Source organism: Triticum urartu, chromosome 2A, assembly GCF_056163025.1.
Source record: "Triticum urartu cultivar PI428250 chromosome 2A, HENAU_Tu73, whole genome shotgun sequence".
Lineage (NCBI taxonomy): Eukaryota > Viridiplantae > Streptophyta > Magnoliopsida > Poales > Poaceae > Triticum > Triticum urartu.
In genome coordinates, this window is record NC_141874.1 from 625,761,852 (window position 1) to 625,833,940 (window position 72,089).

The 72,089-nt window shown below is 46.5% G+C and overlaps 1 long non-coding RNA gene and 1 pseudogene across 17 annotated transcripts; one reads left to right on the top strand and one right to left on the bottom strand.

Moving 5' to 3' along the window:
* The first annotated feature begins 32,885 nt into the window (after window positions 1-32,885).
* Window positions 32,886-51,499, top strand: LOC147986292 (F-box/LRR-repeat protein 13-like; annotated as a pseudogene).
* A 594-nt stretch (window positions 51,500-52,093) lies between these two features.
* Window positions 52,094-57,408, bottom strand: LOC125539269 (uncharacterized). Of its 17 annotated transcripts, none has more exons than XR_015617145.1 (7): window positions 56,885-57,407; window positions 55,477-55,749; window positions 55,037-55,376; window positions 54,536-54,663; window positions 54,064-54,144; window positions 52,645-52,732; window positions 52,094-52,559 (listed from the first exon to the last, which is right to left on the bottom strand). It is a non-coding gene; the product is annotated as an uncharacterized LOC125539269 (long non-coding RNA). The 17 variants fall into 17 exon arrangements; XR_015617146.1 differs by having other exon boundaries at window positions 54,064-54,147; XR_007296772.2 differs by having other exon boundaries at window positions 52,645-54,663; window positions 55,037-55,173; window positions 55,230-55,280; window positions 56,885-57,408.
* Between the last annotated feature and the right edge of the window lie 14,681 nt (window positions 57,409-72,089).

Consider the following 72,089-nt stretch of genomic DNA (forward strand, 5'->3'; position numbering starts at 1 on the left):
GGACTAGAGGTTATTAAATGACATGCTAAAAGACCATGTTACCCCTAGTAATGAACTAATAGAGACAAGGTGCGATGCGTGGCAGGGGAAACTGTTGGAAAAAATCCCAAAAAGACTCCCTCGAGGTCTTCTTTATTTAGTCCCAAATGCCCACTTTTAGTCCCTAAAAGTCCCTCCTATTTGGTTTAGATGGGACTAACACAGAGTTTTTTTAGTCCCTACACCAAAATGTCCCTGTAAACAAACACCCTCTAATAATGCCGCTGGAAAATTGATGCAATGCCACAGTTAAAAGCAAATTACATGTTTAACAAATTTTATTGTTAATATAATCTCTATGTTAATATTAATCAATGCCACCGTTTGAGAAATGCTACTGTCTTGCTTTCTTTCCCATTTAGATAAGGTAGATGCTTCTTTTTGTTGGCTTCTGTGTCATCCACTGTTATTGACCACTAATTGTTTCCTTTGCACCTCTGTGTAAACACGGTTATCTACTTCACCTCGTTGCCATTGTGACTTTTTGTTGCACTGCACAAAACATTTTTTGTTTTAAGAGTGTTTTGTGCAGTTCAACCAAAATGTCACACCGACAACATTGCTTGATTGCTTGATCTTAGTGGAACTGCACAAGAGGAGATCTTACTTCCTATCCGTTAAGGCGAATATGGGTTAGATCTTCTTCTTGTGAGTTGTTTGAATTCCGCATCATGAGAAGTCAGTACTAGCCTTCTTTCACATGATTCTGCAGTGTGCTTTCATATGTTGTGCTAGTTGTATGATAATGTTGCTTTATTTTAGTGAACTACACAAATGGAGACAAGACTTCCAATCTGTATGTGCACCGTAATATCCCATTGAGGTAAGATAAGGATATTTCACAACTGTTGGCCTGTATTTTGCCACTTTCATTAGAAAATTAAGTTTAGTACTATACTTGCGCTCCCTAATTGACATGCCAAATCTTACATTGAAGGCGAAGCTTGTCTGTTATTGAACCAAGTGATGAAGGGGAAGAACAAGCGGAAGAAAAACAAAAATCAACTCTCGGTGCTGTAATGAAGCACTGGAACTGTGATGACACAAGTAATGATATAGTTTTGCATCTTAATTTATTGCTATGGCTGGAACGAGCAATTGTTTTTCCACTGATTTGATGCCACTCTTAATGTAATATGTAATTATCTCAACTTGTGCAAACAGGGATCTTCTTTGAAGATACCATATATTTTAGTGGAACTGCACAAGAAGATGTTGGAAACATTAAACTAATCGAGGAGTATATAGTAAGCATGGCCACCACCGTAGATAGCAACAGATGGTTCCGGAGAAGTGCTTCATCTGTATGCTCTACACAATAAGCCTCCTGACAAAGGTTGGTACTCGCCCACTGATTTCATCCATATGATTGAGCTTCGTCATCTCTATTGGTGTTGTGCTACTGTTTAGATACTGTCATGAAAAAGTGGTATTGTCCTTGAGAAGTGCTTCATCGGTGATGTTTTAAATATTTTCTTTCCTTTTTTTCGAGCAAACAGGGATGCTAGAATTTAGTAGTCCTCTTGTCTTTGCACAATAGGATCATCTTCCTTTGAAGAAGAATATGGAGTACGTGAAGTGACTAGTTCCGATTATGCCACGATGAAGAAGCCCTATCTATCTTCTCATCAGAAGGAGCAGTTGAAGGATGGTTACATTACTCCCCACAAGACCAAACTAACTTCAGCTCAGAAGGACTGACAAATCTCCATATTTTTGTTGTGATGCGCGAGTACAATGTTGTTCTAGGATTCTTTCTGGTGAGTTCCATTTTTCTAAAAGTGTGCTCTACATGGAGCATGTATGTGCCTGTTGAAACTGTCAATTCATAGTACAGTTTGCTTTATACTAATCACTTTTTTGTATTGTGCAAACAGGGGTGCTCAGCTTGATTTCAATGGGAACTGCACAAAATGTGCATGAATACATCGAATCATTCATTTCCACCACAAGAAAGGAGGTGCCGATAAGTTCAAGGCATTGCAACATATAAGGGCGTAATCATACAAGCTACGCGCGAATTTGGTTGATTTTGGTGGAACTGCACAAAAAGAACAGATGGTTTATTTAGCACGAGGTGCCATGTCAATGTCTGAACTGATGGCAAACCCTTCCCATTCCACAATCGTAGGCATTTGATATTTTGGAAAGGGACAACCTTGTCAAATTTTGCTCATTGATTTTAGTAAGACATGCGTTTGATATTTTCGAATGGGACGCCCTTTACTGTCAGCAGCATCAATCAATTTTTCTTTATTCTTTAGTTATGAAGTAAATATTGCCTCTGACATGTGAGTCGCTGAGATGCATAATCATCGATTGTTTTGAATGTTCTCTATGAATTGCCAGGCCTATGTGTTTGATTGCAATGTACAGAAACGCTAAAAAGCTGCTCAAACTCTTTGTACTCCTTTTGTTCCTTTTTACTTCGCATATTGTGAAAGTGCATACTTTTTTGTATAAGATTGGTCAAAGTAGAGATACTTTGACTGCAGACAAAACTTGTATGCAGACTAGAAAGGACCGGCGGGAGTACATGTGAAACTGCTGCGAACGAGGTGATCATCCTGGGAATAATGCTAGTACGTATTGTTTTGCATGTTCATCCAATGCCAGTGATACAGGAATTCGAACTAATGGAAATAAATTCATTCATACACGGTCGGATTTCATATAAACATGCCGGATTTCATTACATTTCATACATTCTTCAACTAGAAAGGGGTGTGTTGGAGGTATAATTAATTAACCGAAGCTACCCACCTGTGTCCCGCTGAGCCGAACAGAAGCTTCAGTGACTTAACTGCAGGTGCATTTGTGTAACTGACATGTGGCCTGTTGGGCCCACGTGTCAGTCAGCCAACTGCACTAGCAGTTAAGTAGAAGCAACGTTCTTCTCCAACGCAACTCTCCGACTCCACGTCGCCGCCAAGAAGCTAACCGGCCGTCAATGGTCAACCCGCCTAGCTTGGCTTCAACCAGAGGGTAGCAGCGGTGGCCTTACTTGGACCCGAGCGGCGGCGACCTACTGTGTTCTACTCTTGCTCATTTTCTATCTGGCGCGGCCTCGTTGGCAGCAGGGCGGGGCCTCGGCGGAGCCAGCGATGTCCTCTGCCTCGTTGTTGGCGGGGCGGGGCCTCGGCGGAGCCGACGATGTCCTCTGCCTCATTGTTGGCGGGGCGGGGCCTCGGCAGAGCTGGCGGTGTCATCTGCCTCGTTGTTGGCACCGTGGGGCCTCGACGGAGCAGGGCCTCGTCGACGCCAGTGGAGCAGGGACTCGTCGGAGCCGGCATTGTCCTCTGCCTCGTCCTCGGTCTCGCCAAACAGCGCCTCACCTACTTCATCGCCCTCTTTGCTAGCCTCTTTGTAGGCGGCCACAGCCTCCGCCACCTGCATGCGGTACTGCCAGCGCTCCAGGCGGCTCTTGCAGGCGGAGCGGTACGAGTCGAGCAGTGCCTCCTGCTCCGCCCGCTCCGCGGCGATCTGCTCCTCCGCCTGCAGGTGCTCCTCGAGGAGATGGTGGTTGTAGGCGGCGTCGTCCTGCGCCTCCTGGAACTGCTCCTCATGCATCTGCCTCACCCTGTCCATATATTGGGCACAGGCCTCGCTGATGGTCATGGTGCAATGCACCAGCGAGGATGGCACGGAGGAGGGGTTGGTGCCGGATCGTCGACTACCATGTTCTCCATTGGGACGTTGTCGTCCTCCGGTTGCCTGCCGGCTAGCCAGTCGGTAGAAATGGCTGCCATCTCCTTGTGGTCCGTCGTCCGCCCTCCCGAAGAGCGCTGGAGCGCGAGGAAGCCATGGTGGGCAGTAATGGTGTGGACAGGAGAAAGGAACGGATGCGGATGACTGCAGCTATGGCCGGCGCAGTAGTTTATATAGCAATGGTGGGCGGGCGGAGGGGCGGACGTGTGGCGCCGGAGTAGCCGCCTCGGCAACCGCGTATCATTAATGTGGGCGGAAGATGGACGGACGGACGGCACTTGTGTCGTTTGAAGGCGGAGCAATCGCCTGCACCAGGAAGTGGGGAGGGTGGCGCTGACTGTTTCGGCGAAAGCGCGTGCGGGCGAGGAGATGACTTTACTTGGAGAGGATGACAATGGGGACCCACCAGGTCCATAGCCTCATGTACGCAAGTGCCTCCTTATTATATTCCAACACTCAACATCTACCTTGGTTGGTGAGATTTTTGAATTGAGCCTTATAAACCGGAAAAGAGGGAGTAGTCAATAAACGAGAGAATTGCACAAGAAGCGGCCGACAGCTGGGACCAAGCAGCTCGAGCAGTATTTGTGTTTTTGAGGTGTGAGCACTGCAGAGTTTTTTGATGTTTAGCCCAGATATTAATTTTTCTCCTCTGAACAACAACGAAAACATCGCTGCAGGTATTAACTGGGCGGGCTGTGGCCCATCTAGCCCAGGCCAGATATCCAACCCAGATATTAATTTTTTTCAAGCTGAAAATGGCTAGCCCAGCTATACTTTTTTTTAGGAATACCCAGGCAAGCTTGAGTTGTTATTCTCCGCCCCGCTAGGCTGCAAATCTTTCCTAGGAGGTATGCATTAGGCTTAACAAGAAAATGGGCTTTAAGAAATAATAAATGGGATGTAATTATAAAAACTGGGCAGTAACTATAAAAAAATGCACCAAACACGTGATTACTTTATAAAATATTATTTTTGGATATTGAAAATTTTAATTTCATTAATTGTTGCGAGCGCAATGTTTCGTTGGATTTTTACGTAATATAAATTTATATTGAAATTGTATTTAATCTGACTAGAAATTTCGGATCCCATCAAAATGTGGGATATTTTATTGAATTCTGTTTTGAACGGTTGGTTGAAATGGGATGTACTTTTAACAAACTGTAAATGGGCTGTAGTGAATTCCATTAGAATTCAAAAAAGGGCTACACATTCTTAAAAATCTCAAATGGGCTATTAGTTCTCTGGCACACACTTCTGGCTTTACTAAGTTGACGCATCCCCTAAAAAACAGAGTTGACGCGTATGCAAGGCTTTGTCAACTTATAGTCAACACACGGTTCTAGCAGCAGTGGCCGTTGGATGTCCATCCAACGGATGCCGTGCTTCTTCTTCAATCTCGGATATTCTAGCTTCACCCGCCCAAAAAATGATTCCTCCCCCTGACATCTGGGGCACACCATTTCGGAAGCTGACATGTGGGCCTACCAAGTTGACGTACCAAGGGCTTTGTCAACTTAGTCAATATAAACGATTCTAGCTGTAGTGACCGTGCGATGTCCATCCAATGGCCGTCGTGCTTCTTCAACCTCTGGTCTTCTTGCTCCACCCGCCCAAAGCAGCGCCGGTCGTGCCACCTGCTCCTGCCTCCCGTGGCCGGCTGTGCTGCCGCGGAGGCCTCACCGCCCCCTACTACTCCCAGCGCTGGCCAGGCCATCCCTCCACTCACCCACACCCCCTATTATTCTACGGCGACGGCAGTGCAGCCGAACTAGTGAACCCTCGTACTCCTCTCCGCGTGTGCATCCACTACCGCGTATTCCCCGGCTCCGCGTCGTCCCCTTCCTAGGCCTCGCCGTCGTCCACCGCCCTGGTGCTCTCGGCGCGGCATGGTCAACGTGGTCAAGGAACGACTTCCGTCGGACGTGGACTGTACGTGGAGAGGCTGACAGCTGGGTCCACGGCAGCCGCAAGGAAGTGCCTCCTTATTATGCGCAAAATAATTATTCCTCCACCTGACTGCGGGGATCCACCAGACGGGCCACCGTATTTCACAAAAAAAAAATGATTCGCCCCCTGACTGCTGGGACCCACGAGCTAGAGCTTCACACGCAAGGAAGTGCGTCCGGGAAAAAACGATTCGCCCCCCTGACTGCTGGGACCCAGCAGCTACATCTGCGCATGCAAGGAAGTGCATCCGAAAAAAAACGATTCGCCCCCCGACTGTTGGGACCCACCAGCTACACCTTCGCACGCAAGGAAGTGTGTCCGGGCAAAAAAATGATTTGCCCCCCTCACTGCTGGGACCCAGCAGCTACACCTTTGCACGCAAGGAAGTGCGTCCTGGCAAAAAAACGATTCACCCCCTGACTGCTGGGACCCACCAGCTACATCTTCGCAGGCAAGGAAGTACCTGACAGTCGGGACCCACCTGGTCGAAGCGTATGTAGCGTTGTCATTCTGGTCGCGAACGTGTACGTACATACTGGTCGACGTAAAGGCGCGCACATGTCGTAGTAGAGGCGCGCACGTAGCATGTACACGTGTGTACAGTGGCCAGGGTGCAAGAAAGAAAATACGGCCACGTATGTGTACATACGGGCAGGGTCTCGAACGCCTACTCGCGCATACGTACGGCCAGGGCTCGTGTACGTGGCTAGGTCAGAACGGAGAAACAGCATCGTCGTCGTGTTCATGGGGAGGCAACGGAATGCGTCGTGTTCATGGGGAGGCAATGGAATGCGTCATGGTCATCGGGAGGCCATGGAACGCGTGGGAGCCAACCGGCTGGGTCGGAACAGAATGCGTGGTCGTGTTCATCGGGAGGGCTTGGACAGAACATGCGATGGAAACGAGGCCTGGCGTACCGCAGAACGGAGGAAACGGACCTCCTATGGTCGAAACGAGGTTCCTGTTGATCGGGAGGGGTGTGGCGTACCGCAAAACGGACGAAACGGACCTCCTACGGTCGAAACGGGGGTCCTGTTCATCGGGAGGGGTGTGGCGTACTGCAAAACGGGACTCCACGGGATACTGTTCATCTCCACTGTCGACCCCCTCCAGCCTCCACAGGCTACCGTCGACCTCCTCCAGCCTCCACGGGCTCCTGTTCATCTAGCCTCCACCACGCGCTACTCCACCGGCTACTGTTCAACCACCCCTCCACCGACTACTGTTCATCCAGCCCTCCACACCACGGGGTCCTGTTCAACCACCCCTCCACGCGCACCCCTCCACCATCTACTGTTCATCCAACCCTCCACACCATGGGGTCCTGTTGATCCAGAGGCAACGGCACCGCTCACTGTTCATCCAACCCCCCCCCCCCCGGCAACGCTCACTGTTCGTCCAATCGATCGGCTTTAGTTAGCAGCAGTAGCGAAGGAAACGCTCGATCGGGTTCAGTTGACAGCCATCGATCGATCGCTCGGGTTCAGTAACGCATAGCCTGCAGTGCAATCGCTTGGGTTCAGTTAGAGCCCAACGCCTCGCTCGGGTTTAGTTAGAGCCAACGCCTCGCACACACGCGTGTACATGTATGAGAGAAACGCGCATCGCTCGGCCCCCGACCTCCCACCGTAACTGGGAACTCCCCGAAATTTTCCTCACCCTCGCTTCTACCACGGTTTTTTCCGTCATGGACGGCCCAAAGAATGTCATGCAGCTGCGTCTCCGGCCCGCCCAGGACGAAAAGCCCATTTTCTGTCATGATTTTTTGTCATAGAAGTAGGAGCCCACCACATCTATTATGATATTGGGTTTTCTCACAATTATTGTCATAGAAGTGTCATATGTATGATAGAAAAAAAATTCGTTCGGCCCAAAATGTCATGGATGTGTCTTTTTTTTGTAGTGGTGGCGCCTCCCGGACGGTGTCCTGGGCTCCTCCCCGGATCAGAGCGGTCTTCTGGGATAACACTTCAGTGTCGACCCTGGTCCCCGCAGGAATAAGCAGGCGGTGGCAACATGCTCGCCATCTCCGATGGAGCCAACGAACCTCCAGATGAGGATCGCTGCATAAGGTCGTGGGCTAGACTGCAATAATACAATTAACTATGTCAAGATAATGAAGAGAAAGGGCCGGATGCGTGCATGAGCGAGCCATATCACTTATGATGCGGCCTGGGGCTTAGTGCGGGGGCGTCGTTCCGGACTGCTGTCAACACCCCACGCAGTGTTGATCGCTGGGGCACCCTTCCCCTTCTTAGGTGTTTCCGCCTCTGGATGCGCAGAAGCCGCCCTCTTCTTCTTCCTCTCCTCAGGGGGAGGATTGTTTTCCTCCTCCTCCTCCTCCTCCTCTTCCTCGCCACTCTTGGCCCCCTTGGCCTTCTTCTTGGCCTTCTTCTCCGGCGCATTATAAGGCGCCAGTACCAGCTTCTTCGCTAGACGCGGGATGACTGGTTCTTCGGGCAGCGGAGCCGGACACTGGATCCGCTTCGCCCTCTCCATCCAGTCCTGAAAAAGCAACAATAAAATCTCAGGCATCATACTTGAAACAAACAAGTGGAGAATGCATCAAAAGAGACATACCTCGCTAGCGAGGTGTTTAGCGCTGTGCCCGCGATCTGAATCTGCGGCCGGCGGTTTCTCGTTGCCCTTAAAGAGCATATTCCATGCACCTTCGTGAGTAGTATCGAAGAGCCTCACCAGGGTCTGGTGCTTCTTCTGGTTGAACTCCCACAGAGGATGGCTTCGGCGCTGGCACGGAAGGATCCGGTGAACTAGCATCACCTGGATCACATCAACGAGCTTGACGTTCTTGGTTACCATGCTTTGAACGCGCGTCTGCAGCGCTGTCACCTCGTCAGGGGAACCCTAGTCCGGACTCTTCTCGACCCAGGAGGTGAGTCGCATGGGAGCACTTGAGCGGAATTCAGCAGTTGCGGCCCAAGTGGTGCCGCGAGGTTCTGTGTTGTAGAACCACTGCTTCTACCACTCCTTTACCGTGTCCACAAAAGTACCTTTGGGCCAGGAGACGTTGGACAGATTGCTCACCATGGCTCCTTCGCACTCCGCGTGCTGGCCATCCACCACCTTCGGCTTCACGTTAAAGACTTTGAGCCACAGCCCGAAGTGGGGTTGGATGCGGAGGAAGGCCTCACACACGATGATAAACACCGAGATGTTGAGGAAGGAATTCGGGGACAGATCATGGAAATCTATCCCGTAATAATACATCAGCCCGCGGATGAAAGGGTGGAGTGGAAACCCTAGCCCGCGTAAGAAATGGGGGATGAACACTACCCTCTCAGTGGGCTTCGGTGTGGGGACGACTTCTCCCTCGGTCGGCAGGTGGTGAGTGATCTCCTTCGCCAAGTATCCGGCCGCCCGAGGCTCCGTAATGTTCTCCTCCTTGATGGAGGAGACCATCCACTTGCCTTGACCTCCGGATCCGGACATGGTTGCTTGAGTGGAAAGGAGATGAGAACTTGGGCGCTGGAGCTCGAGATTGGAAAGGCAGAGACAAAGAGAGGGCGTGAAAGAGGAAGAGGGAATCCTTATCCCCTTATAAAGGCAACAAATATTAAATGCCTCCTCACTCGCCTTAAGATTCGCCTAAAATCCCAAGGGTTGTATAAACGACACGGTTGGGTTACCCATGCCCGCATTGATGAGAATCCCGCGATAAGGGGACATGATCTCTGGTTTGACAAGATGTGCCAATGGCAACCGTGTATCAGGACGTGGGGCGTCGAAACATGAAAGCGGTTTGGAATTATGGCCGGTCAGACATAATATAGTGCTACGAAAAAGTTGTCAGCGGATGGGACTCATGTAAGAATATATTCTCTCTGCGGTTGTGTATGGTGTGTGTGACTGGTCCGGATACTATCATCGCATCCGAAGACTATCTTGAAGTTCGGATAGATGGGAACCCGCCTTGCAATGCCGAAGACAATCTGCGCGCCGGACTCCTCGTCATTGAAGCCGGGTTCAGGGGCTATTGAGGGAGTCCTAGACTAAGGGGTCCTTGGGCGTCCGACGTGTTATCCATGGGCCGGACTGATGGGCTGAGAAGACATGAAGGCCGAAGACTGTACCTGTGTCCGGATTGGACTCTCCTTGGCGTGGAAGGCAAGCTTGGCGACCGACTATGAAGATTCCTTCTTATGTAACCGACTTTATGTAACCCTAGATTCCCCCCTCCCCCCCCCCCCCCCCCCGGGTGTCTATATAAACCGAAGGGGTTAGTCCGGAAAGGACATACTCATTACCATAGTCATACAGGCTAGGCTTCTAGGGTTTAGCCATTACGATCTCATGGTAGATCAACTCTTGTAACACTCATATTCATCAAGATGAATCGAGCAGGACGTAGGGTATTACCTCCATAGAGAGGGCCCGAACCTGGGTAAACATCGTGTCCCCCGTCTCCTATTACCATCGATCCTAGACGCACAGTTCGGGACCCCCTACCCGAGATCCACCGGTTTTGACACCGACAGGGGGTCCCAAACTGTGCGTCTAAGGTCGATGGTAACAGGAGACAGGGGACACAATGTTTTACCTAGGTTCGGGCCCTCTCTATGGAAGTAATACCCTACATCCTGCTTGATTGATCTTGATGAATATGAGTATTACAAGAGTTGATCTACCACGAGATTGTAGTGGCTAAACCCTATAGGCCTAGCTTGTATGGTTATGATAATGTATCTCCTCCGGACGAAGTCCTCCGGTTTATATAGACACCGGGAGGATCTAGGGTTACACCAGGTCGGTTACAAAGAAGGAATCTACATATTTGGTCGCCAAGCTTGCCTTCCATGCCAAGGAGAGTCATGTCCGGACACGGGTGCAGTCTTCGGTCTTCGTATCTTCACAGCCCATGGCTAATAGGCCGAACGCCCGAGGACCCCTTAGTCCAGGACTCCCTCACATTCCACATCAAAAATTCTGTTTTTATCATTTACCTACTCGAGGACGAGCAGGAATTAAGCTTGGGGATGCTTGATACATCTCCAACGTATCTATAATTTTAGATTGTTCCATGGTATTATATTATCTGGCTTTAATTTACCTTTTTATATTATTTTTGGGACTAATCTACTAACCAAAGGCCCAGAGCAAATTGATGTTTTTTTTGCCTAATGCAGTGTTTCGCAGAAAAGGAATATCAAACGGAATCCAAACGGAATGAAACCTTCGGGAGAGTTATTTTTGGAACAAATGTGATCCAGGAGACTTGGAGTGGCCGTCAAGAAAGGAGCGAGGAGGCCACAAGGCAGGGGCGGGCCCAGGGGGGCAGGTGCGCCCCCCACCCTTGTGGGCCCCTCGCAGCTCCACCGACGTACTTCTTCCTCCTATATATACCCATATACCCTGAAAACATCCAGGAGCACCACGAAACCCTATTTCCACCGCCGCAACCTTCTGTACCTGTGAGATCCCATCTTGGGGCCTTTTCTGGCTCTCTGCCGGAGGGGGAGTCGATCACGGAGGGCTTCTACATCAACACCATAGCCTCTCCGATGATGTGTGAGTAGTTTACCACAGACCTTCAGGTCCATAGTTATTAGCTAGATGGCTTCTTCTCTCTCTTTGGGTCTCAATACAAAGTTCCCCTCGATTCTCTTGGAGATCTATTCGATGTAATTCTTTTTGCGGTGTGTTTGTCGAGATCCGTTGAATTGTGGGTTATGATCAAGATTATCTATGAACAATACTTGATTATTCTCTGAAATCTTTTATGCATGATTTAAATATCTTTGCAAGTCTCTTTGAATTATCAGTTTGGTTTGGCCTACTAGATTGATCATTCTTGCAATGGGAGAAGTGCTTAGCTTTGGGTTCAATCTTGTGGTGTCCTTTCCCAGTGACAGAAGGGGCAGCAAGGCACGTATTGTATTGTTGCCATCGAGGATAAAAAGATTGGGTTTATATCATATTGCTTGAGTTTATCCCTCTAGATCATGTCATCTTGCCTAATGCGTTACTACGTTCTTATGAACTTAATACTCTAGATGCATGTTGGATAGCGGTCGATGTGTGGAGTAATAGTAGTAGATGCAGAATCGTTTTGGTCTACTTGTCGCAGACGTGATGCCTATATACATGATCATGCCTAGATATTCTCATAATTATTCATTTGTCTATCAATTGCTCGACAGTAATTTGTTCACCCACCGTAGAATTTGCTATCTTGAGAGAAGCCACTAGTGAAACGAATTGCTCCCAGTCCTTGCGATGGAACAAAGGAAGAAAGGCGCTCGGCGGGTACTCTTGGTTATCCCCAACCAAGAGGCACAGAACTGCAGTCAGCTCATCATCAGGCAGGGCCACTGGGCTCAGACGAACCTTGTCTTCTTCATCTCCAAGCTTCCACAAAGGGCGCGTGCCCGCCTGGAGTGGAGCAACACGCAGCGTCAAGAATTCCCTCAGGAGCATGACCCCCGTCACCTTGGCCGCCTTCGCATTGCCCGGCTTCAAATCAGTCTTCATCTGCTCCAACACCGACGACGCCCGCTCGTCGGTGAGCTCTACACGCGACCACCCCTTGTCCGACTGGGGCGCCTCCGTCGGCAGTTCCGAGCATGGAAGGACGCACTTGGCACTCATCATGACCCATTTGGCCCTGATGTTGTCAACACTCTTCCTGGTGTTCGAGATCGAGTTGGCCTGGCCGGCCACGATAACGTTAGCGCACCCGGAGATATGGCCACCGGTGACGCGGAGGAAGAAGAAGTGGCGCAGCAGTGCCACGGATGGCATCACGCCCAGGTACGCCTCGCAATAGTAGGCGAAGATAGACAAGAGAAGAACGGAGTTGGGATGGAGATTCAACGCCTGTAGCCCGAAGTGGTCTAGGACCTCAAAAAAATCAGAAAAGGGGGGAACCAACTCGGCGGCGATGCTGCTCATAAAGAAAGGGAAGAAGGTGCTTCCCTCAGGCTCCAGCGCGTTGGAGGCAAGCCGGAGCTCTGTCTTCCCCCTCTCGTTACTCTCCCCCGCTGTCAGCAAGCGCGTGGCAGCAAGGTTCTTCTCCATGACATTGGGCGCATCAAGGGCTGGCTCGAACCAGGCCGGCGCCGAGGAGGATTTGACCTTGCACGGCGCCATTCGTCGCAGATGCGGAGCGAGGTTGGAGCAGATCTGCAGGTTTCGGCAGCAAGGAGCGAGAAAAGGGGATCTGGAGCAAGGCGATGGAGAAGCAATGAAGGCAAGCGCTGTCCGTGCCAGCCTTTTGTTCAAGTCGGGAAGTTGCCGAGGCAGCATGGGGAAGTGCAGACGCCCATGACCAATCAACCGTCATGCGTCAATCGAGGCCGCGGGCTTTTGGGGCCCGCGGCGCTCCGTGCCTGGCCTTCGGCTTCGCCTTGAAGCCAAGCCCGAGCGCGCCTTGGGCCCGGGGGCTACTGTCAGTGTCCTGGGAATGGGGGTCCCCAGACTTGCCTGCCTGCGGCCCACGGCGTGGCTGAGCTAGCAGGCCCGTACGGCCCATCTTCATCGACAAGGTGTTCAAGACCCTCGCGAGGGGCCAAGCCGCGCAGGGCGGACGATGCAAGACCTCTTGAGGGGCAGCCTCGCCAGGCAGGCTCACAAGGGGCGGAGAGATCAAGGCAAGGCAAACCTCGCGAGGTCCTCGTGACGTGAGCCATGACGATCGAGACCAGGCGGGCGCCAGTGCGCGCAGTGTCCTTGCTTCCTCTTTGGTGCCAATGGGGCAAGCGTAGGCGCGGAGTACCGAGGCATCAAGCAAAGGTTTCCATATTGGTGCAACGAGACCAAGACTAGAAGGACGGCAAGACGGAGGTTACCATGGAGCCCAAGCCGGCGTCACCACCAGAGCCCTTCACAGGCGAAGACCGCTTTTGTCAGGATAAGCTAGACTAGTTGTCCCCTTTCGAATTGGCCGTTGTTGGCTCCCTTCTCGCTCGACATTTGGGGAGAGTACCAGGGCCTATATAAGTAGAACTAGCCACCACAGTAGGGGGGATTGGATCGAGAACAGATCGAGAGGCTTCTCACCCACACAAGTTCACCAAACACAAGAACACCTCGACCTTACGAGGTTGTTCTTCCCCTTGTACTATTCATCATCAACCCAAGAGGCAATCCACCACCACCACACTGGAGTATGGTATTACACCACAATGGTGGTCCAAACCAGTATAAATCTTGTGTCTTTCTGTGTTGTGAGTTCGTCGAGTTCGTCCGCAAGATCTTAGAGAGCTAGGGCGTGGATCGATAGGGAGAAAACATTTGCACGCACCCCAGTGTTTGAACCTCAAGCGTTTGCCGGAACCCGTGATCTGACAAAGATCATATGTTTAGATCCTTTATGCATATTAATGCCCCTCTGATTATGAACATGAATATGATTTGTCAGTAGTTACGTTTGTTCCTGAGGACATGGGAGAAGTCTTGCTATAAGTAGTCAAGTGAATTTGGTATTCGTTCGATATTTTGATGAGATGTATGTTGTCTTTCCTCTAGTGGTGTCATGTGAACGTCGACTACATGACACTTCACCATTTTTTGGGCCTAGGGAAAGGCATGGGAAGTAATAAGTAGATGATGGGTTGCTAGAGTGACAGAAGCTTAAACCCCTTCGTAAGGGGCTAATTTGGATCCATATGTTTCATGCTATGGTTAGGTTTACCTTAATACTTCTTTTGTAGCTGTGGATGCTTGCAAGAGGGGTTAATCATAAGTGGGATGCTTGTCCAAGGAAGGGCAGTACCCAAGCACCGGTCCACTCACATATCGAATTATCAAAGTACCGAACTGTAAGTGCATCTAGTGCCACCCCTAGTTGGTTTTTGAGTATTGACGACAAACCTAGTTGAGGGACTAATGTGTTTGTGAGAATTGCAGGATAACACAGGTAGAAGTCCCTCATTGATTCGGTTTTCCTACCAGAGATGACCCCTAAAAATGTATGAAGACATTGAAGTCAAAGGTGGTACGTGAAGACATTCACCTTGAAGACTATGACAAGAGAAGACATCGCATGAAGACTATGGAGCGCGAAGACTTAGATCTTTCGTAGTTCTTTTTCTTCTTTGTTGAGTCATAGGAACCACCGTACTGTTAAGTGGGGTCCAAGAAAACCAGTCAGAATGACTGCAGTGATGCTTAACCAAAATCCTATGTCTTCGAGTGAAGACAATGAGAGCGAATCTTGTTCAGAGTTGGACAAGTCAGCTTTGCTTGTAGCCCAAGTAAAGTTGCCGTGTGTGTTTGAAATCTGACCGTTGGAACACGTGTCAGTTCCTTAGTGACCCAGGGTCATTTCGGACAAATCAGGTCGGGTTGCCTAGTGGCTATAAATAGCCCACCCCCTACAACCATAAACGGTTGGCTGCTCAGAGTTAAAGTACGGCTTTTGTCGTTTGAGAGCAACCCACCTCGAAGCCTTTGAGAGAGAATTCCTTGAGAGGATAAAGCCCTAACCACCCAGAGCCAAAGAGTGTTAGGCATCACTTAAGTCTTCTTGTCTGTGTGATCTGAAGAATTATTACACTTGAGGACTGTGAATCCTCCAGCCGGTTAGGCGTCGCGTTCTGAGCATCCAATAGTCATTGTGGATCGCCAGTGAACGAAGTCTGTGAAGGTTTGGAAGTTTACCTTGAAGACTTACCAGAGTGATTGGGCGGGGTCTGTGTGACATTAGCTCAAGGGGAATACGGTGAGGACTAAGTGTTCTGAGTTGCGTGCTCAGGACTAAGTGTCCGGGACTGAGTGTCCTCAGGTTTAAATACCTATCCGCCCTAACTAGACGTACAATTGTCACAACAGTTGGAACTGTTCTACCAAACCTTTGTCTTTGTCACGCACACTGATTCTATCCTTCTCATCTCTTTATCTATTTACAGTTGGCTCTTGTAAAGTCAGTGTCTATTTGCTTTATCTATTTGTCTTCACTATGTACCTGATCCTCACTGCCCAGCTACTATTAGTCATTATGGTTTCACTTCATTGAATGCTTGACTATTGTCTGTCTAGTGTAGTCTATCTTCCGCTGCATGGAAATAGGTTCATTTCTATCATTTGTCTTCGAAACTCCCATGTTTTGAAGACTTTCATAAAAATCGCCTATTCACCCCCCCTCTAGTCGATATAACACACTTTCAATTGGTATCAGAGCAAGGTACTCCGTGTTCTGTGTGATTTTGGTTTAACCGCCTGGAGTTTCAGTTATGTCGACCACAGGTATGAAGACTGTGTCATGCCCCATCTTTGACGGTCACGAGTATCCCAAGTGGAAGGCCATGATGAAGAAGCGCCTCATGGCAACAAACAGTGAGTTGTGGACCGTCACTGAGATTGGTCTGACCGATCTGTGCAAAATGGCGGAAGCTGATGAAATTCGCAAGTACACTCTTCTCAACCTCACGGCGAAGGACGTCATCTGCTCCTGTCTATCTCAAAATCAGTTTAGGAATGTCATGCATCTCGATCATGCAAAGCTCATCTGGGACCGTCTCTCTGAGGTCTATGAGGGTCATCGAACTCATCATGATCCTTGGTTCGAGGACTTTAAGGAGTCACTCAAAGCGATGACTTTCGAACCAGAATCATCATCTTCTGCATCATGCCTTATGGCAAATGATGCTAAGGTAATTGAATGCTATCTATCTGAATCCAGTGATGATGAATCTGGTGATGAATTTGGACCCAGCTATGCAAAACATGCTTCCCTTGTCACTAAACAACACAAAGCTATGGAACATATTCAAAAACTGTTAGACAAAAGTGATGACCTGTTGGACGCTGAAATGACTCGATCTCAGTCCTTAATTGAAGACATAAAAAATCTTCATATTAAGTATGAGGAACTTGAAAGTCGTCATGAAACGCTCTCAACAACTCATGAAAAACTCGAGAAATTGAGAGCGGCTCATGAAGATCTTCAAAAGGAAAACAAGTCACTTCGCGCCGAACAGATCAGTTCAGCTCAGGAAGAATTTGAACCACCATGTCTTAAATGTATTGAGCGTGATAACACTACTCCTGTAGTTGAATGTTCTACTGCTGCTACTGTTGCAATATCTTTAACAGATGATGTGGAAACTAACCCCTCTGTTGAGGACACCACTGCTATTGCTGATGAGAATGCTAGGTTGAAGACACTGCTTGAAACAGGGATGTACAAAAGTCTCAAAGGGCATCAGACACTATGTGATGTCCTCAAAAGGCAGATCCTGAACCAAAACCCTAGGAAAGAGGGTGTTGGGTTCGTAAGGAAAATGAATGCTGATGGCTCTTACTGGAAACCTGAGCAGTACCCCAAAACCACATGGGTTGCTGCAAAGGAACCTTCAGAAGATCCATCCACTCTATCTGGCTTCACTTGTGCTAACCCCATTGTTATTGATGAATCCTTTCATGCAAACTATAAACTGCTTAAGAATCAGAATGGTGAAGTGTTTGCCAGGTACATTGGTACTAACTGCAGGAATGGACCGCCTATGAAGAAGATCTTTGTGCCGAAAAGGTGTTTGGAGAATCTTCCTGTGAATGTCATCATGACACCACAGGTGAAGAAGACAAACCCTAGACCACAGGCTTCATACGGTCCAAAGGCTTCATAGAGACAGAGGACTCACCTGAGTCAAACTAATGCAAATGTTTTGCAGGGAAGCCATACTCAGGCCTATGAATATGAGCGCGGTCCATTAAACCGCCATGTTCATAAGACCAAGAACTATTCTGCTTATTCTTATGAGTACTATTGTCCACCTGCAAGACTTTTTGCTAGGGCTCCAAAGCCAAAGTTCTCAGATGCTGCACTTAGACTTATTGCTTCGAAGCCACCCCTGAAGATGTGGGTGGCTAAGAAAGCTTAACTCTCTTTTGCAGGGAAAGGTCTCCAGCCGAAAACCAAAATCGTCTGACACTATTGCTGGGGACCTTAAACATCTTGTAGGGCGCAAGATCAAATGCCCAAATGGTCTTACTATGTACTTTGTTTCTGAATCGCTTGCAACTTTCCCTATCAGTCCTAATCTCGATCTAAGCTTTAATAATCCACTGGTTTGTCAAATGTTTTTGCTTCACAATTCTCTTCGTGAAGCCTATCCCCCTAACTGCACTGTAGGGTACGACACCAGCTGCTTCAGAATGGATTATTGATAGTGGGTGTACAAATCACATGACTGGCAAGCGAAGCCTTCTCATGGACTCAACTTTACGCCCATCAGAAAAAAGTCACATCACATTTGCCGACACTGGTAAAAGCAAGGTATTGGGTCTAGGTAGAGTTGCAATCTCAAAGGATCAACACATGGATAAAGTCATGCTTGTTGAATCCCTTGGTTTCAACTTAATGTTTGTCTCAATGCTTTGTGACTTAAACATGATTGTGATGTTTGGAAAATATCGTTGCCTTGTGCTAATGGAATCTGACAAGTCTCTAGTGTTTGAAGGGTATCGGAAAGATGATTTGTATGTGGTAGATTTCTTAGCAGGACCACAACTTGCAGTATGTCTTCTAGCAAAAGCTTCTGAATGCTAGCTCTGGCATCGAAGGCTAGGGCATGCTGGCATTAGGAACCTCCACACCCTTGCAAGGAAGAAGCATGTCATAGGCATCGAGGGTGTCAAGATCAAGAAGGATCACTTATGCGGTGCCTGTGAAGCAGGAAAGATGACGAGGGCCAAGCATCCCTCGAAGACAATTATGACAACGACTCAACCCTTCGAACTGCTACACATGGATCTTTTCGGTCCCACTCATTACTCAACTCTTACTACTACTGCTTGTCTCTATGGCTTTGTCATTGTTGATGATTATTCAAGAGATACTTGGGTGCATATAATCCTTTACAAGACTGAAGTGTAGGATGTCTTCAGACGCTTCGCCAATCGAGCAATGAACAACTATGGTGCCAAGATAAAGCACATCAGAAGTGACAATGGCACTGAATTCAAGAACATTGGCCTTGATACATATCTTGATACTTTGGACATCACACATGAATTCTCAGCTCCATACACGCCACAGCAGAATGGCGTCATCAAACGCAAGAACAGAACACTTATTGAGATGGCTCGAACGATGCTTGATGAATACAAGACTCCAAGAAAATTCTAGCCTGAAGCCATTGACACTGCATGACATATCATCAACCGTGTTTATCTTCACAAGCTTCTGAACAAGACATCCTATGAGCTCCTTACTGGCAAGAAGCCAAATGTCAGCTACTTCAGAGTATTTGGTGCCAAGTGATGGATCAACGATCCACATCACACTTCAAAGTTTGCACCGAAAGCACATGAGGGTTTTATGCATGGATATGGAAAGGATTCGCACTCCTACAGAGTCTTCAATCTCTTTCATTACAAAGTGGTTGAAACAGTGGATGTGCGGTTCGATGAAACTAACGGCTCACAAAGAGAGCAACTGCCAAATGTGCTAGATGAAGTTCCATCCAGTGAATCAATCAAACTTATGGGAACTGGAGAAATCATACCTTCTGAAGCTCAACCCGAAAAAGAACTTATCATCTCCGCACCTGATCAACCTGAAGATAATGCTCAGCCTGAAGACAATCCCTCTAACAATGACAATGATCAGCAAGAGCAAAATCTTCGTCCTGTACATCCTCGTGTTTCAAATGAAGTGCAGATTGAGAGAATAATCGATAGCATCAATGCACCAGGTCCACTCACTCGTTCTAGGGAAACTCAGCTAGCAAATTTCTGTGGGCACATCGCATTCGTCTCAATAACAGAACCCAAGAAAGTTGAAGAAGCCTTCATGGAACCTGAATGGATTCAAGCTATGCAAGAAGAGCTTCAACAGTTTGAGCTGAATAATGTATGGGAACTGGTTAAGAGTCCTGATCCTCGGAAGCACAATATAATAGGGACCAAATGGATATATCGCAACAAGCAAGATGAGCATGGTCAAGTTGTCAGAAACAAAGCTCGTCTCGTTGCTCAAGGATACACTCAAGTTGAAGGGATTGACTTCGATGAAACATTTGCTCCTGTGGCTAGACTTGAAGCCATACGCATACTGCTGGCCTATGCAAATCATCACAACATACTTCTATATCAAATGGATGTGAACAGCGCTTTTCTCAATGGCAAGATTGAAGAAGAAGTATATGTCGCACAACCACCTGGCTTTGAAGATCCAAAACATCCTGACATGGCATACAAGCTCAACAAGGCACTGTATGGCCTCAAACAAGCCCCTCGGGCTTGGTATGACACGCTCAAAGACTTCCTGAAGAGCAAAGGCTTCAAATCTGGTTCCCTCGACCCCACTCTCTTCCTGAAGATGAAGGTGGTGGATGGTCAGCACGCGGAGTGCGGAGGTGTCATGGTGAGCAAGCTGATCAATGTCTCCTGGCCAAAAGGCACTTTCATGGAGACTGTCAAGGAATGGCAGAAACAGAGGTTCTACATCAGAGAACCCTGCGGCGCCACCTGGGCCGTAGCTGCCGAATTCAACTCCGGCGCTCCCATGTGACTCACCTCCTGGGTTGAGAAGAGCCTGAACTAGTGTTCGCCAGATGAGCTGATAGCGCTATAGACGCGCGTTCAAAGCATGGTGGACAAGGATATCAAGCTTGTCGATGTAATCCAGGTGATGCTAGTTCGCCGTATTCTCCCATGCCAAAGCCGAAGCCGCCCTCTATGGGAGTTTAATCCGAAGAAGCACCATACCCTGAAACGCTCTTCGAAACCACTCATGAAGACGCCTAGAGTTTCTCTTCAAGGGCAACGAGACACCGCCGGCCATAGACTCGGACCGCGGGCATGACATTAACCACCTCTCCAATGAGTATGTTATCTTTAACGCATCCCCTACTTGCTTGTTTCAAGGATGATATTTGAGTTTTTATTATCACTGCTTCTTCAGGAATGGATGGAGAGGGCGAAGCAGATCCAGTGTCCGGCTCCGCTGCCTGAAGAACCAGTCATCCCGCATTTAGCGAAGATGCTGGTGCCGGCGCCCTATAAGGCACTGGAGAAGAAGGCCAAGGGGAAGGCCAAGGGGGTCCGGAGTGGCCCTGTCGCAAGGGCACTTCAGACGCGACGTCCGAAGACAAGACCCGCTCCTCCGCCGCCGAAGACGACAACGATGAGGAGGAGGAGGAGGAGGAGAGCGATTCTTCCCCTGATGGGGGGAGGAAGAAGAGGGCGGCCTCCACAATTCTGGAGGCGGAGGTGCCCAAGAAGGGGAAAGGCCCACTCGTGGGCAGCTCCGCATGGAACGTCGATAGCAGTCCGGAGTGACGCCCCCGGAACAAGCCCCTGGCCGCATCTTGAGTGCTAAGAACCTGTACACGTCCAATTATCCGGCCTTTCCACCCTATGGTATTTTACATGGTTTAATCATGTCATTGCAGTCCGGCCCACGACAGCTCCCAGCGATCCTCGTCAAGAGACTCGTTGGACTCAAAGGAGATGGCCAGCGAGACACTGCCGGCCGCTTACTCTCCCAAGGCCAAGGGAGACGACGAGGTGCTGTCCCAAAGGACCTTCCAAGGTCAGGGAGAGGTTCGGGAGGCCGTCAAGGCGGTGCCGGAGGGCGACACCTCGGCTGCCGGACACATGGGGGAACAGGCCCCCATGGAGACTGACGATGGCGGTCGTGCTCAATTCGGACCCCCACTGAGCACGGATCCGGAGACCCATACAGCCCCAGAGTCCGACAAGCAGCCTCCTTCAAGAGAAGGAGGCGCGCCCGTCCTGCCGACGACCTCTGTCCAATCAGAGGCGCCGGATAATCTATTGGAAGTGCTACGAGGCGCTTCCATTGTGGAAGAACAATGTATCCCTATGGGTACGGTGATTGAGAAGGTTCAGTCCGTTAAGAGTGGACTGACCGAAGACTGCAGCGGCCTGCTGACGGGTTTTGAGGTAAGCAGCGTTTAACCGAGAAAATCCCAATATAGACAGTAGCCCCTGAGACACTGTTCGGTGTTTGGAAAGAAAAGCCGGGCAAAGGATCAATTAAATTTCACAGGAAGCTAACTAAACTGTGTCTGATTTGAATAAGCAGGCGTCACTGCTGGCTGCGACCTCTCACACTGCTGAAGTCTCCAGACTAAAGCAGAAACTGGAGCGGGCCGAAGAAGAGCTCGGCCAGGCGAGGAAGCAGCTGGAAGACCAGCAAGGTATGTAATGACTCGCTATATATTTGGAAAGAAGAAATGATGTATATTGACCGTAGTGTCATGATATGTGTAGGAGCGACAACCGAGGTTGAGGCCCTTAAAAAGGCCCTGGCCGAAGCCAAGGGGAAAGTTGTCAAGGAGTAGGCCGCTTAAAAGAAGCTTAAGGCCAGGTTGAACAAGGTCCAGCAAGAGCTCCTGGATGCTATGAAGAAGTGTGAGACCTTGGAAGGCGATGCTTCGGCTCGCGAGACCGAACTCGCCAAGGCTGGCCAAAGCACGGAAGCGGCCCGGGTTGAATCCCAGGGTGCCCTCCAGGAGATCCAGGAGGCCAAGAAGATCGCGGCGGGTAAGGCATTTAGTATGCAAAGAAAATATGTGAAGGAGAAGTATTTCCTACTAACCCAGATTCGGAGTTCTCCAAGGGCATTTGCGGATCTGCCGCGCAGCGTGTCCGATGCTGTGGAGTTTTTCCAAGCCGAAGAAGGGTGCTCAACGGAGAAGCTATTCTGGTCGCAATACCTTGCGCCAGAACATCCGGTGCCCTTCACCGATCAGCTAAAATAGTTGGTCGGGCTGCATAGGGTGGCCAACTGGCCATGAAGGATTTAGTAATCCGGCTGTGGCCTGCCGAAGCCATACCCAGCAGCTACTTAGGACTCGTGAAGCGGCTGGTAGGTGCCTGCCCTCGGCTGGACATCGTCAAGAGGTCGGCCTGCATCGAGGGTGCGCGCATGGCCTTCGCCCGCGTCAAGCTGTGGTGGGCGAAGATGGATGCCATCAAGCTTATGACCGAGGGGCCACCTGAAGGCAAGGAGCACCGGACGCCGGAGCGGTATTTTTAAGACGCACAGTTCGGGACCCCCTACCCGAGATCCGCCGGTTTTGACACCGACAGTGACATTTCCATAGGATTTGTCCATGTTCATTCTCAGGTACACAACGCCTAATAATACCATCTACTCCTTCTTTATAAAGATGTGGGTCATCCCAAAATTAGTGTCTTAAATCATAGAAGAATTTTTCTTTTGTTGATATGTAAAACTAGGTGGTAAATATTTAGCAACAATGTAATTAGCATATTTAGCATACCAAGGAGTGTTGTGAGCAACATTTATTGTAGCTAACTGCTCATCAGGAAAACTATCATCAATAGGTAGTGGGTCATCGGGCACATTTTCAAGCCTAGACAAGTTATTAGCTATGGGGTTCTCAGCTCCTTTTCTATCAGTGATATGTAAATCAAATTCTTGTAGCAAGAGAACCCATCGAATAAGTCTAGGTTTAGCATCTTTCTTTTCCATAAGATATTTAATAGCAGCATGATCGGTGTGAACAATTACTTTTGAATCAACAATGCAAGATCTAAATTTATCACAAGCAAACACCATTGCTAAGAATTCTTTTTTAGTAGTAGCATAATTTCGTTGAGCACTGTCTAGAGTTTTACTAGCATAATGAATAACATTCAGTTTCTTATCAACTCTTTGTCCTAGAACAGCACCAACATCATAATCACTAGCATCACACATAGTTTCAAAAGGCAAGTTCCAATCAGGTGGTTGAACAATAGGTGCAGAAATTAAGGCTTTCTTGAGTGTTTCAAAGGCTTCTAAACAATCATCATCAAAAACAAAAGGAGTGTCCTTTTGCAAAATATTCGTAAGAGGCCTAGAAATTTTAGAAAAGTCTTTGATAAATATCCAATAGAAACTAGCATGACCTACAGGAAACTACGAAAACCTTTGATATCTTTAGGACATGGCATTTTCTCAATTGCAACAACCTTAGCTTTGTCCACTTCAATACGTCATTCAGAAATTTTATGACCCAAGGCAATGCCTTCATTAACCATAAAGTGGCACTTTTCCCAATTCAAGACAAGATTTTTTTGCTCGCATCTCTGCAAAACTCGGTCAAGATTGCTTAAACAATCATCAAAAGACTTCCCATAAACAGAGAAATCATCCAAGAAAACCTCAACAATCTTTTCACAAAAGTCAGAGAATATAGTAGTCATACATCTTTGAAAGGTAGCAAGTGCATTGCATAAACCAAAAGGCATACGTCTATAAGCATAAGTTCCAAAGGGACAAGTAAAAGTGGTCTTTCTTGATCAGGTTGAGAAACAGGTATTTGTGAAAACCAGAGTATCCATCAAGGAAGCAAAAATGTGTGTGCTTAGATAATCTTTCTAGCATTTGATCAATAAAAGGCAGAGGGTAATGATTTTTTCTAGTTGCTTTGTTTAATTTTCTAAAATCAATTGCCATTTTATAGCTTGTAACAATTCTTGGTGGAATAAGTTCATTCTTATCATTAGGAACAATAGTAATACCTCCTTTTTTAGGGACACAATGAACAGGACTTACCCATCTACTATCAGCTATAGGATAGATTATGCCTGCTTCCAGAAGTTTTAATATTTCCGCTCTTACCACTTCTTTCATCTTCAGATTTAACCGACGTTGGTGATCAACAATGGGTTTAGCATCAAGTTCCATATTAATTTTGTGCTGACATAGAGTGGGACTAATGCCCTTTAAATCATCAAGAGTATATACAATAGAAGCTCGGTGCTTCCTTAGAACTTTCAATAATCTTTCTTCTTCATGTTTTGAAAGGTTAGCACTAATAATAACACGATATATCTTCTTTTCATCAAGATAAGCATATTTCAAAGTGTCTGGCAATTGTTTTAATTCAAACACAGGATCACCTTCAGGTGGAGGAGGACCTCCTAGAGTTTCAATAGGAAATTGTGTTTAAGAAGAGGACGTTGTTCAAAGAAAATCTTACCTATTTCATTTCTTTCATGCATATGTAAATCATTTTCATGGTCTAGCAAATATTGTTCTAGTGGATCAGTAGGAGGCACAACAATAGAAGCAAGACCAATTAATTCATCCTTATTGGGCAATTCTTTTTCATGAAGTTTTCTACTAAACTTGGAAAAATTAAACTCATGAGACTCATCACCAAAACTAACACCGACAGTTTGTTTCTCACAGTCTGTTCTAGAATTAGCGGTGTTCAAGAAAGGTCTACCAAAGATAATGGGACAGAAGTCATCTTGTGGGGAACCGAGAACAAGAAAATCAGTAGGGTATTTTATTTTCCCACACAAGACTTCAACATCTCTAACAATCCCAATTGGTGATATAGTGTCTCTATTAGCAAGTTTGATAGTAACATCTATGTCTTCTATCTCTGCGGGTGCTATGCCATTCATAATTTCTTGATATAAGGAATAAGGAATAGCACTCACGCTAGCACCTATGTCACATAAACCATGGTAACTGTGATCTCCTATTTTAACTGAGACAACGGGCATGCCAACAACAGGTCTATGTTTATCCTTTTTATCAGGTTTGGCAATTCTAGCAGCTTCTTCACAGAAGTAAATAACATGCCCATCTACATTTTCCTCCAAGAGATCTTTAACCATAGAAATACTAGGTTCTACTTTAATTTGTTCACCAGGTTTAGGTGTTCTAATATAGCTTTTGTTGACCACAGTTGAAACTTTAGCAAGTTCCTTTATCCTAAAAGGGAAAGGTGGTTTCTCAATATAAGCAGTAGAACAACTGAGTCTACATTATAAATTATAGTTTCTTCTTTAACTGGTATTGGTTCTTTAATTTCTTCTTTAATAGGTGGGTGATATTTAAACCACTTCTCTTTTGGGAGATCAACATGAGTAGCAAATGATTCACAAAAGGAAGCTACTATCTCAGAGTCAAGTCCATATTTAGTGCTAAACTTTTTAACAGCATCGGTATTCATAAAAGATTTAACACAATCATACTTAAGTTTAATACCTGACTCTTTACCTTCATCGAGTTCCTAATATTTAGAGTTGTGTTTAATTCTTTTCAAAAGATCCCACCAGAATTCAATAGTCTTCTTCATAAAAGAACCAACACAAGAAGTATCAAGCATGGTTTGATCATTACGAGAAAGCCGAGCATAAAAATTCTGGATGATAATTTCTCTTGAGAGCTCATGATTGGGGCACGAGTGTAACATTGACTTCAGCCCCCCCCCCAAGATAGAGCGATACTTTCTCCTTCACGAGGACAATATATATATGTATATATATATATATGTATGTATATATATATATAATTCCGATCACGATGAACTAGATGCATAGGATATTTTTTTTGATGGAACTCCAATTCCAGGATCCAATATCATCGCATAGCCTATACCATGCCAATGCTTTTCCCTTCAAAGATAAAGGGAAAACCTTCTTCATAACTTCATCTCCAAGTAAACCTGCAAGCTTGAACAATCAACAAATTTGTTCTACATATATCAAGTGCATATCAGGATGTTCGGTTCCGTCTCCTACATAAGGATTAGCTAGCAGTTCTTCTATCATACCAGAAGGAATTTCATATTGAATATTTTTAGTAGGTGCAGTAGGTTGAGGGGTAGCCAATTGTGGTTCCGGTGGAGGTGAAGATACCCGAACAAACCCCTCAAAGGATTGTTTTCCATAGTAACAAGTGACAATAAATTTCAGCATACTATATAAATGTTTCCTTACCAAAGGCGCTTCACTCCCCGGCAACGGCGCCAGAAAATAGCCTTGATGACCCACAAGTATAGGGGATCAATTGTAGCTCTTTTCGATAAGTAAGAGTGTCGAACCCAACGAGGAGCAGAAGGAAATGACAAGTGGTTTCAGCAAGGTAATATCTGCAAGTGCTGAAATTGTAAGTAGCAGAGTAGTTTGATAGCAAGATAATTTGTAACGAGCAAGTAACGATAATAGTAGCAAAAGTGCAGCAAGGTATCCCAATCCTTTTGAGGCAAAGGACAGGCCAAAACGGTTTCTTATGATAAGCAAAGCGTTCTTGAGGCTACACGGGATTTTCATCTAGTCACTTTCACCATGTTGGTTTGATTCGTGTTCGCTACTTTGATAATTTGATATGTGGGTGGAGCGGTGCTTAGGTGTTGTTTTTACTTGAACAAACCTCCTACTTATGATTAACCCTCCTGCAAGCATCCACAACTACGAGAAAAGTATTAAGAATAAATTCTAACCATAGCATTAAACTTTTGGATCCAATCGGTCCCTTACAGAATAGCGCATAAACTGGGGTTTAAGCTTATGTCACTCTCGCAGCCCATAATCTAATTGCTACTACGCAATGCATTCCCTTAGGCCCAAATATGGTGAAGTGTCATGTAGTCGACGTTCACATGACACCACTAATGGAATCACAACATACATACTATCAAAATATCAAACACATATCAAGTTCACATGATTACTTGCAACATGATTTCTCCCATGACCTTAAGAACAAAAGTAACTAATCACAAATAATAATCATGCTCAAGATCAGAGGGGTATTAAATAGCATATTGGATATGAACATATAATCTTCCACCAAATAAACCATATAGTAATCAACTACAAGATGTAATCAACACTACTAGTCACCCACAAGCACCAATCTATAGTTCCGGTAACAAGATTGAACACAAGAGATGAACTAGGGTTTGAGATGAGAGTTGTTGAAGATGTTGATGGAGATGGCCCTCCCCAAGATGGGAGAGTTGTTGATGATGATGATGATGACGATGATTTCCCCCTCCTGGAGGGAAGTTCCCCTGGCGGAATCGCTCCGCCGAAGGGCAAAAGTGCTCCTGCCCAAGTTCCGCCTCAAGACGGCGGCGCTCCATTCTGAAAGTCCTCTCCTTATTTTTTTTCTAGGTCAAAATGACTTATATACCAGAAGATGGGCACCAGAGGTGGGCCTGGGTGAGCACAACCCACCAGGGCGCGCCTAGGCTGCCTGGCGCGCCCAGGTGGGTTGTGCCCACCTGGTGGGCCCCTCTGGTACTTATTTGCTCCAATATTCTTTATATATTCCATAAAAATTCTCCGTGAAGTTTCATATTGTTTGGAGTTGTGCAGAATAGGTAGCCTGACGTAGCTTTTCCAGGTCCAGATTTCCAGCTGTTGGAATTCTCCCTCTTTGTGTATACCTTGCATATTATGGGAGAAAAGGCATTAGAATTACTCCAAAAATCATTATTATGGATAAAACATCATAAATAATTGTAGGAAAACATGATGCAAAATGGATGTATCACAACCCCATCATGTTCGCCCGCGTCCGTTTGAGGGTAAACGGACAAAGCATGTCTTCCAACGCGTGGCCGCAAATGGACCATCATCCATTTTCTGTCCGCTTTCGACCCATTCCCGGCCCAAGTTTGGGCCGAGTTTGCTGCCGAACAAACATGCGCGTATGGCACGTGGCGCCTGCCCATGTCCTCCCCTAGCCTGCCCGTCGGGGACGCAGACCTCCCATCCCCCCCCCCCGCGCGCTCCAGCCGCACCCCCGCCACTTCCTCCCTCGCCGCCGTGCAGCTTGGCCACGCGCTCGCCCCAACCCTTGTCGCAACCCCGTTCCCTCAATGCCCCGAGCTACCCAACTACGGCCACCTGATTTGTGCTCCCTGCTATCAGATTTGGAGCGGATCCGGTCGGATTTGAGCTCGCCTGGCTGCGGGAGGCTGCGCCGTGTCATGGACTGGCCGGGCATCGAGCCAGAAGGCCCCAAGGCCGCATGCAGGTACTCACTCTGCCTTTAGCCGCTCGGATCTACACCGTCGGTGGTCCACTGACAGATACACGATTGGCCATTGGTCGGGCTCGGAGCTGGCCCAAAAGCTCATCGGCGCACCGTCGCCACTCATTAAGTGAGATGACTGCCCAAAGAAGGTCTTGCGCCGCATGTCTACAACGCCGGAACATCCCGGATGGGTGTTCATCAAGTGCTCAAACGATCGGGTATGTGCTACTTAGCTTCGGTTGTGCTCTCGAATTTGACTAGTTGCACTAACTTAAATTTTTATTGTGTAGAATGAATGCAACTTTTGGTTGAGAAGAAGAATACATCGATATATTGATAGAGCGCAATTTAGTAGATGTTCGTGCACTTTTAGCTAGAATGTAGGCTAGAGATGAGACTATTGCACTTGTTGCTAGAATAGAGAGGCTAGAGATGAGACTAGATGCGAGGAAGCAAGGTCTACTTCTTTAGACTCAAAAAAGAAAGAAGCACACATGATTGAGCCTCCGTAGATCAACAATGAAGGCATCAAGATGGCACTAATCCAACTTACAGGAACAGTTATGGAAGTTGGATGTCTTCTAAAATGTCTTCTTGTGGTTCTTGTTTTCTTTGGTCTTACTATTCTAGTCAAGATTTGGTGATGTGCTTCCATGTATCAAAAATCAATGATGAAAATAAAAGATATATGTTTGCAAAAATAAAATGCATGCGGACGGGATGCGGTCGAAATGCGGTCGTGCGTTGCACGCACGGCCGGCGCATCCACAAATCCGTGCCCATTGTCACCCCCAAACAGACGAAAAGCGGACGTCCATTTGAGCCCCGTCCGTTTGGGGCAAAATGGACAGACCCCACGGCCCAGCGCGCGATGGCCTGAATCCATCTTGTTCGTTTTGTGTCCGGCTCGACCCATTTCGAGTGCAAACATGCGCCCGATTTGGGGCCAGGCGGACAGTGAACGGACACGCTGCTCGTCCGCATCGGGGCCGCGTGGCAGGCGGCCACCTACCTCCCACCACCCAACTTAACTGCGCACGCACGGTCGGTCCTACCTGTCATCCGCCCAGGCGAGCAGTCATCATCCTTCTTAAATGGGAAGCCGTGAACCTGTCGTAGTCCATGCTCTCACTCCAGTCCCTGCTGCCTCGAACCCGACCGCAAACCCTACTTCTCCCTTCCCCTTCCTCGAGCTTGTCGGCCGTCGGCATCCATGGTGTGGTGGAGCATCGGCCGCAAGGGGGCCCACGACCACGGGGCTGGTTCGTCCTCGGGCCGCCGCTGCGCCGTCAAATCAGAGCCCGCACCACCCACACGGAGGGCCCCCGCGCCTCCCCCATTCACCATCACCCCTACGGCCGTCGGCGAGCGCGACTGGCACTACATCCACGCGGATGTTTGCCGTCGTTATTGGGAGACCAGGACGCCGCTCCCCTAGAGCGACATTCACCCGCCCAATAACTGGCATCTGTCCGCGGATCGGGTGTCGATCCCGCCGGTCCCAACGAGTGGCCGTGCTCATCGCGAGGATATCGAACGCCGCCGCCTCCTGCCAGACGATCCGTACTACGACCCCAGGTACGCCGTTAACTCCGCTCTTTGGGACACCTGGTTTCGGGACGAGCACGTCGTGCGGCGCGCGTCCTACTTTGTCAGTAGCTTGTCGGGCTCGCAGCGGCCACGTACAGAGCACTGAGCGCGTGCTCCGAGCCCTCCCCAGGTGCGCCGGCGTAGGCGGGTGCGCGGCATCAAGCCGACGCCGTCGCCTACGCCGTCGCCATCGCCGCCACCACCTCCTCGCATGACAGAGGACGAGGAGGCCCGACTCATTCAACGTGACATGGAAGACTATGCACGATGAGCGCCAATGGGAGGGCCTGGACACCATGATGGCCCTCTCTGCGGCAGATGACGTGGCCATACCGGAGCTGGAGGTGCTAGACGTCGTGAGGGAGAAGGTGAAGGAGGAGGTGCAGGAGGAGCAGTCGGTCGCCGCGTTCCACCTGCATCTGGTGGGCCAGCGGTGGAGCTGGTCGTGCACGGTCACGGACATGGCCGACGTCGTGGGGGCGTGAACTGGTGCCCCACGCTGACGCGGTCACCGGAGCGCGAGACGTCGCCACGGGGTGAGGTGGTGCAGGCGCCTCCCACCTTCCAGGGACCACCGCCCCACCTCTGGACGCCTCCGCCCTACATCGACCTCACTGGCGACGAGGACGACAACGGCGACGGGCACGGCATGGACGGGCACGGAATCGACGAGCACGGCAGTAGCGTGCGGGCGGCGTTTTTCTTTTGTTTTATTTTATGTTAATTATGTTTATGTTAAGAACTGTGGAACGGGGCATCGACGGGCAGTCAAGACTGTTTAATTATGTATTATGTTTGCGTTTATTTGATTTTTCGGCATTCTTTGAGTTTTTGCAATTTTTTTATATCACGTCCACCACGGACATGATATGAAGTGTGGCCGTGCGTTGGACGCACCTACACGGCAATGGTTCTAAACAGACGTGAGTGGCCTCATTGCCGTCCCAAACAGACGAAAATAAAGTAAAATAGACGTTCGTTTGGGGTCGTAGGCTGGAGTTAGGTCTTAGGTAGCCGCAGCTGATGGTGCGCCCAGGTCCAGGTGAGACGCTGCGCAGTAGAAACACAATGAGATGGGCGGAGGCGCAGCAGGCTGTCCCTGTGTTGCATGCATGCACCGTTGCTTTCGTGAGCAGGCCCTCTCCTTCCCATACCTCCTTTCCGAACTTGTGTGCGTTGGTTTGGTCCACATTACAGCCAGCCATCACCTGTCAGGACTCGGGACCCTACAACGCTGCAGGCTTTTGGACGCCGCTTCGGATAAGGTCGTTAGAGCGGCAAGGCGCCGCGCGCGGCAGCAGCAGTACTCTTTTAATTAACCCACTCTCAGGATGAAGTGTTATCATGGCAATGGTAACCTTAGATGGAGATACTTATGCCCTATTCGGATGGAACCAGATCCTCTAATATTAAAAAGGAATGTTAGAGAAGCTACAGTATCCTAACTTTTCTTCTTTTTCTTCATATGATTATGGCTAAAATGATTTAAATTAATTTGCAAATTGATAATCTATCGTATATATTTATAGTAATTACATGCAAATAAATTGATGATGAAATAAAATAAATTTATATTATTTATATTTACAATAAATACCAACACTAAACAACCTATTAACTATCTACTAACAGTTTCTAATTTTTCTTCTTTATTTTACACTAGGCTAACACTGTAGCATCGTGACATTTCTTCTCAATGTTAGAGGATCCGGTTCCCCAGCTCCTCGAGCGGAGCGGAGTTACGAGATAAGAGAGCTTTCGAACAGGCAGTTATACAGGTGCATGACGTGCACCGTCATGGATTGTGCCTTGTGCTTTCGGTAGTAACTTGGTAAGATGGAGATACAGGTGCAGGCAAAAACTCCAACATCTCAGAAACATCATAGAAGATGCATATGAACTTAGTTTTTGATGCAAAGATGCAATGGTTTAACCTCTCTACGAACGATATGCAAGGATGATGATGCAAGGAGTTACGAGATAAGGAAGCTTGTCATGAAGATGACAATAAGATCTAAAACTCACAAAGAGAAACACCAAAAAAGAACCCAAAAAAATGATGCAAGGATGTAATGGTTTAAGCTCTCTACGAACGATGTGTCAAGCTACTTACTTGAGAGCCCCCGTTAATAGTACGACAAACGATCCTATAACCCGGTCTCCCAACTATCACCATAAGACCGGTAAAACAGAAAACCTATCAAGGGCAAACCTTTGCCTTGCGCATAGTCCACTTGAGCTAGATGATGACGATCTTGACTTTTTCAAGTTGGACCACCTATCTTGATTGTGTTGGCTCGATGAAGACTAGTTGATTGCTCCCACATACTTCACTATGGATGAGCCACTCTTAGGCACATCTTCACAAGTCCATTGTTACCACGATGGACAACAAGCTTCAAGCATGATCTCTTCATGATGCTCCATTTAAACTTGCACACCGCAATCTTGATGACGATCACCACTTGATGTCATCCTCCATGGGTTATATGATATCTTCCTTTTGATGCACGGCCATGGAAACATACCTAACCCCACATAGAACTCTCATGTAGACCATGGATTAATACACAAAGCGTAATGGACAATGCTTATCATACCATAAGATCACTTGATCCCACTTGGTACATCTTTACACTTTGTATGTTGATCAACTTGATCCATACTTTGAGTTAGTCTTGATCGACCTTGTATCATGTCTTCTACATGACCAATCTTTGGATAATTTCTTGAATAGCACCTTGGTCATCTCACAAACTCCTTGAAACCAACAAATGGACTTCAAGAAATACCTATGGACAAACCCTTCAAATATAACTCAAGGCAACTATTAGTCCATAGAAATTGTTATCAATTATCAAAACCAAACATGGGGGCACCACATGTTCTTTCAGGAGGTATGAACCACGTTCTGCTACTAAGTGGTCCCCCGGTACATGTCTGTTGGGGATCGTAGCAAAAATTTAAAATTTTCTACGCATCACCAAGATCAATCTATGGAGTAATCTAGCAACGAGGGGAAGGGGAGTGCATCTACATACCCTTGTAGATTGCTAAGCGGAAGCGTTGCAAGAACGTGGATGAAGGAGTCGTACTCGTAGCGATTCAGATCGCGGTTGATTCCGATCTAAGCGCCGAACCACGGCGCCTCCGCGTTCAACACACGTGCAGCCCGGTGACGTCTCCTACGCCTTGATCCAGCAAGGGGAGAAGGAGAGGTTGGGGAAGACTCCGTCCAGTAACAGCACGACGGCGTGGTGGTGGTGGAGGAGCGCGAAACTCCAGCAGGGCTTCGCCAAGCACTACGAGAGACGAGGAGGGAGAGAGGTAGGGCTGTGCCAAGAGGGAGATGATCTCGCGTATGTTGCAGCCCCCAATACCTCAAGTATATATCGGGGAAGGGGAGGGGCTGCGCCCCCATCTAGGGTTCCCTCCCTAGGGGTGGCGGAAGCCCCAAAACCCATCTAGGGTTGCGGCCAAGGGGGGAGAGAGGGGGGCGCACCTAGGGTGGGCCTTAAGGCCCATCTGGACCTAGGGTTTGCCCCCTCCCACTCTCCCTTGCGCCTTGGGCCTTGGTGGGAGGCGCCCCAGCCCACCTAGGGGCTGGTCCCTTCCCACTATTGGCCCATGTAGGCCTCCAGGCTGGTGGCCCCACCTGGTGGACCCCCGGACCCCTCCGGTGGTCCCGGTACACTACCGGTGATGCCCAGAACACTTATGGTGGCCAAAACCATACTTCCTATATATCAATCTTTACCTCCGGACCATTCCGGAACTCCTCGTGACGTCTGGGATCTCATCCGGGACCCCGAACAACATTCGGTAACCGCGTACATACTTTCCCTATAACCCTAGCGTCATCGAACCTTAAGTGTGTAGACCCTACGGGTTCGGGAGTCATGCAGACATGGCCGAGACAACTCTCCGGTCAATAACCAACAGCGGGATCTGGATACCCATGTTGGCTCCTACATGTTCCACGATGATCTCATTGGATGAACCACGATGTCAAGGATTCAATCAATCCCGTATACAATTCCCTTTGTCTAGCAGTACGATACTTGCCCGAGATTCGATCGTCGGTATCCCGATACCTTGTTCAATCTCGTTACCGGCAAGTCTCTTTACTCGTTCCGTAACACGTCATCCCGTGATCAACTCCTTGATCACATTGTGCACATTATGATGATGTCCTGCCGAGTGGGCCCAGAGATACCTCTCTGTTTACACGGAGTGACAAATCCCAGTCTCGATTCGTGCCAACCCAACAGACACTTTCGGAGATACCTGTAGTGAACCTTTATAGCCACCCAGTTACGTTGTGACGTTTGGCACACCCAAAGCACTCCTACGGTATCCGGGAGTTGCACAATCTCATGGCCTAAGGAAATGATACTTGAGATTAGAAAAGCTTTAGCATACGAACTACACGATCTTTGTGCTAGGCTTAGGATTGGGTCTTGTCCGTCACATCATTCTCCTAATGATGTGATCCCGTTATCAACGACATCCAATGTCCATGGTCAGGAAACCGTAACCATCTATTGATCAACGAGCTAGTCAACTAGAGGCTTACTAGGGACATGGTGTTGTCTATGTATCCACACATGTATTTGAGTTTCCTATCAATACAATTCTAGCATGGATAATAAACGATTATCATGAACAATGAAATATAATAATAATAACTTAATTTATTATTGCCTCTAGGGCATATTTCCAACAGTCTCCCACTTGAACTAGAGTCAATAATCTAGTTCACATCGCCATGTGATTAACACTCATAGGTCACGTCCCCATGTGACCAACATCCAAAGAGTTTACTAGACTCAATAATCTAGTTCACATCACTATGTGATTAACACTCAATGAGTTCTGGGTTTGATCATGTTATGCTTGTGAGAGAGGTTGTAGTCAACGGGTCTTGCCATATTCAGACCCCTATGTATTTCGCAAAACTTTACATCGTAGATGCTGCTACCACGTTCCACTTGGAGCTTTTCCAAATTATTGCTCCATTATACGTATTCGGTATCTCTACTTAGAGCTATCCGGATAGGTGTTAAGCTTGCATCGACGTAACTCTTTATGTCGAACTCTTTATCACCTCCATAACCGAGAAACATTTCCTTATTCCTCTAAGGATAATTTTGACTACTATCTGGTGATCCACTCCTAGATCACCTTTGTACCCTATTGCCAGACATGTGGCAAGGCACACATTAGGTGCGGTACTTCAGCATGGCATACCGTATAGAGCCTATGACAAGAGCATAGGGGACGACCTTCGTCCTTCTTCTTTCTTCTGCCGTGGTCAAGCTTTGAGTCTTACTCAACTTCACACCTTACAACTCAGGTAAGAACCCCTTCTTTGACTGATCTATTTTGAACTCCTTCAAAAACATATCAAGGTGTGCGTTCTTTGAAAGTATCATCAGGCGTTTTGATCTATCTCTATAGATCTTGATGCCCAATATGTAAGCAGCTTTATCCAGGTCTTCCTTTGAAAATCACCCTTCAAACAACCGTTTATGCTTTCCAGACATTCTACATCATTTCGAATCAACAATATGTCATCCACATATACTTATCAGAAATGTTGTAGTGCTCCCACTCACTTTCTTGTAAATACAAGTTTCTAGCAAACATTGTATAAACCTAAAAGCTTTGATCACTCCATCAAAGCATATATTCTGACTCCGAGATGCTTGCTCTAGTCCATAGAAGGATCGCTGGAGCCAGCATACCTTTTAGCATCCTTAGGATCGACAAAACCTTTTATTGTATCACATACAACTTTTCTTACGAAAACTTGGTAAGAAAACTTGTTTTGACATCCATCTGTAAGATTTCATAATCAAAAAATACAGCTAATGCTAACATGATTCCGACGGACTTAAGCATCGCTACGGGTGAGAAATTCTCATCGTAGTCAACGCCTTGAACTTGTGAAAAGGCTCTTTCCCACAAGTCGAGCTTCATAGACGGTAACATTACCGCCCACGTCTGTCTTCTTCTTAAAGATCCATTTATCTCAATGGCTCGCTGATCATCGGGCAAGTCCACCAAAGTCCATAATTTGTTCTGATATATGGATCCTATCTCGGATTTCATGGCTTCTAACCATTTGTCGGAATACGGGCCCACCATCGCTTCTCCATAGCTCGTAGGTTCATTGTTGTCTAACAACATGATATCTAAGACAGGATTACCGTACCACTCAGGAGTAGTACATATCCTTGTCGACCTACGAGGTTCGATAGCAACTTGATCCGAAGCTTCATGATCACTATCATTAACTTCCTATTCAACAGATGTAGGCGCCACAGAAAACATCTTTCTGTGTTGCATCACTCTCTGGTTGAAGTAAAGGTTCGACAACCTCATCAAGTTCTATCTTCCTCCCACTCAATTCTTTCGAGAGAAACTCCTTCTCGAGAAAGGACCCGTTCTTGGCGATAAACAATTTGCCCTCAGATCTAAGATAGAAGGTGTACCCAATTGTCACCTTTGGGTATCCTATGAAGATGTGTTTGTCCGCTTTGGGTTCGAGCTTCTCCGGCTGAAGCCTTAAGCATCGCAGCCCCAAACATTAAGAAACAACAACTTTGGTTTCTTGCCAAACCAATGTTCACACGACGTCATCTCAACGGACTTAGATGGTGTCCTATCTAAAGTGAATGCAGCTTTCTCTAATGCATAGCCTCAAAATAATAGCGGTAAATCGGTAAGAGACATCATAGATCGCACCATATCTCAAAAGGTTCGATTACGACGTCCGGACACACCATTACCTGTGGTGTTCCAGGTGGCTTCAACTGTGAAACAATTCCACAATGTCTTAAGTGTTTGCCAAACTCATAACTCAGAAATTCTCATTGATCAGATCATAGGAATTTGATCTTCTTGTTATGATGATTCTTAACTTCACTCTGAAATCGCTTGAACTTTTCAAACGTTTCAGACTTGTGCTTCATTAAGTAAATATACCTATATCTACCCAAATCGTAAGTGAAGATGAGAAAATAGCGATATCCACTGCACGCTTCAATTCTCATTGGATCACACGCATCAGCATGCATGATTTCCAACAAGTCACTTGCCCGTTTCATTGTACCTGAAAACGGGGTCTTAGTCATCCTGCCCATGAGGCATGGCTCGCATGTGTCAAGCGATTCAAAATCAAGTGACTCCAAACATCCATCGATATGGAGTTTCTTCATGCATCTTACGCCAATATGACCTAAGCGGCAGTGCCATAACAAAGTGGTACTATCATTATTAACTCTACATCTTTTGGCGTGAACATGTGTATTACCACGACCGAGATTCAATGAACCATTCACATAGGGTGCATGACCATGAAAGGTATTATTCATGTAAACAGAATAACCAGTATTCTCTAACTTAAATGAATAATCGTATTGCAATGAACATGATCTAATCATATTCATGCTCAACATAGACACCTGATAACATTTATCTAGGTTCAATACTAATCCCGAAGGCAGATGGAGCGTGCGATGGTGATCTCATCAACTTTGGAAACACTTCCAACACACATCGTCACCTCGCCCTTAGCCAGTCTCTGTTTAGTCCGTAGCTTTTGCTTCAAGTCACCAATAATAGCAACTGAACCGGTATCCAATACCCAGGTGCTACCAGGAGTACTAGTGAGGTACACATTAATAACACGTATATACTTTGTTGAAGTTGCCAGCCTTCTTACCTACCATGCATTTGGGGTAGTTCCGCTACCAGTGACCGTTCCCCTTACAATAGAAGCACTTAGTCTCGGGTTTGGGTTCAACCTTGGGTTCCTTCACTGGAGCGGCAACTGGTTTGCCATCCATGAAGTTTCCCTTCTAGCCCTTGCCCTTCTTGAAACCAGTGGTCTTGTTAAACACTTGATGCTCCTTCTTGATTTCTACCTTTTGCGGTCTTAAGCACCGCGAATAGCTCCGGGGATCAACTCCATCCCTTGCATGTCATAGTTCATCACGAAGATCTAGTAGCTTAGTGATAGTGGCTAGGGAACTCTATCAATCACTATCTTATCTGGAATTTTAACTCCCACTTGATTTAAGTGATTGTAGCACCCAGACATTCTGAGCACATGCTCACTAGCTGAGCTATTCTCCTCCATCTTGTTGGCAAAAGAACTTGTCAGAGGTCTCATACCTCTCAACACGGGCATGAGCCTGAAATCCCAATTTCAGCTCTTGGAACATCTCATATGTCTTATGGCGTTCAAAACATCATTGGAATCCCGATTCTAAGCCGTAAAGTATGGTGCACTAAACTATCAAGTAGTCATCAGGATGTGTCTATCAGGTGTTCACAACATCCACAGACGATGTTGTAGGGGTTTGCACATCGAGTGGTGCATCAAAGACGTAAGCCTTCTGTGTAGCAGTGAGGACACTCCTCGGACTACGGACCCAGTCCGCATCATTGCTTACAATATCTTTCAACTTAGTCTTTCTCTAGGAACGTATTGAAACAGGGAGCTACAACGTGAGCTATTTATCTACAACATATTTGCAAAGACAATTTAGACTATGTTCATGATAATTGAGTTCATCTAATCAAATTATTTAATGAACTCCCACTCAGATAGACATCCCTCTAGTCATCTAAGTGAAACATGATCCGAATCGACTAGGCCATGTCCGATCATCACGTGAGACGGACTAGTCATCAACGGTGAACATCTCATGTTGATCGTATCTTCTATACGACTCATGTTCGACCTTTCAATCTTCCGTGTTCCGAGGCCATGTTTGTACATGCTAGGCTCGTCAAGTCAACCTAAGTGTTTCGCATGTGTCCCGAGGCCATGTTTGTACATGCTAGGCTCGTCAACACCCGTTGTATTCGAACGTTAGAATCTATCACACCCGATCATCACGTGGTGCTTCGAAACAACGAACCTTCGCAATGGCACACAGTTAGGGGGAACACTTTTCTTGAAATTTTAGTGAGGGATCATCTTATTTAAGCTACTGTCGTTCTAAGCAAATAAGATGTAAAACATGATAAACATCACATGCAATCAAATAGTGACATGATATGGCCAATATCATTTTGCTCCTTTTGATCTCCATCTTTGGGGCTCCATGATCATCGTTGTCACCGGCATGACACCATGATCTCCATCATCATGATCTCCATCATTGTGTCTTCTTGAAGTTGTCTCGTCATCTATTACTTCTACTACTATGGCTAACGCTTTAGCAATAAAGTAAAGTAATTACATGACATTTATGTTGACACGCAGGTCATAAATAAATTAAGACAACTCCTATGGCTCCTGCCGGTTGTCATACTCATCGACATGCAAGTCGTGATTCCTATTACAAAAACATGATCAATATCATACATCACATATATCATTCATCACATCCTTTTGGCCATATCACATCACAAGGCATATGTTGTAAAAACAAGTTAGACGTCCTCTAATTGTTGTTGCAAGTTTTTACGTGGCTGCTATAGGTTTCTAGCAAGAACGTTTCTTACCTACGCCAAAACCACAACGTGATATGCCAATTTCTATTTACACTTCATAAGGACCCTTTTCATCGAATCCGATCCGACTAAAGTGGGAGAGACAGACACCCGCTAGCCACCTTATGCAACTAGTGCATGTCAGTCGGTGGAACCAGTCTCATGTAAGAGTACGTGTAAGGTCGGTCCGGGCCGCTTCATCCCACGATGCCGCCGAATCAAGATAAGACTAGTAACGGCAAGTAAATTGACAAAATCGATGCCCACAACTGCTTTGTGTTCTACTCGTGCATAGAAACTACGCATAGACCTAGCTCATGATGCCACTGTTGGGGATCGTAGCAGAAATTTAAAATTTTCTACGCATCACCAAGATCAATCTATGGAGTAATCTAGCAACGAGGGGAAGGGGAGTGCATCTACATACCCTTGTAGATCGCTAAGCGGAAGCGTTGCAAGAACGCGGATGAAGGAGTCGTACTCGTAGCGATTCAGATCGCGGTTGATTCCGATCTAAGCGCCGAACCACGGCGCCTCCGCGTTCAACACACGTGCAACCCGGTGACGTCTCCTACGCCTTGATCCAGCAAGGGGAGAAGGAGAGGTTGGGGAAGACTCTGTCCAGCAACAGCACGACGGCGTGGTGGTGGAGGAGGAACGCGGAACTCCAGCAGGGCTTCGCCAAGCACTACGAGAGACGAGGAGGGAGAGAGGTAGGGCTGCGCCAAGGGGGAGATGATCTCGCGTATGTTGCAGCCCCTAATACATCAAGTATGTATAGGGGAAGGGGAGGGGCTGCGCCCCCATCTAGGGTTCCCTCCCTAGGGGTGGGGGCAGCCCCAAAACCCATCTAGGGTTGCGGCCAAGGGGGGGAGAGGGGGCGCACGTAGGGTGGGCCTTAAGGCCCATCTGGACCTAGGGTTTGCCCCCTCCCACTCTCCCTTGCGCCTTGGGCCTTGGTGGGAGGCGCCCCAGCCCACCTAGGGGCTGGTCCCTTCCCACTATTGGCCCATGTAGGCCTCCGAGGCTGGTGGCCCCACCTGGTGGACCCCCGGACCCCTCCGGTGGTCCTGGTACACTACCGGTGATGCCCGGAACACTTCCGGTGGCCAAAACCATACTTCCTATATATCAATCTTTACCTCCGGACCATTCCGGAACTCCTCGTGACGTCTGGGATCTCATCCGGGACCCCGAACAACATTCGGTAACCGCGTACATACTTTCCCTATAACCCTAGCGTCATCGAACCTTAAGTGTGTAGACCCTACGGGTTCGGGAGTCATGCAGACATGGCCGAGACAACTCTCCGGTCAATAACCAACAGCGGGATCTGGATACCCATGTTGGCTCCTACATGTTCCATGATGATCTCATCGGATGAACCACGATGTCAAGGATTCAATCAATCCCGTAAACAATTCCCTTTGTCTAGCAGTACGATACTTGCCCGAAATTCGATCGTCGGTATCCTGATACCTTGTTCAATCTCGTTACCGGCAAGTCTCTTTACTCGTTCCATAACACATCATCCCGTGATCAACTCCTTGATCACATTGTGCACATTATGATGATGTCCTACCGAGTGGGCCCAGAGATACCTCTCTGTTTACACGGAGTGACAAATCCCAGTCTCGATTCGTGCCAACCCAACAGACACTTTCGGAGATACCTGTAGTGAACCTTTATAGCCACCCAGTTACGTTGTGACTTTTGGCACACCCAAAGCACTCCTACGGTATCCGGGAGTTGCACAATCTCATGGTCTAAGGAAATGATACTTGACATCAGAAAAGCTTTAGCATACGAACTACACGATCTTTGTGCTAGGCTTAGGATTGGGTCTTGTCCATCACATCATTCTCCTAATGATGTGATCCCGTTATCAGCGACATCCAATTTCCATGATCAGGAAACCGTAACCATCTATTGATCAACGAGCTAGTCAACTAGAGGCTTACTAGGGACATGGTGTTGTCTATGTATCCACACATGTATCTGAGTTTCCTATCAATATAATTCTAGCACGGATAATAAACGATTATCATGAACAATAAATATAATAATAACTTAATTTATTATTGCCTCTATGGCATATTTCCAACAATGTCATAGTAGTAGCACAGGGTATAAACCTCGGGCTGCTACTAAGTACAGAGTTTTTAACAACAATGAAATCCCCGTCTCCTCCCTCGAATCCTTCCTCTCTCCTATCCCTCTCCCCCTCTCTCCCTAGGCTCTCCCATGGAGCTCGTACCCATGCGTGCCTCCTCCTCCATGGCGCCCAAGGAGGCCGCCTCGCGCCGCCGGCGTCCACGTGCTCTTCGGTCTTCCCCCATGCCTCCATGCCACCATGCCAGAGCACCTCACCACCGGTGACCAGCCCAGCCACTCCCTCCCTCTCCTTCCTCTCTTCCTCATTTCTCTTTTTCCCTATCTCTCCCTCTGGTTTGACTCACCCTCTGCCTTGGCCGTGAAGAGGAGACCATAACGCTGCCTTGTTCTGCCCTGGATCAGGTCCCTCTCCAGCAGCCGCCGCCGGATCTGGTCTGCCCTGCCCGTCCGCGCCTCCGGTGATCCCTGTCATCGCTGGATCGAAACATCGCCGCCATTGATAGCACGCACGGGATCGGGAAAACCTGTATACTGCATAAACACACAGAAGATTTTTTTTTCTTTCTAAAATTAAAATCAATACTAGTAGTGTGTGTCCCAGACACGTGCTACAGATAATTAGTAGTAGTGCGGGTGTACTAATAGACTTAGCAATAGCATGGGGTGGTACCCATGCTACTACTACCCAGTTAGCTTTAGCGCCCTAATAGTAGCACGGGCAGTTTAACCCGCGCCACTACTAGGCCTTTCCCTAGTAGTGACATTTTATATGAGCCGAAGAACCACCAAGCCAATCCTTCTACCAATGTAACATAGAGATGTGTTTAGAGGATAAAGGACACGGTATTTCTTTAGACAACCCTTTATTTTTGGTTAACTAAATAGAATACAGCAAATCCTACCAAACAAACCAACACAAAAAAAATCCTAATGTACGAAAATCACATTAAGATTCTTTCAAATAGTCGCCTCTATGTTGTTTTATTGTGCATTCACAAAGGCATTTCTCTTATTTTGCATCCTATTTCCCACTTAATGTAACGAAAAGGAAGACTAATCAAATCGGTAGTAATGTATCTCTTTTTCTACAAAAAACAGTTTACATGATAAGGCTAGGTTGAGCCCTTGGTGAGGTTCAATGCTAGGCCCGACGAAAATGTCCATTCGGCTTGGACATGTCTAGGTTTGAGCCCGTGATAGGCGAGCTAGTGGAGCAAACACCTTGAGGTAGGTTGTTGTCGGTAACCCATTTACTTTTGCCTTTTTCCCTCTAATTTTTTTAATTTTCCTTTAAAAAATATTCATTGACATATTCTTTTTTTTTTGCAAATAGACATATTTTTGTATGTGTTTCTATAAAATATAAAATTATTTGTATTTCATGTTTTTGAAAGGTAAATTATTATCAATAAGTCTTTTTAATGAACACGATGTTCACATTCACTAGTAGAAAATATTTATCACGTATTGAGAAATTATATCCTCTATTAAAAATACTCATCACTCAATTACAAAATATCCATCTCAAATTAATAAACTGTTCTTATGTATGTCGAATGTTCTTTACATATTCACAAAAATGGTATATATATAGAAGAAACAAAGAAATAAAAACCGAACAGAAGATACAAATAAAAAAATAGTAGACGAGAAAAGAGAGAGAGAGAGAGAGAGAGAGAGAGAGAGAGAGAATCCTGACAATACCTAAAACAAATCAAATAAAACCTACACAAAACCGGGAAACCGAACATACACAAAACCCCTCAAGAAAACCCAGAACACATAAGGAAAAATGACATATCGTAGAAAACCAGGTAATAGGCTCTGGACACGGAATAAGGTTTTACCTAGATACAACACCAGTTCCTCTTTAGTTGTTTATGGAGCCGTTCTGCGCAACCCCCCCCCCCCCCCCCCCCGGGTCCTGGACTCGACCCATTTACTTCACATTTCTTCGTGCTGCTGCTGTTTTCCAATTTGGGGCAGCTTCTAGATGCTTCTAGTCAGGTTTCTTTCTATTTTTTTGCTTATTCCTTCTTGGTTGTCCTTCCATTTGTTTTCATTTTTTTTATCTTCTATTTTTGTTTTTTTTCATTTTAAAAAAAATCAACATTTTTTCTATCAACAAACTATTTCAACATCATTAAGTTTTCTAAATGCGGGTACATTTTTAAAATTCATGAATATTTTAAAATACACAAAAAAAATACAAATTCATGAATCACTTTTCAAAACCCATAATTTGTTTTAATCCATGAAATATGACAACTTTTTCAAAATCCAGGAACGTTTTAAAATATGCGAACTATTTTTTCAAACCCATGAACTTTTATAAAATATGCGAACATTTTTCAAGCGCATGGACATTTTTTCCAATTTCATGAACCTTTATTCAAACCCACAAACTATTTTCGAATCCAAAAAATTTGTGCAAAAATTCAAATCCATGAACCTTTTAAAATATATTTTTTAGAAAAGTCAATGGTCAAGCAAGCGAGCTTCGCTGAGTGTCGCTAGCGAAACTGCAATAGTGTACCTAAATGTGTCACAGTCTGCTAGGGGCGTGCGTGGTTCCAGCCAATATTTGGGCGTTTAAAGGCGCAAATGCTCTAAGATTAGCTTGGTATGTGCCTTAATGCAGGGGCGGAGCTCTGTAGGGGCAAAACAGGGCCATGGCCCGCCCAGGAATTTGATCAATTTTTTTTACCTATGTGTCATCGCAGCCCAGCCCATTGACACTGAGCCCACGCACGCACAGGCAACATCTCGTCTCCTCGTCTCTGTCTCACGCACAGGCACGCACAGGCCTCCCCAATTCCCCATCCTCTCTCTCACGTTCATGTAGCCGCCGCCGACCGCCGACCGCCGTGGAGCAATGGGAGGCACGCCGGCCCCCTTCTCGCGGAGAAACCGCCGCGGCGACGCACGCCGGCCCCCTTCTCGCGGAGAAACCGCCGCGGCGACGCACGCCACCCCCCATTCTCGCGTAGAAACCACCGCGCGACGCCAGCCATCGCTGGGATTTCGCCTCGCGCCCTTGCCCCTGCCCTGCTCCCTTGCCCCTGCCCTGCTCCGTACCGCAGCGGCGCCGCCCATAATGCACCGACCACCAGTTCGTCGTGCGTGCTGCCGGCCATCAGTTCCTGCCGTTGTTCTCCTAATCTCCTCCAACTCCAAATAGGGCAGCGCATGACCTGACTCGTGAGCGAGTTCCCATGACTTGGCCCCCTGCCCCATCACACACAGGTACATGGGCAATTTGATAAGCAATAGCCTGATTCTTTTATTTGGAGATTTTGTTCAGTTCCATACATCCAGTGATCAGTCCTGCTAGTGAAGTAGTGATAAATAATAGCCTGATGATTTGATCATATGCAAATTGCAATATAGGCAGTCATAGACAAGGAAAATCAGACCGAAAGAAGCATTGATTTGATCTTTAAAAGAAAAAGAGATGACACATCTTCTAGCTCAATCTTGTGACATGTCCTTATGATTCATAATTTGAAAAAAAAAATCTCGTTTAGCTTCGTCCCTATACCGTGGCTACTGACCGGCACTTTTTTTTCACTCGTTGTGTTTCATTTGGGTTCGCTGAGATTTCTTTGCTGGGTTGAGTTTGTGGTTTTCTTCTCTCTCTTTTCTGTGTGGTTTCTTCTCCAGTTTGGGCCTGTTTTTTTAATTTCATCTCCAGTTTTTCTTGTTTCCTTTTTCCTTTTTCTTATGTGTTTTTCCTTTTTTTCTTCTTTATTGCACTCTTATTCTCCGGTTTCCATTTTCTCTCTGGTTTTCTTTTTCTCTTTGGTTTTTTCGTTTCTTCATGGGCTTTCATAGTTTTCTTTTCTTTTCTTTTTGTTGTTTTTCATATCTAAGGTGTTTATTTTGTTTCTTTCTTCTGTTCTTTGTTTTCACCATTTTTCTTAGTTTTTTCTTCAACACTTGTCAACATTTTCTCACATTCTTATACTTTACGTATACACCAAGAATATTTTTTGTAGATGTATACCACTTTCCGAATACATGATAAATATTTTATTAAAATAAATACTTGATGACTACTTTTTCATACACATTGTACATTTATCATATCTATAGGGACATTTTTGAATAAATATTATTTTTTTTCAAAGATATTATTAACATTTTTATACACCATAAGCATTTTCCTAAAATTATGATTTTATGTTCTAAATTTTAATTAAAATTCAAAAAAATTCCTATACACCATAAAATAAATTTGTACAGGGTTAATATTTTTGAAAAATAGACGATTAACATTTTTGCAAATATTTCTGTTTCATGACTAATTTTTTCGTACACATTTATGGTATATATTAGGAGCATTTTTAAGCTCTTTTGAAACTTTTGAAATATATGAAAACAGTTTTTTTCATAACAATCAACTTTTTTCAAAAATTATATTTTTTTCTCAAATTTTTAGTACACGTTCTATATTTTTGGTATACATCAGGAATATTTTTTGGGACACGTTTTACATTATTGAAATAGATGGTTAAAATTGTATTTAAACATTTAATTTTGGATATTTACTCTTTTCCATTCACATTATACATTTTTTCTATACGTCAGGAACATTTTTTATATAAATGTGTGACATTTTCTGGGTAAATGATTAACATTTTTCAAAGTATTTTTTATATCTACTTTTTTCATACTCATTGTACAATTTTTCTATATATCAGAACCATTTTCTATGCACATTTGTCATTTTTATTAAATGCATGGTTAATAATTTTTAGTGTATCGAAAGTATATTTTTGTATTGCATATTTTAGAATATTTCGAAGTATAAATAAGAGTCAAAAAATAAGTCAAAAACAAAAAAGGATAAAAAACAAGGTAGTGGACTCCCACGCGCCTCGGGCGGCCCAGTAATTCGAGGCTACCATCAAACTCAAATCGAGCAAGGTTTAGGCAAGAGCAACTAATTGAGGGCTACCCCCTGTACGAGCCCCCTAAGGGTTACTTTTGGTGCGCCGAGAGCTGGGCGCTCCCTCGGGATTTTTTTATTTTTATCTAGGCATTTTTGGATTTTTTACCTTTTTTTTGGCTTTTAGGTTTTTGACTAAAATGGATGTTCGAAATTGCACGTAAAATGTATTTTTTTTCTTTGTTGAGAGGCATAGATTTACTTGTCGTGGAGACACACTATTTTCCATGAGGTGCATAGTTGTGCCTCTCGAAAAGGAAAAAAATGTTTTTTTTCTTACAGAGGCACATATTTGCTTCTCGTGGAGGCACGGGTTTTCTTCCTCGAGTTTGTCTGTTATGTTTTTTTCTTCTGTGAGAGCTACTGATTTGCTTTCCATGGCGGCATAGTTTTGCTTCCGCGTTTTTTTTCACGAGAAGAACATAATTTCCTCTCGTGGAGGCACAAGTTTGCTTTTGTGAGAGGCATACTGACACACAAAAAGGAAAAAATATGTATATTTCTTTCATGAGAGAGACATATTTGCTTCACGTGGACGCACATATTTGATTCCGTGAGCTATGCCTCTCGGAAATGGAAAAAAAAGTGGGTGCAAAAATCATGCTTCCGGCCTGGTTTTTTTCTTCTTCCGTCTTTCCCTTGTTTTTCATAAAAAAAAAAGATTGTCAAATCCTATTAACACGGGATCTAGATTCCAAGATTCCAACGTGAATAATCCAATGGTGAAAATAGTTCGCAAGTTGGTCGCATGGTTTATGAGATAGAATGTTTTGGTTTTTGAATAAACGAATATATTGAAAAAGAGAAAACTCACAGGCACAGATATGATATAGTGCAAAATATGGGAAGGTGGGAGTGACGTTTGCAAAAGGTACCCCTTAATTAACGATTTCGGATATTGACGCTCTATTTCCATAGCCAATTCTTATTTACAACCTTCAGCGCCATTTAATACATTATTCATACGCGTCACCTGTGCGCCTGAACTTCCGTGCATGGTTTTTTCCTTCCATTTTTGTACTTGTATTTTTGTTCCTTTTCCACTCAGCTTTCTAAATTATTTCTTAAAATTAATGATTTTTTAGAACTACAAACCTTTTTCAAATTCATGATAATTTAAAAAATTGATTAACTTTTCTTGCATGATTATTTTAAAGTTTGCTAACTTTCTTGAATTCTTGGACCTTTAAAAAAATGAAATATTTTTCAAATTCATGAACAAAATTCAATTCATGAATTTTTGTTAATTAAAATATTTTGTTTGAATTTTTGAACACTTTATAAAATTCATTTGCTTTTTTTACAAGCATGGATTTCTTTGAATTCCATGAACTTTTATTTCAAACTCATGAACTTTACTATAATTCAGAATTTTCTTTCAAAATTCAATGGTCTTTGCTGTTAACATTCTTCGCGGTCAACTATCAATGTGTTCAATGTGACAGTCTTTTTATCCTTTTTGTGCAAATGAGCGAACGAGTGCCAGCGAGTGATAACCCTTAATTGTCCACGGTCCACAGGTGTGTGAGCGCCAGCTCGCTCACCAAGTAGCGCTTAAGGATACCTCCTCGTCAGCGCCGGGAGCTCCTATTTGCCGTTAACTGCGGCAAAATGTCAAGGGAACGCAAGGTGGGTCTCCCCGACTGGGCCGGCCCATGTGGCTCTCCCTCTCCGGCTAGCGAAAGAAGCTACAACGCTCGCTCGCAAAATAGAATGCGCCAAGCAGGATTCGGACACAAGACCACGTGTGCTTCACAAGTAGTACTCCTACCAATTGAACTAGCGAGCTAGGCGTTTTAATGGGCAGCACAAATACTTAAGAACCAAACCAAGCGCGGATGAGAAAATGTGAATTCTGTATGAAACCGCGAACTCTTTGTGAAATTGTGTATATTTAAAAAAACTCAAACATTTATAAAAGCACAAATAATTTCTCGAAACGGAAACAATTTTGAAACTCCCCGCCAAAAATTGAAAATACGAACATTTTTTGAATGGCAAAACAGTTTTTGGATACGAGAACATTTTTGAAAAATTGAACTTTTTTTAATCTCCCGAACAAAATTTGAAAACACCAACATTTTTTGAAACTCCAGAACAAAATTCGAAGCACGAATAATTTTTAAAAATTGCAAACAATTTTTGAATTCCCAAAACAAAATATGAAAAAGTGAGCATTATTCTGAACAATCCCGAACATATTTTTAATTTCCAAACAAAATATGAAAACCAAAATATCATTATAAAATTCGAGACAATTTTTGTAATACTGAATAAAATTTGAGAAGTTGCGAAATTTTGAAAAAAAGATTTCTGAATAATGTTTGAAAAGAATGAACATTTTTTGAATTTCTGAATACAATTTGAAAATGGAAACAATTTTTGAAATGTTGAACAATTTGTGATAAATCAAACATTTTTTAAAATTTGAGAACATTTTTCCAAAAACACAACAGGGAAAAAAGAACACCAAAAAGAGAGAAAAGAATAAACAAACAGGAAAAAAGGAAGCAATAAAAATGAGAATGAAAAAAAAGAAGAAAAAACCCGTTCAGGAACCTACTAGAAGGTTCGTAAAACCAGGAAAAACCGGCTCGAAGCAGATTCCCAAAACCAGGATCCATGGAATGCTTCTAATGGGCCGGCCCGTCTTGTTTGATTGCTAAGAAAGATTGTGCGATACCCCGACATTTTGACGCAGTGTGCGTCGTATAGGATTTTTCGTCAGCGCCTTCAGCGCCAACTAGCAAAATCACTAATTGAGGAGTACTCTTTGCAAAGATCATTCCCACCTCCTCATGTTATGACAACTGGCGGGCCGCATGTTCACCACTCGTCGCAACCTGAGAGTTTTCCCTTTTTTCGTAGATCCGTGTATTCAAAATGTATTATCTCTTAAACCGAGCGTCCAAATCTCGAGCCGTTTTCACTGTTGGATTGCTCGCATTGAGATCTTCAAAACTAGATCTCATGTTGATACGTTTTGACGAATTTTTTTTTCACAAAAAAAACTAGACGAAAAACCGGACAAAAAATAAATGGGAGCACGGTTTTTCCCCTTTCCAAAAGAGGCATGGCCGTGCCTCCCGGGAAAGCAAAACCGTGCCTCTCGCAGAAGCAAAATAGTGCCTCTCGCGGGAGAAAAAAAATAAAAAAACACGTATTTTTTCCGTTTTCGAGAGGCACGACCGTGCCTCTCTTGGAAGCAAAACCGCGCCTCACGGAAGCAATACCTGCCTCTCGCGGAAGAAAAAAAACAGAGAACACGTTTTTTTTGTTTTCGAGAGGCACGGTCGTGCCTCTCGCGGAAGCAAAACCGTGCATTTCGCGGAAGAAAAAAGAACACATTTTTCACGCAATAATTTTTTTGTTGTCCAAAAGTTAAGGAAGACAGGTGAAAAACTGAAAAGTCAAGAAAAAACCGAAAAACCCGTTTAAAATGTTAAACATTAGGGTTTGAGAAAATGCACAACACCCAATACAGGTGTGGCTATCTCATATATATATATATATATATATATATATATATATATATATATATATAGGCTATTCTGTTTCGCGTAACAGAATATTATTCTGTTACTCTATTTGAACTAACTATTTCAGGGCGGTTGTACTGATGACTTTCATCTCATCGAACTGATCGTCCTCTCTAGTTCCCTCCCAAAGCATCAGTGCCCTCCCCGACGGCCTCCTCTGCAACGTCGTCTCCCGCCTCCCCGCCAAGGACGCCGCCCGCACCGGTGCATTCTCCAAGTGCTGGCACGGCCTCTGGCGCGACGCCCCACTCGTCCTCGACGATGCCCTCCTCCTCCCCCACGCCGCCGCGGCGTCCCGCGTCCTCGCCTCCCACCCCTTCCGCTCCGCCCGGCTCGTCGACGATTCCAACAAGGACGCGCTCCTCGCCGAGTGGCTCCACCTCCTTGCCGACAAGGGCGTGGAGGATCTCACCCACGTCAACCCACGCTCCTTCGCCTGCGTGCCCGTGCAGCTACCGCTGTCGCTCCTCCGCTGCGGCGCCTCGCTCCGCCGGCTCTACCTCGGCGTCTGGCTCTTCCCTTACACCAGCGAACTACCGCGCAGCCTGGGCGTCTTCCCCGACTTCTAGGAACTCAGCATCTGTGCGGGCATCACGCATGGCCGCGATCTGGATTACGTGCTCGCTTGCAGCCCCAAGCTAGAGATCTTGGTGCTCATCTCCACCTACTGCCTCCCTGACCGCGTCTGCGTCGGCAGCCACAACCTCCGTTGCATGCTGCTCTGGTATTCCTACTTGGAAGAAGTCAGCGCCATTGCCACCCCGCACATGCAGTGGCTCATCCTCTACTACACCAACGCCACTGGGCCTGGAAGGATAGGCTATGCTCCTCAGCTCGCCGTGTTCGGCTACTTGGACACGGCCAATCACGTGCTTGAGATCGGCAACACCATCATCAAGGTGGAATATTTTATTTTTTTTATCTCCGGCCTATCTTTCATATGATCAGCAAATCTTTTTTTGACCGATAGCTGGATTGATTTGCATCGAGTTATATTATACTGTAGTAGATTGATGGATCGCTGATGTGATGCTTTGCAGGCTGGAGTTTACCAATGTTTGCCCAAATACAGTGGTACCAAGCGTCAATGTGTTAGCTCTGAAGGTGCGTTTCAGAGTCGCAGGGGAAGCGAGAATTTTGCTGAGTTTCTTGAGATGCTTCCCTCAAGTAGAGACCTTACACATTATGGCTGTGAGTTTAGCTTTACCATGTTGCTCTCTCTTTCTTTGCATTCACAGTTTGCGTCATCACAATTTGTACTGAATTGAATTGCACGGTTTGATTTTGCAGTCCGACAATGACACCGACTACTACGATAACCATGCTGAAGTCAAGGCAAGGTATTTTTCATTGGGTAATTTTGAATGATTTCAATAAGAGAGTATTTGAACTGATGTCCGTATGTGTTTGTCCTGAGCATGTTTTCACATATTTAGACTTTACTCTGTTTTTTGGTATGGTTTTCCTCATAACTTTTCAACGTTTTATGGTATCATAGTCCCCAAACTTGCATGGTTTATATCGCTGAACTGAATGATATTTTTTCAAAAAGAAAATATTTCGTGTGTTTTGGTTTTTTTTAACTTGACATGTATTTGCAACTAGGCTCTGGACTTCTCTCATTTTATGACTTGAACTTTTACCATTTAAATTTTCGTAGGGTTTCTTTTTGTTTGAGCTTTTCTCCTAAACTTGTCTGGGAACGGTCAGATCTGTACGAGCAATAGTAGTGGTTACCAACACACATACACATGAACCGATAACAAACTTGCACATGGTCTGACAAACAAAAAACACATAAACTGACAAAAAAACACACCACACATTAACTGATAATCCCCATGACTAATGGTAGAACTTTGTTGCACCCAGGTTCAGCTATTTACCAAAAGTAGAACTTCTCAGTTTTATTAAATCAAATTGATGTTTAAATGTTCACCATTTTTGGTCTACAGATCAGAATACTGAAAACACCATATATGCTGAAGGTCCCGATAGTACAGAGTTACAAACAAATTCTAAACCCCATATATGTTGAAGGTCCCGTCAGTACAGAGTTACAGAACAAATCCTTTGTCCAATGACAGCAATCACAAACAACACTAGCTCGACTGCCCGACATGTGTGTGCGGCAAGGGGGAGGAGATACTCCGATGCTAGATGCATCGAGACAACAAGCTCATGCATATAAGACGATGGACGGTTCACGCAGTAGGCCTTAAACTGCTCGCCTGATGGCTATGGATCATACAAAATCCTTTGTGGAATTAATTAGCAACTATTTTTAACCTTTGTGGAACTATGACAGGCAGCCGGCTCGTCGGTTCCGCAGCTCGTGGCTCTGCAGGAGCTCGTCGACGCGCCACGGCTCAACAACAACAGTCGTGAGTAGTCCAACCTCTCCATCTTTTCCCTTGTACTTCTGAAACTACGAAAAATGAAACAACTCATCAGCTCCAGATGATCAAAACACAGAAAGAAAGAGCTGAAAATCAGAGAAAAGAGAAACTAACATTTTTTGTTTTTGTTGAACTCGGTAACTTTTGCCTCTTGTACTTCCCACTTCCCAGGCTATATACTCTTTTTGAACTTTTTCTGGGTCTGAAAACCAAAATAACTTTGTTTGTACACCATATGCAAGTCACGGTTGCACTTGCACACACACACACACACTCACACACACCCAAATTTGGTTTTACTTTTGTCAACCAAGCTGAACCTCGCAATGGCCGCATGTAGACCAAGCAATAACTGGATAAGATGCACCATAGCAGCTAATGCCCACAACACTTGCCCCTGCAACAATTCCCCTTCCCTGTTTCACTCCTACTCTGCATCCATTTCCATTATGCAGGGTATGACAGTGACATGCAGAACCTTTTGTTTCTAACGGGTGCACTTGTGTGGAGTTACCTAGGCTGACATTGGTTCTCCGGTTTCTTTACACTACCAACTTCCTATTTTTTTATAAGCGAACTGATCGAAATCTTGCCGGCGCACTTCTGTATTTTAATCAAGGTGAACTGATGTACTGAACTGATGTAGCCTCTATAGAGTGTAATTGGTGCAACCTCTATACAATGTAATTACCTACAGGGTTGAACTAGTTAAAACATTTTGCTTTCCGTTGTGTATTTCTGTTTAATTAGACAAACGGTGGATTGATGGTACTACCAAAACAATTTCTCTATATATTACTAATCTGAACGCACCAATTAGAATAAATTGCCAAAAAAATTGTAATCGCATGCCTAAAATGTTGCAACAGTATTTTCTGTAGAAGCCTTTCTCCTATAGAGGGCATTTTCACATGCTTTTCCTTGACATTCATGTTGCAACAATGTTTATATAAAAAATGTCTTAATTGTAAGGCATCACAACAAGTGTAAAAGTTTTTTCCAAATGACCTTAATCACTAAATACACGCAGTTGGCTTGATCAGTGTCACAGTAATGCCAATCAACTTATGCTATAGGAAGAACATGGAAACACAGATGAAATTGGACTTATGACCAGCAAGTAGTTGATCTGAACAAAATATAAAGACGCACTGGAAAATTTTGAATAGGGACGGAGAGCCACCGGCGGGAGGGAGGTAGCGTGGTGAGCTAAAGACGCCATTTGTGCAGGGCCAGCACCGGGCCTGCACTGTACTATCAGAAAGGTGTACTTGTACTTCTCAAAGTAATGGAATAGGGGCACTTTCTCCTCTAACTTTATTTAATTCAAGTATAACACACACATCGGTATATTAAGCACTATGATTTTTGTACCTCTCAGAGAAAGAAAGCCTGAGAATTATCCAACAAAACACAGGAAAGTGAACAACAAAATATTTTTGATTTAGCAAGTGATATGTTACTAACTAGAGTAGCAAAGCGGCCAAGCAAATGTACTGACACACTCAACATCAGGGAATTTCCATTTCTTACAAGATCAAACTGTGCCAGTTCACGATAAAGGCCGGCTGCCTAGCTTGTCATCGTCGAACTGAACCCCGCACCCCTGTCGAACTGCTAAATTTTTTTATAGTATCGGTTAGATATAGTTCCAAACTAGTACTTGAAACCATCCCCAAATATGCATGTCAAGCTTCAGAGTTGGAAGTAATAAACACCCAGATATGCACGGGCTTATATGAGTATCGATGAGCTATGAAATAAACACTTAGATATGAATTTGCTTCAAGTCAGGCTCGGTTTTTTTTAATTTGATGCATGTTTGCACTATTGAAATGCTACTCGTTTGCAAGATGGACTTGAGTACTCCCTCTGTAAACAAATATAAGAGCATTTTAGATCACTACTTTAGTGATCTAAGCACTCTTATATTTCTTTTGTTAAATTTCCCATTTTACTCCCAAAATCATCACCACAGAAGAAACACATATTCATTCCAGTGTACCTTGGCGATGCATCGGCTTGTACTGAGGGTGTAGATTAGAGTGGCCGGAAGAGGATACAGCAGCACGCACACACCACCAGATAAGTCTAGTGTCTCCAGAACATATGTATACATGCTCACATCTCCATCTACAAGGAAGGATAGAAGAATAATTGATAAGAAAAAAAGGTATGCTAGAATGTAAACCTAGAATTGGAAAAAACAAGTAGCAATGTTTTTACGGAAAAATGTCCACGGGTCAGTTCCAGAGCTCTTTCAATTTGCAGGCACTAACAGAATCACTAATAGAGAAATAGCAAAGCACCATCTTTTAGGTAATACAGGAAAGGATGAAAACACCATAACATGATTTTTGCTAATGGGGTATATATTGATGTCCTACTACAGGTTTGTTGTCAAACTTAACTTGTTGTTCTGATGTACTTCTTTACGAAACTTAACTGAAAAGGACTGAATTGCAACACTCAGAATTTAATAGCATTTTTTTGAACTTTATTATACCTTCATTTTTGAAAACTGCTGCCTGTTCCTGCCATTTTTTCATTTTTTGTGTGAACTGAGTCTTCTGCGTTCCAGTGCTGCATCTTCCTCTAAATTCATCTCTTTTTCATAAATGTTGGATCCTGTTTTTCAGCATGCTGCAAAAAAAGGATCAAACTTTGAAAGATTGAGGAAGTACAGGGGGCTGCCGGACCTGGAAGAGGAGCTCGTCACATGAGCAGCCCAGCCGAATACAGCAGTTGGACTGCGAACCATATAGAGAAACTTGACATCAGACGTACATTAGCTATTGGTTTGAGCATTGTTTGTTCAGATTTCTGAAGTCCTGCAGTAGTTATACCTGAACTTGTGTGACACATTTTTTATTCAGTTGAAAGCGTCTAATTTTTTCAGAATATAATACATGAAAAGAGGAAGGGCGGAGGCATTGAGATGCATACCTAAAGCACACACACATCAATCGCACGGATGTGCACATGTGATCAACGGCGGCGCTGCGACCTGTGGTGTGCTTGCTGCCTTGAATGTTCATCATAGCATTGGTCTGCGGCTGGAGGAGAACGCGACCTGCAGCTAGAGGAGGACAGTACTTGAAGCTGGAGAGATGCGAGTGCACGGTCGTGGGTGACGATGGCTAGACCTCATCTTTGCGTCGGTGAACGGACTATGGTGCCGACGGTGAATGTCCTGGGACCTTCTGTGGCTTGAGAATTCTGCATAAGTATCCGTTGAGAAAAATATGAGCCATGTATTATCAGCACAACCCACTTCTATAGCTATTCATCTCACTAGCATTTGAAGCATGTTTGAAGCACACATGCTTCAAATGCTAGTGATTTATCAGCCGTATAAATCTTTTGTCATACTAATAATTTGTTTAGAAAAGAATTTGAAGCATGTTTGAAGCACACAAAACTGGCCAACAGTGGCCACCTAGGGATTTATACGAACACCCACCAGGCACAAACGCTACACACAACTCATGAGATAATTTCCTGCACAAAGTGCTTCGGAGATAACTTACAGTTTAGTATGAATTATGTGTAAAAGTATCTAGCACCAGCACTTTGATGAAAAGATATTTTTTGGAGGTGGAATAAGACGTCGGAGATTGGGTGGACCGGCTACACCTCCTCCTCTAGACAGATTGCTTCGGTGAGGTGGAGCTGATGGAGGCGGAGAGCACGAGCGGCAGTAAGTTATCGCAGAAGCAACATAGATGGACTGAAGCTCTACGAATTCTAGAACTTACGAAAAAATGTAAAGGCGGAGGCGCGGAGCACATATATCAGTAATAGTTATATCGAGAGGGTTTACTTCAACCCCTACATTTTTCATTCAACTCGTTATTCATCAGTACTAGTACGACTAGACAAGAAGTGCAAAATTGTAGCAGCACACAAACTGAACTTACATAATTTTTCTTTGGATTTATTTTAGGTGATATATCTAAACTTACATAATTTTGAAACGTGAACTGATGATTACACGCACCCAATACTATTATGTGTTTTTTCATGAACTAACGAAATAATACATACCGAACTAATAATGAGTTTAGTACAGAAAACAAGTCTCTTCTCTAAGCATTCAGACAAACACATGTCGAACAACAAGCACAAGAAAGCAGCGGCGCTTGAGGGGCAGGGGAAGAGGGACAGTACACAGAAGTGCGGCTCAATGATACCATATGCTACATAACAAATTTGCCACTTGGGACTGAAGAAAGAAACCACACAAGATGAGCTTTAAATCATAATAGAATGACCATAGCTACAACACGAACTGAATATACACCAGAGGAGCATGAACGTCCAGGGGGGAATGTGGAAAGGTTGAGATGGTCACCTCCCGAGCCGCGGCATCGAACGGCTTGGTGTTATGTCGTTGAACGGAGGCTTGCGAAGCGGTGGCGCGGCCATGGCACCGGCGACTAGGAGGTTGGGCAAGGGGCGGCCACACGACTGGCAACCAGTGTGCGGGGCGGCGACGCGGTGGAAGCAGCAGAGAGGTGGGCCAGCGACGCGGTGGAAGCAGGGGGCGGCGCTCCGGTGGAAGCAATGGGGAGGCAGGCCGGTGGCGCGGTGGAAGCAGAGGGGCGGCGGCGGCGGCGGGTGGAAGCAGGGGGCGCAGCCGACAGCGCGTGGAAGCAGGGAGGCAGGGGCCGACGGCGCGTGGGAGCAGGGGCCGGCTGCCGGCGGCGGGTGGAAACAGGGGGCGGAGCCGGCGGCGCGTGGAAGCAAGGAGGCAGGGGCCAGCGGTGCGTGGGAGCAAGGAGCGGCGCCGACGGCGGGTGGATGCAGGGGGTGGAGCCGGCGATGGAAACAGCAGAGTGGGTGGGCTTTTTCTCTGTTCCATGCCACATCGATAGCATCGGCTTGTGCAAAATGGATCAGGCCTCTACACGGTACTGATAGTAACAGAATATTCTGTTACTAGTAACAAAATAACTTCGTCCTATATATATATAACAGAATAATATATATATATATATATATAGGAGTAGGATTTTCTACAAGTGTTTGCCACAGAACTAGTTAAGGGTTTTAACGGTGCAAAAGTTCTCAAAAATTCTGAAAAAAATACTGAACCAACACACCTATAATATAACATGATCCAACGGAGGGATTAAAAAAATACGACTGTATGTGTCCTGGACAAAAAAACAAATAGTTCAGTATATATTTATGTCGCACTGAGCTGAAATGCTTATTATTTTTGTCGAGGACACATAGATGCATATTTTGACAATCCCTTTGTTGGATCATCTTATTACATTAGAGAGATGCTCCCATATTTATTTCATATTTTTTATAACTTTTGAACCGTTAGAAGTTTAGGGAAACTTAACTAGTTCTGTGGCAAGCTATGGTAGACACAGTTTTACCTATATATATATATATATATATATATATATATATATATATATATATATATATATATATATATATAACGGTACACGTAGTGTACAAATACAATATACAGAGTGTACATAGAAGCTACGTATAGACAATATCTAAAACCCTTCAATCTTAACTATGACCTGAAGTACAAAGTAAGTTAAGATTGCGCCTACAACCTTCAAACTGAGGTTATGGAAGTGGTTTCGTGAAGATGTCAGCAAGTTGATCTTTAGGGGAGATGAACTTGATACGAAGAAGGTTCTGAGAAATACGTTCCCTCAAAGTGATAGTCAACTTTGATGTGCTTGGTACGAGCATGGAAAACTGGATTAGAGACTGTACTCAAATGAGCTCAGCCGTGGCATTGGCAACGTCCTTATACTCTACTTCAGTGCTACTCCGAGAGACGGTGGCCTGCTTGCGCGCACTCCAAGCAATCAAGTTGTGACCAAAGAAGACAACATAACCCCTCATTGATCGCCGGTCATCCAGGCTCCCAGCCCAATCAGCATCAGAGAACCCCGAGAGAGCACTCGAGGAGGTAGACCGAAGATGCAAACCATAGGAGACAGTATGAGAGAGATAACACAGTATGCGCTTCACAAGTCCGAGGAGCATGAAGATATTGGCACACACGGTTTACCGCATAAGAGATATCCGGTTGTGTGATAGTCAAGTGCTGCAACCCACCAACAATACTGCGGCACTCTATAGCATCATCTGAAGGAAGCAAGGCACCATCCAAGGCTGATAATCGATCAGTCGCAGACATTGGGGTGGCAGCATGCTTGCACTGCCACATACCTGCACGTTGCAGCAAGTCCAAGGAATACTTATGCTGAGTGAGAGTCAGACCAGCAAGAGACCGTGAAACCTCCAAACCAAGGAAGTAATGGAGAGCACCCAGATCCTTGACAGCAAAATGATCACTCAGAGCAGACAACAGACGATCAACAACAATCATTAAGGAGCTGATAAGAATAAAGTCATCAACATAAACCACCAGGTACATAGTAACCTCAGGACGATGGAACATGAACAGAGATGTGTCAGCAGTGGACGGAGCAAACCCAAGACATCGAAGAACTGAGCCAAGTTGGGCATACCATGCACGGGGAGCCTGCTTAAGTCCATAAAGCGCCTTCTCAAGATGACACAAATGATGCGGATGAGAAGGATCAACAAAACCTAGAGGTTGCCGCATGTAGACCTCTTCCTCCAAGACCCCATGGAGGAAAGCATTCTGGACATCAAGCTGTCATAGAGACCACCCTTTGGCAATAACCAAGGATAGAAGCAGACGAATGGTGGTAGGTTTGACAACTGGACTAAAGGTATCCTCATAATCAAGACCATACCATTGTTTAAACCCTTTAGCCACCAGCCGTGCCTTGTACCGCTCAATAGATCCATCAGCATGCTTCTTTATCTTAAACACCCATTTGGAGTCAATGATGTTGACACCAGATACGGGAGGAACCAAGCGCCAAGTATTATTCCTCTGTAGTGCCTGAAACTCCTGCTCCATGGCACCGCGCCAATGAGGAATCTGAAGAGCTACATGAAAATGCCGAGGCTCAATGGTGGGGTCAGCATATATCTGTGCCATACACGCCGCAATCCACGCAACCGTGCCGTCAGTACGCTCCTTCGACCGAAAAATACCACTCTAACTGCGCGTACGAGCACGCAGAACAGTGATAGGAGGCGGAGGTGGCGGCAGAGACGGGGTCGACGAAGATGACGACGACAAACCAGTCACACCAGGCGACAGGACAGGCGAGGGAGTCGGCTCAGGCGAGGACGCCGGCTCGGTTGACACGAGCGGGAACACCGGCGCAGGTGCTGGCTCGGGCATGGACGCCAGCATGGGCAAGGATGCCGGCTCGGACGCTGCGTCGGGAAGCTCTGTGCCCGGCTCGGCCAGCCCCGTCGGCAGGCCAGGTGACGGAGTGACGTCGTGAGCGGGCTCGGCGGACATCCGAGAGGACGCGGGCAGCTGCTCATCCAGAAGCTCAAGGCTTGCTCCACGCCCAGTACCTGCACCATGGTTATGTAGCAACAAGGGGGTATATGAAGCAACAATGATGACCCATAAGTATAGGTGATCTATCATAGTCCTTTCGATAAGTAAAACTGTCGAACCCAACGAGGAGCAGAAGGAAATTGTAACGGGTAACAAGTAAATATAGTAACTAAGGTGCAGTAAGGTGGCCCAATCCTTTTTGTAGCAAAGGACAAGCCTGGACGAATTCTTATATAAAGCAAAGCGCTCCCGAGGACACATGGGAATCGTTGTCAAGCTAGTTTTCATCATGCTCATATGATTCACGTTCGTTACTTTGATAATTTGATATGTGGGTGGACCGGTGCTTGGGTGCTGCCCTTCCTTGAACAAGCCTCCCATTTATGATTAACCCCCCTCGCAAGCATCCACAACTACGAAAGAAGTATTAAGGTAAACCTAACCATAGCATGAAACATATGGATCCAAATCAGCCCCTTATGAAGCAACGCATAAACTAGGGTTTAAGCTTCTATCACTCTAGCAACCCATCATCTACTTATTACTTCCCAATGCCTCCCCCTAGGCCTAAATAATGGTGAAGTGTCATGTAGTCGACGTTGTTGGGAAACGCAGTAATTTCAAAAAAATCCTACGCACATGTAAGATCCATCTAGGTGATGCATAGCAACAAGAGGGGAGAGTGTGTCCACGTACCGTCATAGACCAAAAGCAGAAGCGTTAAGTAACGCGGTTGATGTAGTCGAACGTCTTTGCGATCCAACCGATCAAGTGCCAAACGCACGACACCTCCGCGATCTGCACACGTTCAGCTTGGTGACGTCCCTCGTACTCTTGATCCAGTTGAGGCCGAGGGAGAGTTACGTCAGCACGACGGCGTGATGATGGTGATGATGATGTTACCGACGCAGGGCTTTGCCTAAGCACTACAATGATATGACCGAGGTGGAAATCTGTGGAGGGGGGCACCGCACACGGCTAAGACAACTGTCAACTTGTGTGTCTATGGGGTGCCCCCCTCCCCCGTATATAAAGGAGTGGAGGAGGGGAGGGCCGGCCCTCTCTATGGAGCGCCCCAAGGGGGATTCCTACTCCTAGTAGGAGTAGGTTCCCCCCTTCCTAGTTGGAGTAGGAGAAGAAGGAAGAGGGAGAAGGAGAGAAGGAAAGGGGGGCCGGCCCCCTCCCCAATTCGGATTGGGCTTGGGGGGCACTTGGCCGCCTCCTTATCTCTCCCACCATGGCCCATTAAGGCCCATTGACTCCCCAGGGGGTTCTGATAACCCCCCGGTACTTTGGTAATTGCCCGAACTTATCCGAAACCATTCTGGTGTCCAAACATAGCCTTCAAATATATCAATCTTTATGTCTCGACCATTTCAAGACTCCTCTTCATGTCCGTGATCACATCCGGGACTCCGAACTACCTTTGGTACATCAAAACACATAAACTCATAATACCGATCGTCATTGAACGTTAAGCGTGCGGACCCTCACTACAAAAAAAAGACACATCCGTGACATTTTGGGCCGAACGAATTTTTTTCTGTCATACATATGACACTTCTATGATGATAATTGTGACAAAACCCGGTATCATCATAGATGTGGTGGGCTCCTACTTCTATGACAAAAAATCATGACATAAAATGAGCTTTTCATCCTGGGCGGGCCGGAGACGCGGCTGCATGACATTCTTTGGGCCGTCCATGACGGAACAAACCGTGGTAGAAGCGAGGGGGAGGAAAATTTTGGGGAGTTCCCGGCTACGGTGGGAGGTCGGGGGCTGAGCGATGCGCGTTTCTCTCATACATGTACGCGCGTGTGTGCGAGGCGTTGGCTCTAACTGAACCCGAGCGAGGCGTTGGGCTCTAACTGAACCCGAGCGATTGCACTGCAGGCTATGCGTTACTGAACCCGAGCAATCGATCGATGGATGTTAACTGAACCCAATCGAGCGATTCCTTCGCTACTGCTGCTAACTGAAGCCGATCGATGCTGCCTCTGGGATGAACAGTGAGCGTTGCGGGGGGAGGGGGGGTTGGATGAACAGTGAGCGGTGGCGTTGCCTTTGGATGAACATGACCCTGTGGTGTGGTGGAGGGCTGGATGAACAGTAGACGGTGGAGGGGTGCCCGTGGAGGGGTGGTTGAACAGGACCCCGTGGTGTGGAGGGCTGGATGAACAGTAGACGATGGAGGGGTGCCCATGGAGGGGTGGTTGAATAGTAGTCGGTGGAGTAGCGCGCGGTGGAGGTTGGATGAACAGGAGCCCATGGAGGCTGGAGGAGATCGACGGTGGAGATGAACAGTATCCCGTGGAGTCCTGTTTTGCGGTACGCCACACCCCTCCCGATGAACAGGACCCCCGTTTCGACCGTAGCGCTCCAACACAAGTCCGTTTCGTCCGTTTTGCGGTACGCCACACCCCTCCCGATCAACAGGACCCCCGTTTCGACCGTAGGAGGTCCGTTTCCTCCGTTTTGCGGTACGCCAGACCCCTCCCGATCAACAGGACCCCGTTCCGAACGTAGGAGGTCCGTTTCCTCCGTTGTGCGGTACGCCATGCCTCGTTTCCATCGCCTGTTCCGTCCAAGCCCTCCCGATGAACACGACCACGCATTCCGTTCCGACCCAACCGGTTGGCTCCCACGCGTTCCGTTGCCTCCCGATGAACACGACGCATTCCGTTGCCTACCCATGAACACGACGCATTACGTTGCCTCCCCATGAACACAACGCATTCCGTTGCCTCCCCATGAACACGACGCATTCCGTTGTCTCCCCATGAACACGACGCATTCCGTTGCCTCCCCATGAACACGACGATGACGCTGTTTCTCCGTTCCGACCCAGCCATGTACACGAGCCATGGCCGTACGTATGCGCGAGTAGGCGTTCGAGACCCTGCCCGTATGTACGTACGTGGCCGTATTTTCTTTATTGCACCCTCGCCGATGTACGTACGTGTACATGCTACGTGCGTGCCTCTACTACGACACGTACACGCCTCTACTATGACACGTGCGCGCATCTACATCCACCAGTATATATGTACGTACACGTTCGCGACCAAAATGACAGCGCTACGTACGCTTCGACCAGGTGGGTCCCGACTGTCAGGCACTTCCTTGCTTGCGAAGATGTAGCTGGTGGGTCCCAGCAGTCAGGGGGGCAAATCGTTTTGTTTTTTTGCCCGGACGCACTTCCTTGCGTGCGAAGATGTAGCTGCTGGGTCCCAGCAGTCAGGGGGAATTGTTTTTTTGCCCAGACGCACTTCCTTGCGTGCGAAGATGTAGCTGGTGGGTCCCAGCAGTCAGGGGGCGAATCATTTTTTTCGGACGCACTTCCTTGCGTGCAAAGATGTAGCTGGTGGGTCCCAGCTGTCAGGGGGCGAATCGTTTTTTTGGACGCACTTCCTTGCGTGTGAAGATGTAGCTGGTGGGTCCCAGCAGTTAGGGGGCGAATCGTTTTTTTCGGACACACTTCCTTACGTGCGAAGATGTAGTTGGTGGGTCCCAGCAGTCAGGGGGAAATGTTTTTTTCACGAAATACGGTGGCCCGTCCGGTGGGTCCCCGTTGTCAGGTGGAGGAATAATTATTTTGCTCGTAATAAGGAGGCACTTCCTTGCTGCGGCCGTGGACCCAGCCGTCAGCCTCTCCACGTACAGTCCACGTCCGACGGAAGCCATTCCTTGACCACGTTGACCATGCCGCGCCAAGAGCACCAGGGCGGTGGACGATGGCGAGGCCTAGGAAGGGGACGACGCGGAGTCGGGGAAGACGCGGCAGTGGATGCCCACGCGTAGAGGAGTATGAGGGTTCACTCATTCGGCTGCAGTATGAGGCTGCCGTCGCCGCAGAATAACAGGGAGTGTGGGTGCGTAGAGGGATGGCCTGGCAAGCGGTGGGAGTAGTAGTGGGCGGTGAGGCCTCCGCGGCAGCACAGCCGGCCACGTGCGGCAGGAGCAGGTGGCACGACCGGTGCTGCTTTGGGCGGCTGGAGCAAGAAGACCAAAGGTTTAAAAAGCACTACGGCCGTTGGATGGACATCGTACGGTCACTGGAGCTAGAATCGTTCATATATTGACTAAAGTTGACAAAGGCCTCCGTCCTAGTCAACTTAGTAGGCCCACAAGTCAGCCTCCCATCAAGGTGGGTCCCAGGTAGCAGGGGGGTATTCATTTTTTGTACGTAATAAGGAGGCACTTCCGGTGGGTCCGAGCTAACAGTGGGAGGAACGTTTTTTTTTGCAAAATACGGTGGCTCGTCCTGTGGGTCCCAGCAGTCAGGGGGAAACGTTTTTTCGCGAAACACTGGTGGCCCGTCCGATGGGTCCCTGCTGTCAGGTGGAGGAATAATTATTTTCCGCATAATAAGGAGGCACTTCCTTGCGGCTACCGTGGACCCAGCTGTCAGCCTCTCCACGTACAGTACTCTTCCGATGGAAGTCGGTCGTTGACCACATTGACCACGCCGCGCCGAGAGCACCATGGTGGTGGACGACGGTGAGGCCTACGAAGGGGACGACACGGAGCCGGGGAAGACGCGGCAGTGGAAGCCCACGCGGAGAGGAGTACGAGGGTTCACCGGTTCGGCTGCGGTGTGAGGCTGCCGTCGCCGCAGAATAACAGGGGGTGTGGGTGAGTACAGGGATGCCCTAGCCAGCGGTGGGAGTAGTAGGGGCGCTGAGGCCTATGCGGCAGCACAGCCAGCCACTGGAGGCGGGAGTAGGCGGTTCCGCGGGCGCTGCTTTGGCGGCTGGAGTAAGAAGATCAGAGATTGAAGAAACACGATGGCCGTTGGATTGACATCCAACGGTTACGTCTGCTAGAATCGTTTGTTGACGTATATAATAACTAAAAAAGTCTTGCATACGCGTCAACTAAACAGGCCCACAAGTCAGACCACTCCCTCTTTTTTTAATAATTTATATATAGCTTATGGCAACTTCTTATGCAATTTATTGCAGTTGTTTTTTTGGTTGGCCAGGGCCAATTTCGCATATTTCTGTGGGTTCCAAACTATTTTTAATACCAAAATGTCAAGCCAGATTTAAAGTACTTTGAAGATATATTTAAATTAGGTTAATGCCCAGTGAAATAGGAATCTGAAAATGTGAAAAAAATCAGAAATTATAAAGTAATTGCCAATTTGTCATCTCTTTTTATATTTACAACCCATTTCATATTACTTCCAAGATTTACAGGCGTCTTGAAAAAGTTGCAGCCCATCAGGGCGTAGAAAAATAAGTAGACCTGGATTGGGTATTCTTTAAAAAAAATAAACTGGGCTCATTTTCACAAAGAAAAAATAGCGGGGCTGGTCACATGGTGAACATAAAATATAAGCCTGGGCTAGACGGGCCACATCCCAGTTCGAACCCTACTCCGTCTCAACAATACCAAACAAAAAAAATACTGCTCGAGTAGCTACGTCCCAGGTGTCAGCCGATCTTGTGTTGTTCTCTTGTCTATTGACTATATACGCTCACAATGTCGTGGGTCCCAGATGTCAGGAAAACACTAGGAGGAAGCATTTTATTTTTCCATACGCTGACGTGGTGGGCCCCTACTGTCATCCTCTCCACGTACTTCTGCCGATTCCTGTTGTTTGTTGACCATGTTGACAATGCGAGAGGGCGGCGCCGTGGCGAGCGCACCAAAGCGCGCGGAGGACGTCGGCGTTAACGATTTTGGAGACGGTGGGGCGGCGATGCGTGCGCTGAGGCGCAGCCAGCCGTGGGAGGCGGAAGCAGGCGGCCCCGCCGGCGCTGGTTTGGTTTTGGCGGCTGGAGGAAGACAAGACTGAAGAAACACGACAGACTGTAAAAGCAGCAGGAGTACTTAACAACCTTAACTGAAATCAGTAGGGGCACTTAACAACCAAAGTTGAAAGCAGTATGAGTACTTATACAGGTTCAACCATGCAAAGCACGCCTCAAACAGTGCTACTTTGCCTACAGTTAACCAAGGGTGAGGCTGCCAAGCCCTAGGACAAGGCCCAGGCGCCACCCCGCGCATCCACAACCTTCTGAAAGCAGCTTCATCTCGCAACGTGGTCAATAAATAGGATATTCACTTTAGAGCCATGGAAAATCATGAACATAATCTTCTGTCCTATTCTCCAAGATGGACGGGCCTTCATTATTTGAGACCACCCATGAATAAGTATCTTTTCACCTCCAAGGGGAATTGAGTAGGTCAACATAAACATCATGTTGTGACCAAGCGCAAGTCTGACCCGACCATGGTCAGGCATCTGTATAAGAACAATAGAACTCGGCAGTTCCTGTTTCAAGAAGATCACAGCTATAAAACTATGTATAAGCAATAGTTTATGAATAACATATATAACAAAAAATAGCTCGTAGCATAAGTTTCTCGACACAGTTGGACCTGTTCAACGAGTGCAGCAGTGGCACACATATCCCACGTGGCCTTCCACCATTGAAACGCCCCACAAGGACCTCAAGACGATCAATAAAGTGTAGGAACTTGTGGATGTCGATCCAGTCAACTTCAGTGCCATTAGTAACAGCCGAGTTATTATAGAGTAACAAACGAGCAGATTGCTTAACTCTGAAAAAACCTACACGTGCCACCAATTATAAGAAAATATTAGTTAGAAGTAGCATCTTCGTGAGAGATTCGTTGCTACTTCTAAAGTTAAATTGTGATCAGTTAGACAGAATAGGTGGATTAAGAAGTAATCAAGGCAACAAGCAAGAACCAGATACAAAACTAACATGGATGAACAATTGGAACTACGTCGGGGTGGAATATCGCAGTGAAGATGAGACCAGGTTCTGCTATTTCCATCAACATTCGTGCGCCAACTTTCAGTCTGTAACACTTGAGAAAGTTTATCCAAGTTCAGCCATAAAAAAGCAGCGATCTTCTTGGTTCATGAACCCAACTCGAAACTTATATCCATAGCTTGTCTTCACTGTGACCATTAAACTAGTGTATTCAGTTATGGCAAGGCCGAGCATCTTGAGTACATGTGTTCTGGCAGAGCAAATAATACACTGCAGGGAAAATAATATGAGAATACAGCATGTTCAAAAAACCACCACCCTCCCGGATAGAAAAGAGGATTCTAGGAACATACCGTGCGCGTTTCAAAATGCTGTGTTAGGATGAGAAGGAACAAGTGTGGCGTCTCGTCGAGGGCACAGAAACCTGTAGGGTACTCGCACTTTGGGCACTGCAAATGAAACACACTAGATTCAGTAGGAAGAAAAATGCATCAACGACGGCGGCTGCGATCCTAGGATTACCTGCGACCAAGGGACTTGGATTTATCGGGGATGGATGAAGAATTCGTATCTGGTTCTCCATGAGAAAACCCTATGCAATCGCCGAGAGGGGGTTTTCTCTGAACAAGCAGACGAGGGAGAAGGGGATTCAGGCCCAGTGAAATATTGCTGCTTCGTTCGTCCAGCTTACTGCTATAGCTGGAAAGGGGGGGGTTGTGATTTGACGGCTCATTAGACATTACTGTGGCGCTACGACCGGGGTGTGTCTACCGTGAAGTTGTGCACTCTAATTTGTGCATATGGCACGTGGACCCCGTTGCCGGTTGCCCCACATATCAGCGAAAGGAAGTAGAAAGACAGGAGTAACTAGTTACACATAAATATATTTTTTGACAGAGAGATACTCCCTCTGTAAAGAAATATACAAATCTTTTATATCACAGGCTCACCTTGCCGAGAAATATACTCCCTCTGCAACGCACGGGCATTATGGGGGTTCAGCTTTTTTATGGGGTTCAACTGAGAATATAATACTCATATAGGCTCACGGTTCTGGACTTTGGGCCGCAGGCCGACTGTCGATGTCAAAACCGGCGGATCTCGGGTAGGGGGTCCCGAACTATGCGTCTAAGGTGGATGGAAACAGGAGGCAGGGGACACAATGTTTTACCCAGGTTCGGGCCCTCTTGATGGAGGTAAAACCCTACGTCCTGCTTGATTAATATTGATGATATGGGTAGTACAAGAGTAGATCTACCATGAGATCGGAGAGGCTAAACCCTAGAAGCTAGCCTATGGTATGATTGTATGTTGTAGTTGTTGTTGTCCTACGGACTAAAACCCTCTGGTTTATATAGACAATGGAGAGGGTTAGGGTTACACAAGGTCGGTTACAAAGGAGGAGATACACATATCCGCATTGCCTAGCTTGCCTTCCACGCCAAGTAGAGTCCCATCTGGACACGAGACGAAGTCTTCAATCTTGTATCTTCATAGTCCAACAGTCCGACCAAAGGATGTAATCCGGCTGTCCGGAGACCCCCTAATCCAGGACTGCCTCAGTAGCCCCTAAACCCTTCAATGACGATGAGTCCGGTGCGCAGTATTGTCTTCGACATTGCAAGGCGGGTTCCTTCTCCGAATACATCACAGAAGAATTTGAATATAAGGATAGTGTCCGACCCTGCAAAATAAGTTCCACATACCACCGTAGAGAGAATAATATTTTCACAAATCTAATTTGCTGACTTGTTTTGGCAACACGACATTATGCCATGGCCCGGTGATTATTCGAACCGTTTCCTTTAACTAGCCCCGCACATAACGCGAGGTAGTTTTTCAACACGTCTTGTCAAAGCAAAGATCATGTCCCCTTATTACGGGATTCTCATCAATATGGGCGTGGGTAACCCAACCGTGTCTAGGACTCCTAGATTATAGGCAAGTCCCAAACGGCTACGGAGAGGACGCTTGATATTCACCCTCTTTATAAAGGGACAAGGCTTTTACTTTTTCCCTCCCGTGCTCAATCGAATCCTTCCCCTGCCTCGAGTTCTAACACCCAAAGCCCAGGTCAGGTGCTCCGGATCTTCAATCATGTCCGGATCTAGCCTTCAAGGCCGGTGGATGCCCTCCTCCGTTACGGAAGAAGACATCAAGAAGTTGAGGGAGGCCAGATACCTGATCGCCGAGGTTTCACATCGGCTGCCTGCCCGAGGGCAGGTCGTCCCTACTCCTGAACCCAACGAAGACATCGTGTTCATCTCCCACTTCCTCCGAGGACTAGGCCTCACTCTGGATCCCTTCGTTAGGGGGTTGATGTTTTATTACAGGCTAGATTTCCATTATCTAGCCCCGGACTCCTTTCTCCACATCTCGACATTCATTGTCGTGTGTGAGGCCTTCCTCCGCATTACCCCTCACTTCGGCCTTTGGCTCAAGACCTTTGACGTGAAGCCGAAGATGGTCGAGGGGCAGTATGCAGCATGCGGAGGCGCATTAATAAGCAAGATAGCAGGAGCTCCGTGGCCCAAAGGTTCCTTTCCAGAGGTGTCCGGATTATGGCAACAGGGGTGATTATATCACAGCTCCCAGAAGTGCCAAGTGGGTGGCTGCCCCTACTTTCCGCTCAGGCCCTCCACCGCAACTGATGTCATGGATTAGCAGAGGGCTGAGCTGGGGTCCTGCCAAGGACGTGCCTGTACTGCAAAGCCGCATCCAAAATCTCTTCAAAGGAGATTTCAGTTTGATTATGGTGGCGCAAGTCATGCTGGTTCATCGAGTCCAGCCTTGCAAACGCCGACCCCTCCGCATGTGGGAGTTCAACCCAGAAGGGACGCATACTATTCAGAATTTCCTCGGCCTGACACACGAGGAGATGTACAAATCATTCTTCGGACCCCAAAATAGAGTGTCCGGATACCACCGAGGACGTGGGCCTGAGCAGCAACCGTACCGCCGACCAAGTAAGTAATCCTTCAGCTGAACACACCGTCTTTTGTTTACCACGACGTCATTCTGAGAAATCGCTCTTTGACCAGGACTGGATAACAAAGGCAAAGATGATTCGGTGTTCGGCCCCCCTTCTTGAGGGTTTGGAAAATCCGGTACTGGAAAAGATGCTCGAGCTAGCACCTTGCCCGGAGCCCTCAAAGGAAGACAAAGGGGGAATAATGAGGGCGAAAGCGGACCTGCATCGCTACCCATTCCGATCGAGGGAACGAGTGCCTCCGTGAGGGAGGATAACCGAGGGGAGGAATCGGACATTCTCTCACCCCGGGGAAGGAAGAGGACTACCTCTAAAGATCCGGAAACCAAGGTTTCCAAGCAGGAGAAGAAATCTCCGCTAGAGGGTCCTGCCTTGGAGGGTGCTCTTGCCGCACAAAGTCCGCGCGGGGATCAGCCCTCCAACGAGCTGTAAGTAATCAGAAAGTACTTTAATAGTGGAGATATACTACCTTGCCTCTGAGGAAAATAACCGAAGTATTTATTGCAGTTCGGATCTTAGCCCTTCTCAGCAGAGCTCATCTTCGGGGGATCTTCTTCTGGAGATGATGGAGAGCGAAACGCCTCCCCCGGACTCCTCCGCTCAAGAAGCGGGCGACCTTAAAGCGTCGTCATGGAGGGCCTCTCCGGATCCGGTGAGGCCAGAAGATAATCCTATAGTCACCCGAAGTCCCCAGCGTCCGGCTCTCGAAGAGAGCAAACAGAAGAGTCCGACACCGTCTGGTATGCGGTCGGACATACTGAGAGAGCTGTTGGAGCGAGCGGCCATCTCAGAAGAACACCATACATTGATGGGTACGGTGATGGAAAGGATCTCATCCACCGAAAGCGGGTTGCATGATGCCTTTATGAGTCTACTGACGGGCTTTGAGGTACGTAAAATGATGTACATTTGTGATGGTACCGCACATTTTTAGGTATGCCCTGTGTAGATAGTAGCCCCTGAGACTCTGGTTGTCGCTGAGAACGGCAGCAAATAGAGGATCATAGTCCCAGGAAATAACCATACCGCTTTCATGTGCAGGTAGTGGGAGCTCCGGTGGTTAGCTGGACTCAAGAATTTGCCGAACTGAAGCGGCAACTGGATGCGGCGGATGCCGACATCGAGCTTGTTAACAAGAGGCTTGCCGAGGCACAGGGTAAGTGTTATTTTCTGGTGAATGCCACATAGTAAGAGCAGCATGATGCCAGTATCTTTAATATGTTGTGACTGCAGATGGAGCTGCCACCGTGGAAACCTTGCGGGCGGAACTTGCCCGAGCCAAATAATAAGCAAGGATTAGTAATGCGGCTGCTTTGAAGGCGGCCAAAGAGTTGAAAGACGAGAAGGCCATGCATTGCGAGAGCAAAGAGAAGATGGCCAAGATGGCCGTAGAATTAAAATACACTGCCGACCGTTGCCAGGTCCTTGAAAAAGAGATCCGATTGAAGGCGGTGGACCTTGAAAAGGCTACGATGGCGAACAAAGACACCCGCTCTGCTATGAGAGCGAAGAAGGAGGAGCTGCGTGAAGCCGGGGATATTGCGGCTGGGAAGCCGTTCATGCTACGGAGAAAGTTCGGAGATCCACGGTATGCCCCTTTGGATCGGCTACGGAGTTCGGCAGACGCATATATGGACTTGGCGGCGAGCGCTGCCGATGCAGCCAAATACTTCCAAGGTCAAACAGATCGTGAAGTGGACAAGCTGTTCTGGTCGCAATTCAACGTTCCAGAGCGTCCGCTTCCATTGACTGATCAGCTAGCCGAATGGGCCAAACTGAATAGGTTGTCTGGACTCGCCATGAGGTCTGTCGTGGATCAGCTGTGGCCGGAAAAGCCGAAACCGAACAACTATTTCAGCTTAGTGCAGCAGTTCCTTGGTGCGGTGTCGCGCATCAATGCGATGAAGAGGTCGACGTGCATAGAAGGCTCGCGGATGGCCCTTGCCCGTGTTAAAGCATACTGGGCGGAGATGGATGCTACCACTATTGCGGCGCAAGGTTCGGCCATAGGCCGAGTGGCTGCCGAGCACTATGTCGAAGAGGTTATCGAGGGTGCTCGTTTGATAGAGGCCGAGTGCTCGAAGAATATTATGTTTGAGTGACATGTATTCCCATTGTAAACACAATGTTTTTATGAAATTTATTAAGGCTGTGTTTATACTTTTGCCTAAAAGTAATATGATGCCTCATGTGCGGCCGTTTATGTATACATGTGTATAACCTGAAAGATTGCAGTCGTCGGCTTCAGCCCCCACGCATATAATGCAGAGGTGTTCGCAGAAGACACGTGTTCACACTTAACCCAATGTCTTGGTCCTATTAAGGAGGTGATAGCGCAGCGAACGAGGCAACCGAACTATAATGCTTTAACACTTTCAC